The sequence below is a fragment of the Balaenoptera physalus genome, assembly GCF_965194825.1.
Source record: "Balaenoptera physalus genome assembly, chromosome: 8".
Lineage (NCBI taxonomy): Eukaryota > Metazoa > Chordata > Mammalia > Artiodactyla > Balaenopteridae > Balaenoptera > Balaenoptera physalus.
In genome coordinates, this window is record NC_138887.1 from 4,480,493 (window position 1) to 4,552,581 (window position 72,089).

General features: G+C 34.6%; 1 pseudogene across 1 annotated transcript; it reads left to right on the top strand.

Annotated features, from left to right (window-relative positions):
* Window positions 1–5,081: 5,081 nt before the first annotated feature.
* Window positions 5,082–16,261, top strand: LOC309666137 (acireductone dioxygenase pseudogene; annotated as a pseudogene). Its single transcript has one exon. The product of its transcript is annotated as an acireductone dioxygenase pseudogene (transcript).
* Window positions 16,262–72,089: the final 55,828 nt, after the last annotated feature.

Here is a 72,089-nt window from a genome sequence, read left to right on the forward strand (position 1 = left end):
CAGCAATACCAAACTAACACAGCTTTGAAATTTGTGGAAATATCATAGAACTATTCCAACCTGGTGGAGAACACATTTTCAAGATAATTAAAAAACATATATGTGATTCTGGAGTGGATTTTTTTTTTTTTTTTAAAGAGTAGTATTTGGAAAACTAGCAAAACTTGAATGGTGTCTGAAGAATATATGACATATCATTAACAGTTTCATCAGAGAAGAGCCACTATGAGTGATTTAGATTTAAGGATTTATTACAGGGATTAGAATATTTGCAATTGTGGGAGGTCTTACAGTATACGTAGAGTTTTTTATCTCTGCATCTAGATTTGTATTGAGAATATATAAAGAATCTTAAACTTAACAATAAGCCAAACAAAAGAATTTAAATATAGGAAAAATGCATAGAAATGAATAAAAGTAAAACAACAAAATTTGTGGGATGCCATTAAAAAAGGAAAAAGAGAGAAGTTTGTACACTAAATGCTTATACCAGGTAAAGGGCAAAGTCTCATATCAATTGTGTAAGTGTCTACCTGAAGGAAATAGAAAAAGAAGAGCAAAATAAACTCAAAGCAAACAGAAGAAAGAGAATAATAAAATAAGAGAAGAAATAATTTAAACTGAAAACAGAAAATAATAGAAAAGATAATAACAAAGTGATGCTTTGAAATGCTCAGTTACAATTGATAAAGTTCTACAAGACTGGCAAGGATTAAAAGAGAAATGACACAATTTATCAATATCAGAAATGAAATAGGAAATATTACAACATATCCTTTAGTTATTGAAAAGATAGCACAAGAATATTATTAACAGCTCTATATGCATATATGTGGCAGGTAGAATGAAATGGACCAATGCCTGATATATACCAAATTTCACTAAATATGTAGTAGATAATGAAAACAGTTCTATAACTATTAAAGAAATTCAATTCAACCAAAAACTTAAAAAAGAATTGATGTCAATTCCACACAGTCTCTTCCAGAAAATATGAGGAAATATTAATTTCCCAATAATTTTATGAAGCTACCATAACCAGACGAAGACTGCATACATACACAGAAGAAAATTACAAACCAATACCTCTCAAAAACCTAGACACAAAAATTCTCAACAAATAATTAACAGATAAAACTCATCAGTTCAAAAAATAGTTATAAACCACAATCAGTGGGGTTGTCTCCCAGGTATTCAAGCCTTTCAAGTATTTGAAAGTCAGTCAATATGATCCTCCATACGCATAGGCTAAAGCAGAAAAACACATGATCATATCATAAAAACCATCATTTCAATACTGATTCATGTTAAAAGCTGTCAGCAAACTGGAAATAGAGGATGATTTCCTCACCTTAATAAAGAACATCTGCACAAACATACAGCTAACATAATTCAGAATGATGAAAGAATAGATGCATCTCCCCATTCCCTGATGTCAAGACAAAGCAAGGATATGTGTTGTTACCACTCCTACTCAACATAATACTGCAAGTAATAGTCAAGGCAATAGAGCAAGAAAAAGAAATAAATTGCCCACAGATTGAAAAGGAAGAAACACACTGTCCCTGTGAACAGATGACATATTTGTGTATGTATAAGGTCCCAAGAAATCTTCCAAAAAATGAAAGAAAATTTATAAGTGAATTCAACAATGTAACAAACCAACACATGAAACAGTGCACAAAATCATTTCTATTTCTCTATATTAATAATGAACATGTGGAAACTGAAATTAAAAAACACAGTATCATTTAAAATAGTTCCCCAAATAAAAAACTTATGTATAAATCTAACTAAAATTGTACAAGACTTTTATGCTATAAAACACACATGAAAGAAATTATATAGCTATATAAATGGGTTAAAGAATCATGGTTTGAAAAATCAACATAATAATACAGTTAATTCTCCCAAAATTAATCTAAAATTTACATAGCTTTTTTGAAATCCTTGAAAGGTTTTTTTTTTCAGATATAGACATGCTTCTCTAAAGGTATATGGAAAAGCAAAGGAATTAAATAGCTAAATAATTTTGGAACAAAATGAATAAATAGGGAAAAATCATTCAACTGGTATTAAGACTTATCATAGTTACAGTAATCAACACTGTATGGTATTGATGAATGAATAGATACATAGGTCAATGAAAGAGATACCCAGAAATAGAACCATATAAATATGTCCAACTGATTTTTGACAAAGATACAAATGCAACTCAGAGGAAGTATAATCTTTTCAATAAATGGTGCTGGAACAATTGGACATCTATAGGCAAAAAAAAAAAAAAATCACTCTCATACAAAAAGTCATTCAACATGGGTCAGACTGTCAAACTTTTAGAAATAACAGATAAGAAAATTTTAGAACCTAAAGTGAGAGGTGAAAACTTCTTAGACATAACACCAACAGCATAATCACTAAAAGAAAAATTGATAAAGTACAATGATCAAAATTAATACTTTTGGTCTGAGAAAAAAATACTGTTGACGGGATAAAAAGACAAGTTACAGACTAGAAGAAAACATTTTCAAACCATTTATCTGACAAAGGGCAAATCTTAGATTCCTAGAGTGCTCTCAGCACCAACAGTTAAAAAACGAGCAATGACTCATTTAGAAAATGGACAAAGGATATGAGCAGGCACCTCATTTGAGAGGCTATGCAGATAGCAAATAAGCACATTGCTATTAGGGGAATCGAGCTTAAAACCACAATGAAATGTCACTACATTAGAATAGTTTTTTAAAATTACAATAAATGCTGGCAAGTATGTGGAGAAACTAAATCTCTTATACACTGCTGGTGGGAATGTAAAAGTGACATTGGAAAATAGTTTGGGAGGCTTTCTTCTTCCTTTAAAATAAAACTAAACGTGTACTTACTGTATAAACAGCAATCACATTCTTTGGTATTTATCCTGAAGAAATGAAAACTTATATTCACACCAAAACCAGTACATGAATGTTCATAGCAGATTTTGCTGTAATCACCTCAAAGTGGACACAACCCAAATATTAAAAGAAGACATAGAAGGAAATAATACTTAGCAATAAAATGAAGCAAACTATTAATCCATGCAATAACTTGGATGGGCATTATGCTTAGTTTAAAAAAAAGGCCAATCTCAAAAAGTTCCATGCAGTATGATCCATTCATACAACATTTTTTAAAAGTGACAAAACCATAGAGATGAAGAACTACTATTGCTTGCCAGGGTACAGAGCCGGCAAAATAGGAGGGAATTCCACTGTGGGGATGGGACAGATATGTGACTTGATGTTTGTGGTGTTTACATAAATCTATACTTGGAAGCAAATGCATAGAACTACACACATGTGCAGAAATGTTCGCATGTAAAATCTGGGGAAAAGTGAATGAGGTCTGTAATCTCATTAATAGTATTGTACGAGTGTCATAACAGTATTGTCCATTTCCTGGCTTTAATATTCAACTTCAGTTATATAAGATGTCACCACTGGGGAGAAGTTGGGTGAAGGGTTCATGAGATGGTAGGTTTTTGCCACTCCCTATGAATCTTACATGGTTATGTAGGAGGATATACTTATTCTTAAAATATAAAGCCTAAAGTATGCAGAAAATAAAGTCTTTCAATATCTAAGAGGAAGAGAAAAAAATAATTAGTGTATGTTTGAAGGGTAAGTATGAGCTCATTGTAATCTTTTTGTTGACTTTTCTGAGTATTTAAGCTTAGAGAAATTATAAACTTGGGCAAGTAAATTTTGGGGACAAAAAAGACATTCAAAGCATGAATTGATAAAACAAATTATGTTCATCATCTCATTTCCCTGTTCAGATTCTGTCATTTTGTATTAAAGCTAAAATCTTGTTTTTCAGGTCTGCAGTATACCAAACTAAAAAGTTGGGGAAAAAAATGTCTGATGTCTGGCATGATGGGAATAGCAGTATATACAGTGTTTAAATAATCCAGCCTGTTGGTACTGAGAACTATTTAATAAGTTGGCTCCCTGAAAACTAGAGATAGTTTATTTAGTTAAATCTGTTTAACACAGTCACAGAATAATAGCACCAGATGCTTCTTCCTCCTCACAACTTGTATTTTTTTATACAATAAAGAGTTTAGATAGCTCATATGTCTAGCTTTGTATGGGAGGAGTAGGGAGAAAAATGAACAGATGCTAGAAACATTTATTCTAGTTAGTTTTATGAGTTGATATCTCTGGCAATTTTTTATAGCCTTCAGTGGTCTAATATATCATTTAATCTGCCAGAAAGAAGATCAATTAATGTTTAAAATAGGTGCTTTATTAAGGAAACATTACAAAACATCTATCCTTAAGGACCCCCAAGTAGCTCACCATTTTTGATAATGTGTTTCATTGGACATATTTTTAAAATGTGATTGCAAGGTAAAATGTAGACAGTTTAAAGCTAAGGTTAATTTCGTGTCATTCTATTTCACAAGGTCCCTTTTGCATTTTTACTACATTTATAAGGATCAAAACAGTGACTTGATTTAATGTGTATTACCAAGAATAATGTATTGGTATTCTAGGTTAACCAAGAAATGACAGAGGGAGTTGCTAGAACTTAGCTTGGAAGAGATGTCTTCAGACACTCACAACGTCTATTAATTTACTCTTCTTCCTGGGACATGAGTTGTGGGAACAGGAAAGAGTTGGAAAATCAAAATTATTCCTTTTGATCTCAATGTGCATGTTGAGCTGCACTTATTACCTACAATCCAGTTCCTCAAAGCATCCGTCAGTCAATGAGCATTAACATGGGTGCAGTTGTATGTTCCAATAGCTGGAGTTCACTCCGTGTTTACTTTCGGCATTTCTTTTTCCACTTGGAAATGAAATCATATCTTCCACTTGCTGTGTAAGTATCCCTAGTGTTCTGCACAGGGTCTCGATGGATTAGCTAGAAATACTATTTTACACAGTCTTTCCTGCTACCTCATACTTCTCAAACCTATCATTTTAAAAAATTAGCTCTGCTGCTCATTTCAGGTTGGGGAACTATGCATTTTGCAAACAGCATGGCATGGTTTAATTGGAATAAAAATGGGCTTTTTTTTTAAATTTTTTTTTAATTTTTGGCTGTGTTGGGTCTTCGTTTCTGTGCGAGCGCTTTCTCTAGTTGTGGCAAGCGGGGGCCACCCTTCATCGCGGTGCGCGGGCCTCTCACTATCGCAGCCTCTCTTGTTGCGGAGCACAGGCTCCAGACGTGCAGGCTCAGCAATTGTGGCTCACGGGCCTAGTTGCTCCGCGGCATGTGGGATCTTCCCAGACCAGGGCTCGAACCCGTGTCCCCTGCATTGGCAGGCGGATTCTCAACCACTGCGCCACCAGGGAAGCCCCTAAAAATGGGCTTTTATTCGACAGAACTGAATTCAAACCCATGGCTCGTTATTCACAAACTGTGAGGCTTTAAGCAATGTGCTAACAGCGCTGAGCCTGGTCCTACCTTCTGCAATATTATAGAAAATGATATTTTCCTACCTCCCTCGCAGAGTTGTTTTAAAGCTGAACGAGAAAATGGTAGAAAGAGCTTTATAAACAAATAGCAATGCTATATAAGAACACACTAATTTCGCTTAATGTAGTAGGGATTCAGGTTTGCACAGAGCTAATTTTCCCCTGGATCTAGGATGAACCTAACAGGAGAACTGGTGATTCCAAATGAACCAGACGATCCTGAGTACATCTTTCCTATGAAAACGCTTGGCCACAGCCCTTCCAAAGGGAGGAAAATGCTAAAAGCACACAAAAATTCAAGAAAAAGAGGGCCAGAGCAAAGGGGTGGTTCAAACACAAAACTGGATCTGCCAAACAGATTGGCCTCTGCTCCAGCCGCCGGTCCTGAGAGTCTCAGGGTGAGGAAGGTGACCAATAAAACAGTCAGTAAAATAGAAAGAGATTTTCCCTGAACTGTCGTAGGATATGGAGAAGAAAAAAGCTTTCAAAAGCACTCAGGTCAAAAGCTTTGAAGACACAGGTGGCAAATCCTAGGCATAGATAGCAGGTGTGGGAAACGGTGGTATCGCCTGTAGAGCCTCAGGTGTCAATTAGTACAAGCTAAGCTGAGAGCATCAGTCAAGCCCCCATCGCGTACCGCAGACAGTGCCGTGCAGGGGGAGGCCGGAGGGGAAGAGCTGCTCTCTGGGGTTCCACTGCTCTCCGTGGACAGCACCTGATGGTGACACATGATGTAGTCGGGGATTATCTCACTGCAGAGGGAGACCCCAACAAAAGGCCTTTTTATGGGTGGGAGGCCAAGAGGAAGGAGAGAAGACCCAGGGGTGGAAAAGTGCTAAGTCAGGTTGGAGCAAAGTGTCCCAGCTGAGCCCCCAATAAGGAGGCCTCCAAAGGGTGGTGCCTGGTCTTGGAACGCAGGTATGTGTACCAGCAGAGCAGGTCCAGGGGCTCCTGAGTCCTTGACTACAAGAACACCGTAATAAACTGACTCTGTACCCCAAGCCTGCAGTAGGGAGATTAGCTTCGTCCCAGGAAGACTGCTGGGCAAAGCTTGGAGGCAAACTTCTCATCACCCTTAGAAGAGTACGGGGCATCGGCTCTCTCTAGACCATGAGTATTGGCTACCTGCATAGGGTTCTAACAGAGTCTGTGTTGGTGAGGACCCATCTGTCGGCACGGATGACACACTTAACACTTCTGACATTAGCACTCACTTTAGCAAGAGATGTTATCAGAGAATCTGGAGTTAAGGAGCAGGGTCAAAACCAAAGCCTCCAGGTAGGCATATTCCTGGGGCCACCCAGAATCATTTAGAAAGAATTTAACTGATGCTGGAATTCAGACAAATGTAGTTAAAACAAACAAAATGTAGCATCTTTAACAAGTGCTCAAAATCAGGGATTGGAGGTCACATGCGGATGTATATACCTGCTTTGCCAGTTATGATCTGGTTAAGCGCTGGGGGTTTAGTCAATCTCTCTAAGCTTCAGTGTCTGCATTTTAAAGGAAGAGATAATAACCGTATCCACCATGTTGTGAAGATAAAATAATACTTCATGTGTTTCAGGAGTGAAAAGGAAATCAAGATATTCTCAAATGAAGGAAAACTAAGAGAGTGTGTTGCCAGCAGACGTACTCTAAAATAGCAGCACTTCCTTTAAAGGACCCATCCTGTGTCTGGCAAATAATAAAGTCTCAATACATTTCAGATATAGACTGTGATCTCATTTTGTCTCCAAATACATATAATCTCAAAAAAATGTGTTTTCATAATTATATGTATTTGTGTTCTCTTTTAAAAGTTCCCTCTTGAAATCTTTAATCCTTTGCAATATATTCTTAAAATTAATTTGTAGCAAGAAAACCTTCCATCTTCTCCATTTCCTCAATATTCAATGAAAAGTTTAAAACAGGCTTTCTCCATTTGCCTTGACAGAGCATGTTCTATGATTCCATTAAAATACACTGCATTTTAAAAGTTCTTCCATCCTCTCTTCAATGTTTAATCATTAGTCTCCTATTCACCAGGTGATATTTGTTTACCACATTCTGTTCATATATTTACAGACTCTAAGGTGGGGGATGCGGATGGAGAGAAAGAAACAGTAATGAGGTCAGGCTAACAGTCAGCGCAGTAGACCAAGATCTCATCAGGTAAATGCGAGCATGTTGTTACAGATGTTACAATAGCCTATGATGCTGTACAAATAGAAAGGAATTTGTAATTGGAAAGATTAAATACTATTACTTTGAAGACTGATGGAATGAAGACCAGAGTGGAGAAAAATCATCCACTTAATGAATATAGTTGTACATTTTCCATGTACTTTTCACTCATTTAATTAATTGGAAAATAGAAGAATGCTATAACACAGGGTTTCTCTGAAAGGGAATGGAGATAACCTTACTTAAACCTTGGACCAAGTGGCATCAAGAGGTAAAAAAAGGTAAACAGCAACCGGAAAGAAGTAGATGTGGGCAAATGTAGATTGTAGATGCAACACAACACAAATTGGAAAGATTCTTTGGTTTTTTTTTAGGTTTACAATGCAAAGTGCAGAGGATTAAGGCAAATCTGAGACAGCCTCTGCTACTTTCCTAACTCTATAACCTTAAGCCTCATTTTGTTTCTCTATAAAATTATCGTTATCATAATATATACCTTAAGTATTATCTAATCAATATGAAGGGTCTACAATAAATAGTGGCATCAGTTCAATATCACCTTTACATCCCCAACGCTCAAACATTTCTAACCCGATCATTGATAATTTTCTAGGAAGGCTTTCTCAAGTTTTATCCCTTTCTTTTTCACTGACCCACTTTTTTATCTCCTATATGTGTTTACCTTTAATAAATGGACATCTTTTTCTACAATATATATTAATTCTTAAGGATTGTAACCCAAATGGTTAGTGAGAGGAGAAACATGGCCAGAAGCCCACCTAAGAGTTTACTCTTTTTTTCTTTCGCTGTTTCTGTCTTTCTTCTTGTTTTTTTCATGACTCATGCTATAACCTAATGGTGGAAATTAGGGATTTTGGAGTCAGAGTTCAGTGGTGTAAAGACTGACTCAAAGTTTGGGAGAGCTGATTTTGTGCAATTCTTCCTTATTTTCATTGGTCATGGTAAGAGTGTTTACACCGTGGAAATTGGCAAAGGCTTATAAAAAAGATATTTTTTGAGAGAGTTGTTACTAACTTTGCATTATACTAGTCAGTTACACAGGCTCGTGGTTGAGTCCGGTCCGCATACAAGCTGAATGAACTTCATCACATTACTAATCCCTCTGTGAACCTCAGCTCCTATATCTATAGAATGGGTAAAAATAATAACTATCTCATAGGATTCATAGGGTCATTTCATGAGGTAATGTAATGTCAATACAATAATGTCAATTGTACAATACCTTGCAAATTCTTAAATCTTAGCTATTAGGATTATTTTTCTTATGAGAGTTTTTTAATTCCTTTGCTAAAGTTAGCACTCAGGTGTATCCAGTTTCTTTCTTTTTCCTAATAATTACTCTCCACTGTTTAGCCTAAGAATATAAGTGTACTGACTGAATATGGTCTTCCTTTCCTTCTAAGGAGCATAGGGCAAGAGCTGCCATTTATAATGACTGCTAATCCCAAGTTATGGGTCCTCTCTGCTGTGCACCTTGGAATCACCTGGGTTCATGAAAAACTAACCTATAGAAGAAAAGCAAGAGACAGCAGAGGAGACTCAGTATTTTAGTTTAGATATTGAATCATTCCACATAAGATTTTCACTATGTGTTTGCCCTTCATTTTACCTCTAACATTTTAAAGACAAGTGTGATAAGATTAGACATGTTTTTGCACTATATAGATCTATTGTTTAAAATTTTTTGCTTAAAGTCTGAGACGTGTGTGTATGTATGGTACAACCTTCCTTTTACTTACTAGTTGAAATCTTCTCTGGCCAAACTGACCTTTAAAATTTGACACAAGAATCCCTGTTGTTTTGTTCAGGTGTGGTGCCAAGTTTCATGCCCTGCTGTCACAAGGGTGTACACGGAGCTCATGGGGACATTTAAAATGCAGGCCAAGCCTTGGCAAACGGTTTCTTGCATGATTTATTTTTGTTCTATTACGAAAATAGATTCTGTGGTAACCTCTGGGTTGTATGATGTTGATTCCTACACAGCTTTCACACATGTTCAGTGTCTCAGCAGGATTTGAAGCATTTATTGGACAACAGAAAAGGTCTCTCTTCTCCAGTGAGATGGGTTTAAGATTTCTATTGGCATGAGAGGTGAGAAAAAGCAATACAAGCAGACATTTTGCTTAGAATCCTATGTACATGAGAGCAAGTCTCACTCCAAGGAAATGTGAATGGCACACAAAAGTATTTATTTTCTATTCTCAGAAGACCCATCTACTCTGTAGCAGATGGGAGTATCAAGCTCATTTTCTTAAACATGGAAATGTAACTTAATTATAATACATGACATTTAAGTGGAATATAATGCCAGTACATCTGAGTACAAGATTTGATAAGCTACATCAGCCTATCAGCCCATAGCCGCATTATATCGGTTACAATGATTCACCCTACCCTTCAAAGGAAGGTGAAATGTTCCATTAATTTTGCTCTATAATTACACCATTGGTGGCAGGATGCTTCTCCCTGTGACAATCAGCTAAAATTCTCAAGCATGTGATCTGATTACCATTGTTTTTGTATGGAAAACTAAAACATAATTGTCATAAAATTATCAGCATCCCTTGTTTAATGTTCAATAGCAATCACACTTTCATATCACATGCACCAGAAGGTGCTTTACTGGATACTGACATCAAAATCACAGCAATATAAGAAACTTAAAAATGAAAAAAAAAAAAAATCTTCATAGCCATCTTCTTACTTTTCAGAAAATGGGAAACTAACAGTAAGTTTTTACAACTGTACACATATGTAATTTGTGTTTTTCTAATTAGGACAGAGAAACTACTTATAAGAGATATACACAATAACCATGCCTAATAGTTCTCACTTCTTTAGTTTTTGCAAAGATGAGAAAAATATTTCATGTGATGATTTTGAGGTATACAAATCCTCAGCATTCATTACATGGTATCCTCTTCCCTAGAGTTTATTATAAAGTTTGTTTCTGCTCTGTGAGTACACTGATATCTAGATTCTCAATCAAGATATGCAAGGATAACAAAGGTTCCAGAGAGGGGAGGATCCTTCAGCTTGGGTCTTGAATAATGAAATGATGCTCAGTTACTCATGATAGAGATGCAATAGTGCAAAAGGCATGAGGTCAAAAGGCAGCATGCCCCATTGTGTTTGTCATCATGCCTCCAAATCCCCCTAATGTTCCCTTATCTAGATTAATGGCATACACATCTTTTCTAAAACTTAAGATAGAAACTTTAGAGTATATCTTAATTCCCAAATTTGCATGTTTTTCACATTCAATCAGTCACAGCATGCCTCAACTCTGCTTTAGAATTGAATACCGATGTTTATTTTCCCTTTTATATCCCCACACTTACTGCCACCACCAGCCCCTTTCCACTTGTGATCTCTAGTCTTTCCATTTTCTAATCCCTCCTACACACCCGTGAGAAATCTTCTCACATGAGAAATCTCACAACATGCAATCTTTCACCTTCCTGCTAAGAAATATCTGATATTTCCGCACTTTCTAAGCTATAAATTTTATATTCCTGAATATTGCATTTAAAGTTCTTTTAGACACGTGTCACAAATCACAGTTAAACCCACTCTCTAAATATAACTTTGACACAATTGACCGCATCCAATTCCCACACCCACCCTGAAATTTCAGTCTCTGCATTCTTCTTCATCTACTTTATCTCTTCCACAAAATTTAATGCAACCTCCGTGAATGAAGGTCTCATCTGGTGTTCTTTCTTCCAGGGAGCCATTGTTTCCTAATCAAGTGGAATTAACCAATCTCTAAATCTCCATGGTATTGATTCTATAACTCATTTTACCCATAAAACCTTATAGTGTGCACTGACTTATAAATTACACAGAGTAATTTAGATAGTTAAGACTTTCTCCTTGTATTTCTTCCAGGGTCCCACACAATGCCTTGCTCATAATATGTACCTAAACAAAAAGAAGAGACAAACGATGAAGAAAGAATGTTACATGTCATTTTAATAAAAGTTTCTTTGTGGATACATTCAAGAAAGGAATCATATTTCAATCTATATAGCAACATTTCTCAAACTTTGGTTTCTGAATTCCCATCTTAGAATTACCTAAAGGTGCTGCTACAATTGCAGATTGCAGGAACTTCATGTAGATTTGTCAATTGAGCATCTCAGAGTGCAGCCTAGAAAACATGCTTCCTTGTTGGTTCTCACACACACTAAAGCTAAAGAAGCACTTATGCTACTTTGCGTATTTCAGAGCTTTATTTTGCATAAGTAATTAAGATATTAACAGAGACAAAGCACCATATAGGATATTATCACTAGCCCATTTGACATTCTAATCTACAATTCTTGTACCTGTTCTAATTTGCACATGTGAAATGTGAAGATAGCATTGAAGTATAAATATGCACCACAGGTAAAGAGCTTCCAAAGACGTTTTAATAGGCTACTGAGATAAACATATTAAAATTGTAGGGAAAGCCAAAATATTATTTTATTAAGCATTGGGATTTAAAATAAAGCTTCCTTCTGTAATTTAGATATTGTATATTTTCTTTATTTTTAACTCTGTATAGAATGAATTATCAAAGTTCTAGACATTAGTAATTTTGATCATTTAAAATGAAGTAATGAGTTTGACAATCCTCTGTGACACTGACATTTCCTCTAAATATCTAATGTTGGGAGGGCTTTTCACTTTACAATCCTCCATTTGAGCTAGAATAGAATAAACGGGAGGCATATTTTAGTCCTATATGCATGGCCAAGGGAACCAGCTTCTCTCTGATGGCTGCTGAATATTTGACTGACAAGTGCCTGCCCTGCTCTGCAGCCCTGCTTCAACATTTCCAGGGGTTTCTGAGCTTATCTGGGGTCTCTCCCAATCAAGGCAGTTAATTAAGATCATCACATGACCCTTTCTTTATTCTCACACTTATCACTTGATGAGGACCAGCTGATTCTCCCTGGAAGCTGCAGGTAGGGATCTGAGGCAAACTAGAAAGTTAGAGTTTTTAAAAAAAAAAAAATTTTAATAATTAGCCAATGGATCCAAATATCATCAGAAAAATTTCCCTTCAAATTTCCCTTAGAGAGCGTCTGTTCTCCAGACCCTGGAAAATGGCCCACAATTATGATTAAATATGTGCATAACTGATCCTCACTTTGGAATTTTACTTTTACTTTTGCTCCTGATTCTCTGGAAAGCTCCAGTCCTTTTGGAAACCTTCTTCTGAGTTCTTGTTTCACATGCTTGCGCTCAAGACCCTCTGAGTTCTTAGATACATTGGAAGTCATGGTCAAATCTGACATCAAGTTCAAGCGGGGACCGCTTAGGGTGATTATGAAAGTTTGTCTCCAAAGAAAATAGGAACAGGGGTAATCAGGAAAGGCCAGAAGACCCAGAATTGTCATCTGGACTTGGGAGGAGGTGAGGAGACTGGTCATCACCATAGTGAGAGGTTTTCAGTCTTAAAAGTACAGATCAGGATCCCACATGGCGGGTAAAGAAGGGAACAATGCTCTGTTTCCCAAGTTTTGGATGTTAGAAAACCCATTACAATACGCAATTTCAATTCATCCTTGTATAAGTACTTTATATAGTACCAGAAACACCGTGGAAATACCATCAATTTCTGTGGGTATTAGTTCAACCTGAGAAGAGATTTTGATGTCTTTGACTCTAAAGATAATACTTTTTACTCAGTGGTTATCTTTTTATACTTATTTTCTTTACTTTTATTTTCTTTATTTTTTGGCTTTGAGAAATGAAAATAGTTCTAATTTTTTGATTACAAAACTAATGTATTCTTATTATAATTCCAACAGTACATTAAATGTGTAATGGAGAACTTTTAAAAATCATCCATAATTCTATTACCAAGTCTTAACATTTTGGTGAGTATTTTTTTCAATCTCTATCACTATATATGTATATACATATATAATTTTAACAATTATAAAGACTCAATACATAATAATTTATAGACTACCTTTCTTACCTTTCAGTACATTGTTGATTCATTTCCTGTAAGTATTGTTGCATACAATTGTATTTTATGCCTATTTAGCATTTCATTTTATCCATTTACCATTCTTGAGTTAGACATTCCAAACACATATTTGTGCATTTATCTGATTACTTAGGATATACTCTTAGACCAGGAAGTTTGAGTATCAAAGTCGCTCTTCATTTTCTTAGTAAAGTTCCCCATAAAATTTCCCAAATTGATATTATTATGATAAGGAGTAGGTAATTATACACATCTAAGCACACACAACTAATAAGAGAGAATTCTCATTGACCAGTGAAGTGGTGTCCTTGTGGCTTCAGTTTGATATCAGAAGAAACCTGGGAGGAGATAAGTCAGTGAGTGACCATTATGAACCAAAGGGAGTATAAAACAGCAGTCCCCTGTTTGAATGCACTTCCTTTTTACAAAATAACACACCTTAAAAATTCCATCCTATTAACCTCATTTTTGTATTCCCTTTATTATTAACACTGCAAATGCATTCACTAAAGGATTAGTATATGCATGTATATGAGAAATTAAGGAAAAGTGACGTGTATCTCATATCTCTCAGTAACTCCCTCCCTTGGAGGAAATTTATCCTAGATACTTGCATAACTGCTGTTGGAATCAGCATTAGGATTCCACAGGATTGCAGAAATCACTGATGCTGAAAAAAATCCAAGTGGACTTGTGAAAATGAATCCTTTTTGTATTGTTCTTAGCTGCCAAACTGTGCTAGAAACCCATGGCTATTCTCCAGGAATGTAAAAAAGTGAAGCTGTTTATTCCTGGGGCAGGGACAACCTCTAAATTTTCTGGAGGACCCCAACCAAATTTCCCCCACCTGCCTGACTGGGTGCTGGGCTTTATGTTCTAAAGCATTGGTGTCATGTTGCATGGCTTAGTTCCTCTAGCACCTCTACTAGAAATTCCTTGACTCTTTAATGTTTTGAACGTCTTTGTTCATTACATTCGTCTCTTCCAAAACTAACAAAAAAGAATCACTTAACCTTCTTGATGTGATGTCCTTGAGATATTTGTGCACATTTCTCTGTTACTGGACATTTTGAGGCACAAGTCATGTGTCAGTGCCAACATGTCAAGGTTCAGTGCAGTGCTTTAAAGCCTGTGCTCACAGGGAAGATAACCCATGTTATGTTAAATGAATAATAAAAGACACCAACACAGGACCTACAAAAGGCTAGGCGAGCATGCCTAGGATGGGAGTGTTTTTTCAGTTCATTAAATTTACACACACACGCATGCACGCACACACAGAGTTAAAGAGAGAACCATGTTTTCAATTCAAAGAGGATATTTCTCAGTTCTGTATGCTTAATGTGAAGTCTATGGCTTTTGTCAACGTATAAGTTTATCTTACTTAGGGTTAATAGGTAATATGAGAGATAACCATCAATATTATTCAGTGTTTTTTGAATCATAGGGAAGAATATTATTTTATTATAAAATATAATTATCTTCTGAAAGGATAGTGTTATTAGATCCATGTATATGGGCAATAGACAACAAAAACAATACTTTCCTTAAGAGAAAATTAAAAAAAAAAAATCAGACAACTTTACAGACTTGGACATAATATCTCATTTTTCTGTTCAGGTAATACTGTGAAAAAAGTAGCATAATATAATGTTCTTCTGATCTGAGGTATTTCAGAGTTAAGTCAAAGCATCTTGAAGGGCAGGAAGGAGATGAAGATGCCATGTCTCAAACACCTGCGTCAAATGCCCTGTGAGAGGCAGGGCACAGAGGTCCTCTCCGTGCCGACGGACCCGGAACTCAAGTCCATACTGTGCCCCCAAAATTATCCTCTTACCTTAGAAAAGTTACTTAAATGATTAAAGTACAAAATTGAGGAAATAGTCTACTGATCTCCTAAGGTGCAACGCATGCTTGGCACAGTACTTCACACATAAAATCAATAAATACTTAGGCTTACTATTATTAGCTATTGTTCACATAATATCGAAATAGTACATTGGGTTTGGGGGGCCCACGCGGGTCCCGGGGTCAGACCGGCCTGAGCAGGTCCGGGGTCAGGCACGGCATCCCCGGCCCGGCCATGGTGCAGTCCTGGTACTTGGTTGAGTCAGCCGACAACCCGCGGTGACTCCACCACGCGCAGCCTGCCCACCCTGTAGACCTGGAGCAGCTGCGCAGGCTCGGGGTCCTTTACTAGAAGCTGCATGCTGACAAATATGAGAATGATCCAGAATTAGAAAAGATCCGAAAAGAGAGAAACTACTCCTGGATGGACATAATAACCATATGCAAAGGCAAACTACCAAATTATGAAGAAAAGATGAAGATGTTTTACGAGGAGCATTTACACCTGGATGACAAGATTCGCTACATCCTGGACGGCAGTGGGTACCTCGACGTGAGGGATAAAGAGGACAGGTGGATCCGCATCTTCAGGGAGACAGGAGACATGATCTCTCTCCTCGTCGGGATATACCACCGCTTCATGCTTGATGAGAAGAACTGCCTGAAGGCCATACGGCTGTTTGTGGGAGACCCTGTGTGGACCACGTTCAACCGGCTGGCTGACCACTTCGAGGCCCCTGGGCAGCACCTGGAGTTTCTAGCGCAGACGGCTTAGCGGCGCCCTGGGTCATCGCACACCCTGGCCCTCCTTGTGAAGGTTCCAGACGTGATGGCAGAAGAAAATCTGTCGTATTCTCCTTGCTTTTGTGTTGTAGACTTGAGGCTAGGTGAGCTTTCCTCTGCAAGATTATTTGATCAGAATACGTTTCAATGGAAGTAGCTATGGAACCGGTTTGTACATGGAAGCACCTGTGGAAATCTGGGCAAATCCGCTTATTTTCTCCGATTCAGGATCAGTGGTCAGTGGCCCTGTGTCAGCTCGTGGCTTCAGCTGTGACTCGGTGAGTTTCAGCTCCCTAAACGCAGCCACTTGGCTGCCCCCATCTGGACCCGATTCTTGGACTTTAAGCGGATACTAGGCGAGGCCATGCCTGCTTTGTGCAGAGGAGTGACAGTGGATGACAGGACTGGGCAGAGAGAAGATGCTTTTCTCCCAAAACACGGAGGAAGCTGGGTGGAGGTGCCGTGGGGGACGAGATGGCATGTTAGGGGGATCCTCGCTTAATTATGCCACATTCTTGTTCAAAATAAAGTAGCTGCCTTCATGTTAAACAAATAAAATAAAATAAAATAAAATAATACTTAAATGCTTACTTATACTTGCATTGTTGTTCGTTGTTCATTTCTAGTAAAACAATTGAGCCATGTGAGCATTTAGGTAGCCAGTGAGGTCAGAGCTGGGATCTCAACCTATGAGGATGAAATCAAACTGCATGTGGTTTCCATTGCCTCTGGTTGCCTCTGGCTAGACCAGAATGCCTTTGAGGGGAAGAAGCCTGGAATTTGTAAACACTGAAATAGACTTTAAGCTGAAGGACAGATGGAGTGAGGAATTTGAAAGCTGTCTTTTTACTTCCCTTCGCATCTTAAGATTCAAGGAGCTCAGAACTACTTGACAAGCCCAAATAGTCAAAGCAATCCTGAGAAAGAAGAACAAAGCTGGCAGTACCACACTTTCTGATTCCAAGCTATATTATACAGCTATAGTAATCAAGACGATATGGTACTGACATAAAACTAGACACATAGATCAATGGAACAGAATCAAGAGTGCAGAAATAAGCCCATGCATATAAGGTCAGCTAGTATTTGGCAAGGGATCCAAGAATGCTCAGTGGAGAAAAGGCAGCCTCTTTAATAAAATGGTGCTGGTAAAATTGGATATTCACATGCAAAAGAATGGAATTAGACCCTATCTTATACCACTCACATAAATGAACTTGAAATAGATCAAAGACTAAAATGTAAGACCTGAAAGCATAAAACTCCTAGGATGAAACAAGAAAAAAAACTCCTTGACATGGGTATTGAAAATAAATTTTTGGATTGACATCTAAAGAACAGGCATCATAATAAAAAATAAACAAGTAGGACTAGTCATTTCTTCACGTATGGTTTCCCACAGCTGAGTGTCTGTTTCAGGAAAATCACACTGTTTCAGGAAAATCACACTGCGATGGTCAAACTCCCTTACAGCTGAAACCCACTGCAACATAAGCAACAGTAACAAAACTTTGAGAATGATTGCTGTCTTATCTGAATAGATCTAAGGTTTGTAAGATGGACGGGAGAAAGCGCTGAAGATGGCCTGTGCATTGCCATTCTTCCTTAACAAGCATTGTGACCTGGCCCATCATTTCCCAGGTCAACAAACCACGAACCAAGGTTCTAACAATTTGCTTGATTTCTACTGATAGTTTCCACTCCCCCCCAACTTTTTTTTTTTTTTTTTTTTTTTTTAAAGCTCAGTGTGGTATGCATTTCAGAAACTGTTGTCTAGAAGAAGTCTGAACCTACTGCCCACACAGGGCAGTTCTCAGCACTAATTGTTACTAAGAGACAAGCCTGAGTCTGGCTGCCAGCTTGGTAATAAAGTCCTCCTGCCAGGAGTAGGTGAACATAACCAGGTCAAAGTTAGGACAGCTGTCTTTGCACCTATTCCCCTGTGTTTAGCTCCAAGCACTTCCTCATTCTTTCTTATTAAGAGGTGATAAGGGGAGAATCACTTATTACCCAGTTTGGCATAAAATTTGGTTACATTGTTTCTATTGATTCCCATGGACTTTCTTCAAATTCCATGAAAATGTCCACTGGATGCTCATCCTTCCTTATCCAGGAAGCCATGTTTCTCTCAGCACCACCCTCTATTGACAAAAGGGTCAAGACCTATGAAAGCCTTGATGTTTTACATTGTTTTCAAATTAACTGCCACAGTTTCATTGGTGCTATTAGAAGAAACAAGAGTTCTGTATCAGAGACAAATGATTTTATTACTGCAATGATGACAGCCAGAACACCAGCTTTTTTCTTTGCTTTGCACTGGTTTTTCCAGCCCCCAGTCCCACAGTGACATAAAGAACAGCAAGTGGCATCTTCACCCATAGTAAATTATATTACAGGAGAACAACTGGAATTATTTGTTATGGGAACTAAGCATGCCTACCCTTCGCTTTGGAGGAAGACGTCAACTTTATTATATTAGACATTATGCTTGCTTATCCGTTGCTCTGGGGAAGACGCTATCTCTGTCTTCTAAAGCTCTCCACTATACAAATACTCTTGAAAAGATAGTGTTGAGCAAAAGACAACCGATGCTCTGAGAAAACCAGAGATTTATCTCCAAACAGTGTACAACCGTTTTCTTCTTTCTGTTTTGTTGAGATAATTTGTGTTTGACATCAAAATGTAATCATATGGAAGGAGAAAACTATGACAATTTTTAGGTTGAAAAGATCTGTTTTATCACATTATATTTTTCTATATTCTGAAGAACAATGTTTTCCCCATTTGTTCAAATGCAAAATTTTTGATATGATGTAGAAGAGATGAATAGTCATGGAAGAAACATGCACCCAGAAGTTAAGGCAGCTGAATCATAACTTGTTGCACATGGACACTGTGTAAGAACATTAAAAAGAATTGTCATCTGTATTCTTGATTCACAGAAAGCCCCACAGAACATCATACCGTAGATTAACATCTGTAACTACTACTTTTTTAAAGTTATTCTAACTGTAATATGTTATTGCTGCCAACTCAAATAAGAGTGTAATAACTTCAGGATATTATATGTAATCCCCATGGCAACCAAAACAATTTTACAGAATATACAGTAAAGGAAATAATAAGGTTATCAAAACATGTCACTACGAAAGAAATCAACCACAAAAGTAGTCAGGAATGGTGGAAATGAGGGACAAAAACACTATAAGACGTACAGAAAACAAATGGCATAATGACAGAAGTAAGCTCTTCTTTATCAGTAAATACTTCAAATGTAAATGGATTAAACTTTCTAATAAAAAAGCAGATATTAATAGAATAAATTGAAAAAAATGATCTAAATATATTCTGTCTACAAGAGACTGAATTTAGATATAAAGACACAAATAGTTGAAAATGAAAGGTTGGAAAAAGATATTTCATGTAAGTAGTAACCAGAAGAGAACTTGGCTAGCTATACTAATCATAGACAGAATAGACTAATTTAAACCCTGCAAGATACATTTTGACCTTTTAATTTCCATACCTGTAGAATGATAAGTTTTGCGTTGTTTTAAACTAGGAAGTTTGTGATAGGTGATAGTTGGTAATATCAACAATAGGAAACTAATTTTAAAAATGCACATAAGTCTGCAATTATCTCAAAAAAAAGAATGTATATAAAGTCATCCTGTAAATCAACCTATATTCTAAGATCTAGAATAGCAGGACCAAATGTTTTAGAAGAGGATTTTAAACAAATTATTAAAAAACAGACCATTTTGACAGATTTTAATTTTCCTTTTATCTTTAATCTCCATTATTTAAGATTGACTGTCTAATTATCATTATTATCTAATATAATCATATAATAATTATTTTAATATAATAATATAATGTCATTATATAATAATTATTAATATAATATGTTATATATAATTAATACATAATATAATACATAATATATAAATATATTATATATAATTAATACATAATATAATATAGAATATATATAAATATGTTATATATCATAATATACAAATATATATTATGAAATACACATAATATATGTATATTAATGCATATAATATATATACATAGATTATATTTTATATATGTATATATGTATATTATATGTATATAATACACATATATTATACATATATGTATGTATATGTATATTATATATGTATATAACATATATATGCCTATATTATGCATTATATATACATTATATAGTACATATTATGTATAATTTAAAATATATAAAATATGTATTATATATTATGTATATAAATATAATATGTATATATAATATATAATATAATATATATTAATATAATATGTATCATATATTATATATTATATCATATATATTATCTTATATATTGTATATAATGCATAATATTAATTTTAATATTAATATACTTTATATATATGTTATATATTCTATATTATGTATTATGAAATAATATATATTTATATAAAATATATTTATATTTATATAAAATAAATATATTATAAAAAATATATAGTGATTATTTTAAAGTCCTTAAAGGAAGTATATATTTCATGAAATCATCTACATGAGAAATCAAGACTGTATATTAAATGAAGAAACTTAAAAATTATGTACTTAAGGGAGAGCTTAAATGATCATATAAATCTTAGAATAAATCTATTATATTTTCTATTTTTTATTTATTACAAAAATTTAGTAGAAGAGAAACTATATTATAGGCACATAATTTTGTAGATTTTTCCTGATTAAAACACTAAGAAAGAATACCCTTCCTTATAGAGGCTCAGAAGATGACAATATAAAGCCTGTTTCCGTGAGTTCTCTTGATGCTTCAGAATGAAACCTCTCTAAATTTTTAGCCAGCATACAGATTAGCTCTTTTATGTATTTATTTGCTTACCTATTTTTTCCCCTTGTGGTTGGGAAGCCTTATGCTGTAGGGTAGAGTCTGTTTTGTCTAGTTAAGCATCTTAGGACAACCGACACAAATTATATTGCTACATGCAGAAAACTACCTCCCTGGGTGTGCTTTAGGGTCTTTTTGGATCTTCTGTTTCCTAGTTTCACTGACACCAAAGCAGCTATGGGAGCCACACTCTCTTGGTTCCCCCAACAACTTATAGCTCTGGAAACTATAATTAGGGAGGAAGGAAGGAAGGAAGGAAGGGAGGAAGGGAGGGAGGGAAGGAGGGAGGGAGGGAGGGAGGGAGAGAGGAAGGGAGGAAGGGAAAAACAAAGAAAGGAAGGAAGGGGGAGGGAGGGAAGGGAAAGGGAAGGAGATGGAGGAAAGTTGAGGGAGGAGAGAAAGACAGACAGACAGAGACAGAGAGGGAGAAATGTGTCACAGCAGAGCCCTGATGTAGAGAGAATGCAGTGGTATTTCTTGTTGCAACCAGGACTGACAGCTGGCCTTAGTCTCTTTAGGGATGTAAATGCAAGTTATTTCTGTGGCATATAATCCCTACAACCCTCCGCTCTGTTCAACCCAAGGATTCCTTTAGTCCCTGTCTTGGCAGAGTTCTTAATGACAAATCTATGTACTTGCTTAATTTGTCTCTGAAAGCTCTTTGCTCAAGCACAGATACCAATTTGTATCTGTACCAATGCCAAATTGGTGGATCCTTCACATAGGCAAAGTCTTTCATTTAGACCGTAAATATTTATTGGGCCCCTACTATGTGTTTGTTAGGGCTCTGAGTGATGGGGATACAGCATGAGCCCAAATTACTCTTCTTACAGAGTTTGTGTTCCAGTTGACACATGTATCTCTACATAGTGTTTGTCAGTATTGTTTTTGTGTTTAATGGGAAGTTCATCATTATCAGGGGCACTGCATAATCAGCTTTACTTCAGACACAATGAATAACCTTGAATTAAAAAGCAAAGCGGTATTTTATTGAGTAGCTTTTTTTTTAACAGTAACTGTGCTAAACTTTTACAAACAATTATTTAACACTCAAAACCAGTATTTATTAACTTCCTCGCTTTATAGAGAAGGAAAGTGATTCTGAGACAGGTTAAGAAACTTGCTCAAGAGTAAAAGGTAAGTGATTAGTAGGAATTCAAACTCAGTGGACTAGATTTGAGATTTGGCTCTTTGCACCAGAGGTGACTATGCCCCCAGATTGTTGCTCAGTTTCACAATGTATTTGTCTTTCTTTCTCTACTCTCTTGTATACACTGTGATTGATTTGTAGGGATCTATTTATTACCCTATGTTCTTTTTGATGATGTATCTAATTGCTCAAATGCAAACACAAACTGACTGGATTAGTAAGAAGGCACCTAAGCTCAGTGAACGCTCAGGGACCATTGGGATGAATTCAGTGGGGTGGCACCCTCGTATACCTATCTCTCTGCTTCCCTCTTGGTAAAAATGAGTCTCTTGAGGAGAGGAAATTTTGGATATGTCCCTGGAAAAAGATGTGGGGAGAAGGGAGCATCTTTATGTAAATTCAAACTATTGCTACTTCTGGGTGGATTAAATGAACTCTTAGTTTTTTTTTAAGTCAAAGGCTTTTCATCGTATCAGATAGGAAGTATCTAGGAGATTTCTGCTAGGTTATGTGAGCAGAATATATGCTACTTGTGCCTTATGTTCTGGTCCCCTTTCTTTATATGAAGAGTTATATTCTTCATATAAGCAGACAGGCAAGTCCAGAATATGCTCTCAGGGCATTATTTAAAACTTTTCAGTTGACTTCATTGCAGTGCTAATTACAATAGTCATGACATGGAAGCAACCTAAATGTCCATCTACAGATGAATGGATAAAGAAGATGTGGTATATATACACAATGGAATATTACTCAGCCATAAAAAAGAGTGAAATAATGCCCTTTGCAGCAACATGGATGGACCTAGAGATAATTATACTATATATATATACACACACACACACATATATATACATACATATATACATATATATATATCTGAATAACTTTGCCATACACCTGAAACTAACACAACATTGGAAACTAACTATAGTTCAATTAAAAATAAAACACTTTTCAGTTGAAAAAAATTGTTAGTATACTAGTGGAATAAAACAGGAAGCAATCCCAAATGGTTATTGGACCTATGATAAAGCAAGTAAAAGGTAGTTAAGATGGCAAAGAAAGTAAGGCAAGATTCTGGGCACTCTGAAAATGTAGAAAAAACTAAAATAACCCATAACAATTCTTATCTTTGTGGAGACAGCCCTTATGTTCACAACTTGATTGCTAAATGACACAAATACTATGTGACATAGTCACAAACAATATGGAGAGTCAGACTGAGCATTATCTCAATAGACTAAAAGTTCCAGAATCTATTTTATATTTTCAAAGGAACCACGCTGATATTTGAGAATGAAAAAAAAAAAAAGGACAAATTTGAAATGCATTCATTCGTATAGAAACTAAATTGAAATATACAAAATAGAAAAATGAAATTCAGATTGTATTTATTTAAATCTTAATCATTGATTGTTTTTAAATTCTAAATTAAAATACTGTTTCAAATTCTTTGGTATTTTAAAAACTAGAATACTAAACATACAGGTTTCCCCTGCGATCAGAAAGTAGGGTGCTCCTGGGAGAACTTTCATGAGCCCAAATGATGTAAAGCAAAGAAGCAGTTCCCTTAGGACACATTTTGCTAATGGATGCACAAAATAAGTTAAGATAAAGTAGAGATGCTCACACAGTTCAAAGCAATGGTGGCTGGATATCGAGACGCTGAGTGTAGTTCCCAGGGAAGGAGCTTGGCTGCTCCAGGTGTGGGCGCCAAATCAAACGATGAACAATGTCATTTTCACATTTCACTTTTTTTCCTAAAAGTGAAATCCTCTTTGGATTTAGTCTCCTTAGCAAAAACAGGTACTTTAATAAAAGTAGGTCTCTCATAAAAGTGAGGTGGTGTAAAGCAAACTTTCAAAAAGTGGGCGTTACCTGTAGTACTTAGAAAGACCAAAATCACATATTCTAAATTTTGAACTCAAACTGACAGTACAGGGCTTGTAAAAATAGCTAACATTCTCAGTCAGAGATTGTCTTCTAGGAAATTCTTACATTTAATTTCAATATCAAGTAAAATTAAATGCAATAAAATCAATTAATAAGGGTAGTGCTCAGATAAAATTATTTTCCACTTTGAGATTTAATTTTTCCCTAAGTTCTTTAGCTAAGTTGGTTAAACTTTAACCAAAATCCAGTTTCCCCTCCAGCATGTTTTACATTAATGATGTTTTACACTGATGATGCTTCTGTGTGCTTTTCCGGAGTCCACGTGAACACGCATTCTTGAAGGAAAAACAATGTTTGCTAAGACGTTCTCACACCACTGTGAGAACTGTATTCAGTAAGATTCAGAGGATTCACGTTTGTGTTCTGTGAAATATGCTATTTGAGACATAGTAGCTCTTAACTAAGGGTCTACCTTGGCTAGAGAAGAGCTTGTCTGCTGAAAGATTAAGAGATATTAAACTGGGGAGATAGACACAGAGGGAGAGAAGGGAAAGGATTGCGGAAATGGAGAGGGAGAGAGAGAGCTTCTCAAATATTATACAACTCTGTCTACTGTTGAGAACCTGCCACATGGAAAGAAGAATGGAACACAACACACTGACGGTTTCTTTTATTAATAGGCCCAGTAAAGATAACTTGAAAGATGTTTTAACTATTTTAAGTGTAAAAGCTAAACAAGAATGGTGGGCTATTAATTGAAATAGAATTATATTGATGTGTGGGTTTCATTTATTTAAAAATAAGTAAACAATTAGGGCCACTGGAAGAGTTTGTGAGGATAAATCCTGATAATTTGTTTAAAAATAAATATCAACTACCTAACCATGCCAGATTTTTTCACAATGTAATTCTCACATTGAAAATCTTTAGACTTATTTTCTCTCATTGAAAATTTTCTTTTTATTAAAATTCAAGTGTATTTTCCATAAATCAGTACAGAAAGAAACAAAATAATAGGGACAAGCTCTCTGCTTCATTTCCTCCTCTTGATGCGAACTGTACCTTTTATCACACCAAGAAAACAGAAGCAATTACAAGAGGGATCCACAGTTTCCACCACACCATCATCCACTACAGGAGTATGAGCTCATCAACTTGGCCTTCCCTCCTGCTTCTGCAGAAGAGCTTCTAATGTTCCAATCTAAGACCAACCTCTCCACTCCACTCCACTCAGTGGAATGATATCTAGTGATAACATTCTAGCTCCCCAACTCAAGGGCATTGCTCCATAGATAGCTCTCTCTCTTGCATCACCACTTTTTTTCTGTCTACTGATTCATTTCTTTCAGCATGTAAACATCTTTTACGAAATAAAAATCTCTATCTTGTCCACACCTCCTTCTCCAGCCCCTGCGTCATTTTCTCCTTCTTTTTCTGGCCAGTTGCCTCTCGAGGACTGTCTAACCAGTTTTCTGTAATTCCTCTCCCTCATTTCTCTTGAAGCCATTACACTGAAAGCTTTGGAATAACCAAGTGAAACCTCTTGTGATAATATTGCCAAATGACTTCTGTGTTGTTCAATCCAGTAATCAATTCTGAGTTCAAATCAGATTGCTCTCACCTCCTTGTAATGCGTTCTTCACAAAGCTCCCACAGTACCACATAGCCTGGTCTCTTTTTTTTGTTATCACTAGCTTTTGTTATCACTGTCACTTATTCATTTTTGCTGGTTTCCTACCCATCACCCCAAACTCAAGGTTTGTAGAAATCCATGACTCACAACTCAGAACTCTGTATTTTTCTATGCAGTTCACTCCCTCAGTGAACTCATGCAGTCTCAGAGGTTTAAAATACCCTCTATGCACTAAGGACTCCCTAAAGCATATTTCCAAACCAGATTTCACCAAGTCTGGACTTCATATAACCTGTCTATTTCATATCTCCCCAAGAATGACTCTCGAACACCCAGCTTTAAAACGTTCAAATCTCAACTCAATTTCTCCTCTCTCAATTTTTTTTTAGCTCTGCAAATAATACCTCTTCCCCCCCCCCCCCCCCATTGCTCAGGAAAAAAGCCCTTGGAATCATATTTGTTTCATTTTTTATTTCACACTACAGAACAATAGTTCAAGCCATCACTGACTTGATTTATAGGAATAAGCTGGTCTGGCTTCCTTTCATATGCTCAAGCTCACACCCTTTTATTTATAACGTGGTACACACACACACACATGAACAAGCACACACATTACAAGGAGAGTTTCCATAACCTTATTGTACCTTTCATAGTCTCCTATTCTACTGTAAGGCTGAACCAAAAATTTTTAACCTATCAATTCTTGATAGATATTTTGTTTCCACCTTTTGCCATTAGAATAGGTTTTGAAGGAATGATCTTAAACAAAATGTCATTTTCCTTGTGTTAATGTATTTCTGCCAAGTCAATTCCTAAGTGTTGTTAGATTATTAAGCTAAAGATTAAATTAACCTATAATTTTGATCCCCTCATTCTCTACAGGTATTATGCCAAACTTTACATCCACAACAAAGCATGAGAACATTTGTTGACCACATAACAACATATTTCAATTTTACCCTTCACTTTATATCCTTGAGTGAGCATAATGTGCATCTCTCTTATTATGTAGTAAGATCAGTATCATATCATATTTAAATATCATGGCTATTTACCTCTTTGTGAGCTGCTCTCATGTATTTTTCTTGTTCTTCTTTTGGAGCATTTATTTTCCTGATGATTCCCTAGAACTCTTAATATTTTAAACAGGAATCATCTCTTGGTGATATATTTGAACATATTTTCCCCTTAATTTGCCATTTTATCCTAATATTGTCAATGGTGTTTTTTCTTTTTTTTTTAACATCTTTATTGGAGCATAATTGCTTTAAAATGGTGTGTTAGTTTCTGCTGTATAACAAAGTGAATCAGCTATACATATACATATATCCCCATATTCCCTGCCTCCCACCCTCCCTATCCCACCCCTCTAGGTGGTCACAAAGCACCGAGCTGATCTCCCTGTGCTATGCAGCTGCTTCCCACTAGCTATCTCTTTTACATTTGGTAGTGTATATATGTCAATGACATATGTACTTAAGCACTTTGTATTCTTTGGGTCAATTGTAAATGGTATTGCAACTTTTATTTTCCTTTCCTCTTGTTCGTTTTCAGTACATAGAAATGAAGTATGCCTTCCTGAAAAGGAAAGAGAGGTAGGAAGGAGTGGGCAGGCAGGGGGAGGCAAGGGTTTTGATATCAACGACCTCAGTGTGGGCTCTGCGGAATAAGGACTGGGGTTCTGGGGGCTGCAGCAATGTCAGAGTCCCATGTTGGGGTAGAACAAGGGGTCTGCAAGACGAGAACAGATATGTAGACTTGAGTCTCAGAAGGTGGATAGCAGGGTCCTGAGTCTTAGGAGCCAAAGGGGCCAGCCGGCTAGGCGTCCTTCGGGCTAAATTAGATGCTTTGGGCGCGTGCGCTCTCGTGCTCTGGAGGACTGCCCGAGGCCCGGGGGTGGGGGGGCTGCATCTTCTCCCAGCGGTCCAGCTGAGCATCTGCACCCTGGGGTGACGCTGTCCCTGCGGCTGGGGGGGCGGCAGACCCGCAAGGCTGGACCTCAGGCCGGGGGTAGGGAGGGGTACGGATGCGGGGTGAGCCTGCAGCGGCAGAGGCCGGCGTGACGTTGCACCAGCCTGAGGTGCGCCGTGCGTTCTCCCGGGGAACTTGTCCCTGGATCACGGGAGCCTGGCCGTGGCGGGCTGCACAGGCTCCCGGGAGGGGCGGTGTGGAGAGTGACCTGTGCTCGCACACAGGCTTCTTGGTGGCGGCAGCAGCAGCCTTAGCGTCCCATGCCCGTCTCTGGGGTCCGCGCTGATAGCCGCAGCTCGCGCCCGTCTCTGGAGTTCGTTTAGGCGGCGCTCTAAATCCCCTCTCCTCGCGCACCAGGAAAGAAAGAGGCAAGAAAAAGTCTCTTGCCTCTTCGGCAGCTGCAGACTTTTTCCCGGACTCCCTCCCGGCTAGCTGTGGCGCACTAACCCCTTCAGGCTGTGTTCACGCCGCCAACCCCAGTCCTCTCCCTGCGATCCGACCGAAGCCCGAGCCTCAGCTCCCAGCCCCGCCCGCCCCGGCGGGGGAGCAGACAAGCCTCGGGCTGGTGAGCGCTGCTCGGCACCGAGCCTCTGTGCGGGAGTCTCTCCGCTTTGCCCTCCGCACCCCTGTGGCTGCACTCTCCTCCGTGGCTCTGAAGCTTCCCCCCTCCGCCACCCGCAGTCTCCACCCGCGAAGGGGCTCCTAGTGCGTGGAAACCTTTCCTCCTTCACAGCTCCCTCCCACTGGTGCAGGTCCCGTCCCTATTCTTTGTCTCTGTTATTTCTTTTTTCTTTTGCCCTCCCCAGGTACGTGGGGAGTTTCTTGCCTTTTGGGAGGTCTGAGGTCTTCTGCCAGCGTTCAGTGGGTGTTTTGTAGGAGTTGTTCCACGTGTAGATGTATTTCTGATGTATTTGTAGGGAGGAAGGTGATCTCCACTCTTACTCTTCCGCCATCTTGAAGGTCTCTTGTCAATGGTGTTTTTAACACATAGAAAGTTTGTGGGTTTTGTTGTTTTGTTATTTTTTTTTCATGTTTTCTGTTTTAATGGGGCCATCATTTTCTTTGATGGCTTCTGGACTTGTGTGTCATAGTAGAAAAGTTTTCCCCATTTCAATGTCATAAAGAAGTTTTCCCAAATTTTCCTCCTCAATATGATGGCTTCATATTATATATTTAAATTGCTCATGCAGTCAAGAATTTATTTTGGTTCATGGTATGATATATAAATCTAACTTTGTTTTAATTTCCAAATGACTATCTGGTTATCTTTACATCTTGTACTGAATTATGATTTTGTATGCGCAATTATCATACCATAAATTCCTATCAGTAATTGTGTATAATTCTGGAGTTTTGCTATATCTGGTTGGTCTTTGCCTCTTTTTGTACATGGGTACAACACTCTTTTGATAGTTTGTTTACTAATATGTCTTCATAGATGACAGGGTTAGTCCTAGTTATTGATCTTCTTTTTCACAATTCTCTGACTGTTCTTTTCTACTTATATTTCCGTATAAATTTTAGGATCAGATTTTCTAGTTCCAATTTTAAGATACCTTTGTTATCTACATTGGGATTTTATTGAATTTATAAATTAATCTTTATAAAGAGGAAATTTTTATGCAAAAAGATGTATTTAAATTTATTTCACTTTCATCCTTCAGTAGTTTTTAAAAAATATTTTCTTGAATTATAATTTGTATTCGTTTGATACCTTACTATTGGTAAAGCTATAGATTTAAATACATTAATTTTGTACCCTGTTTTTCACTAATTTTTAGCATTTTATTGAATTTATTTTTAAGCAAAAAAATCTCATATCTTCAGGAATTTTCATACTCCAATACCTTTCATTTTTCTAGTTTGATTGTCTAAAATTTCCAGTGAACATTCAATAGCCGTGGTCAGCATCAGTGTTTCATTCTTTTCTGACTTTCACAGGACTTCGCCTAATGTGTCCCCATTAAGCAGATTACTAGCTTTGGGTTAACAGGTATATTCTTTCATGTTATGGGCATATCCATTTGTCTTTAACAAAGTGCACACAATATATTTATTGTATTTACATTTATTTAAATTAAATCAGGGATCTTTGTTTAATTTTGTCACAGACCTTTGGGCATCTTTAGGTATATTTGATTTTAACTGTATTAAAATAACAGATTTCTTAATATTGAAACTTCCATTCACTCTTGGGAGAACTTCACTCGTTCATAACTGGTTCTGTTCTCTATCCCTCTCTCTCGCTCTCTCTTTTGTTTTTTAGTATTTTGAAACAATATTTCTTACGAAAATTGATATGTTTTATTTTGTTCTGCCCTTCTTTCCTACTCTTGTATGACTTTAGTATAAATATTATTATAATTATTTCTTATAAAGATGCCCATATTTCAAAATGTATATATATTGTAACATACAATAATATATATATTTATATTATAATTATAAAATATAATTATTATATTATATATTATATTATGATATATTTATAATATAATAATAATAATGTATTATATTATACTATATTTTATATAATAATTATATAAAATAATAATTATATAATATATAATTATATAATTATTATTATATGGTCATATAATAATTATATAATATATAAAATTATATATTATATTATTTATATGTATTATATGCTATATATTTAATATATATAAATTGTATATATTACATATAATATATATAACATATGTTTATATGATATATAAATGCATATATATACACATATATGTGTATATATGTATATATATACAATGGCATTTGATTTTTTAATTTTATTTTATTGAATTATAGCTGATTTACAATGTTGTGTAAACTTCTACTGTATGGCAAAGTGATTCATTATATATATATATTTTTTCATATTCTTTTCCTTTATGGTTTATCACAGGATATTGAATATAGTTCCCTGTGCTATAGAGTAGGACATTGTTGTTTATCCATTCTCTATATAATAGTTTGCATCTGCTAATCCTAAATTCCCAATCCATCCATCCACCACCACTCCCCTTGGTAACCACAATTGTTTTCTCTATGTCTGTGAGTCTGTTTCCATTTCATAGGTAAGTTCATTTGTGTCATTTTCTAGGTTCCACATATAAGTGATATCATATGGTATTTGTCTTTCTCTTTCTGAGTTACTTCACTTAGTATAATAATCTCTAGGCCAATCCATGTTGCTGCAGATGGCATTATTTCATTTTTTTATGGCTGAGTAATATTCCACTGTATATATATACCACTTCTTCTTTATCCATTAATCTGTGGCATGGCTATTGTAAATAGTGTTGCAATGATCACTGAGGTGCATGTATCTTTTCTAATTATCGTTTTCTCCAGATATATGCCCAGGAATAGGATTGCAGGATTATATGGCAACTCTTAGTTTTTTGAGAAACTTCTTTTCTGTTTTCCATAGTGTCGGCACCAATTCACATTCCCACCAACAGTGTAAGAAGGCTTCCTTTTCTCCACACTCTCTCCAGCATTTGTTTTTTGTGGACTTTTTAATGATAGCCATTCTGGCTGGTGTGAGGTGGTACCTCATCATGGTTTTGATTTGCATTTCTCTAATAATTAACAATGTTGAGCGTCTTTTCATGTGCCTGTTGTCCATCTACATGTCTTTGGAGAAATGTCTATTTAGGTCTTCTGCCCATTTTTTGATTGGGTTGTTTGCTTTTTTTGTTATTGAGTTGTATGGACTGTTTGTATATTTTGGAAATTAAGCCCTTGCTGTTGGCATCATTTGCAAATATCTTCTCCCAGTCCATATGTTTTCTTTTTATTTTGTTGATGGTTTCCTTTGTCGTACAAAAACTTATAAGTTCAATTAGGTTCCATTTTTGCTTTTATTTCTATTGCCTTGGGGGACTGACCTAAGAAAACATTGGTATGATTTATGTCAGCTAATATTTGGCCTATGTTCTCGTCTAAGCATTTTATGGTGTCATGTCTTATACTTAAGTCTTTAAGTCATGGCCTCTAATTTTAAGTACAAGTTTTGTGGTTAAATATCTTGACTCAAATATTTTGTATAGCAACTTGAACCCAGAATGTCTCCTGATTTCATGATTGACAATTCACCCCTAAGTCAAAATAAAGCAAAATAGATTAAACCGTTTTCTACTTTTTGCTTTACAACTCATTAAAATTCAATGAACACATTTGCTTTAATGTGTCGTAGGCAATTTGATAGCTGGATTTCACAGACTTTTAATTGTTCATCACTTAACGCAAAACCTCCCATGTTTCATCATCACATGCAGGCTTGATATGTTTGATGTAATCACATGAATGAATTAGAAGAATATTACAACTTCAAGATACTTTTCTTATGAAAAGGCTAATTAGTTTGAGCTACAGAATAAATAATTGATTATGTGGATAATGAAGCAACTATCTAAAGATAAAAAAAACAGCATGCAATTGACATTTCCCCTTGGCACACTCTTTATAGATTGATAAGAACTCAAACTTTTCTTCTGAATATCAGTTGTAATTGTTTTTCTTACTGTGATAGTCTTTTGCAAAGAAAACCTAAAAAATATTTTTATTGTTCATAATTATGGATTTTTAGAGGATTTTCAAAAAGATTGTGCTTAATCCAATTTGTCTACATGAATAGATTAAATGGTGCAGCCCATTAAAAATCATTTTCTTAGCTCTAGGGTCTAGATCCGAAACATCATTTAGACAGGAACTAATGAAATTATCCTTATCTGAATGCTCTAAAGGAGATAAGGAAGGAAATGTCAATTCTGCTATTTCTATAGGGCAACAAGTCACAGTACTCAACACATAATCAAAGGAAACATTTAAAATAATCTCTGCGGACTAATTAAAAGTTCAATTAAGGAGACTATAATGATCTTCAGTGATGAACTTTTATAAAAGACACATTTGAATAGATGAAGTTTTGCTCTGAAAAAAATTATAATCAAGTATTACAATTCAAGTAGAAGTCCATTTGCAATTGAAGTGCTTTTGCCAGCAGTTTTCATTTCATTGCTACATCGAAAAAAGCATATGGATAAGGATCTAGAGCCTAGAGCAGGCTGTGAAATTCCTTTGGACAGAGACCCTGCGTTGATTTATAATCCACCTCCTGTTCATTGTTTGTACTGTGTCCTAGAAGAGGCTGTCTGGTTTGGGGACATAGTGGGTGCCCTCATGGAGCCTCTCATACCACCAAAAAGAAATTTTTTAAAAAGTTTCCTTCTGAATAGGGCTTTACAAACAGGCAACACACTTTGTTATCCACCGTCTTATCAGATTTTCATGTTATTTCTAAGAGTTAAAGAGGACAGTTGTTACTTCTCTTAATATGCAAATACCACCATGACCACCACATATGAACAACAAATGCTGCAGCCCAGGTGATGCTGAAAACTCAGCCTCTGTGCACCAGCGCTGAATCAAATCTCAGAGACAGAGTTTTGGGTAAAGTAGAGAAGAAAAGTAGAGAAGAATAGATTTATTGCTTTGCCAGGCAAAGGGGAACACAGAGGGCTCCTGTCCTGGAAAACCGTGTGTCCCAACCTGTGGGAGGGGGGGGGTGGATTTGATGAGGAGTTCTATAGCAATGGTTCAAGGGTGGGGTTGCTGATAAGAATCAGGGTGTGTGCAGGGCTTGCACTCTTTTAACTGGATGCTGGTGGTCAAGGTTAGCAAACTGTGACCTTCTCTCTGGAACATCTTCCATTTGGTGGGAGTTTTAGTTCTGCAGAATAGCTCAAAGATAGGGTGATGTGTATCCTTTTGGGGGGAACCAGGCCCCTGCCCCAAGGCTGCACTATTGTTTCCTGACTGCTCCTCCTTTTTCTCTGCATTCCCTCCCTTCCTTGATTAGCAGCTGTTTGAAAGACTTCCATGCCCAGGATCCCCACAGAGTCCTGCTTGTTTTCACAAGGAGGTTAAGTGATTTGAACTAAATCACAAAGTCAATCATGAACGAAGAGCTTGAGGACCGACCAGAATCTCCCAATGCCTTACACATGCAAGTTCTTTCCAATGCATGAGTGGCCTCAATGAGGGGAGACAAGAGTCTGTTTTCTAAGTGTCTCCTAAAGCCTTGAGAGATATTTAGGAAGCGCTATTAGCTGGTGACTAAAAGAACAGTTAAATCCACAAATGGTGTAATTTTCCCAGTCTCCCTTCCCTTTGAAGAACCTGAAATTATGCATTTGTACTGAAGGGGTATGTGGATATTTTTGGAATCAAAAGCCCTGCTGAAAGAGATGAGAAATTATTGGGAAGCTTGGGGGACCTGAGGTGTCACTTTGTCCCAAGGGCTTTGTATATTCGCAAAAATGAGTGACTAAGGAGTAGGAGATTACAAAGGCATTAACAAAATTGTAGAGGCATTTACAGTTTACAAAGCCAGGTCATTATCAACACATTTAATTGTCAAAACAGACTAGAGAGGTAGATATCCTTGTCCTCAGTTTACAGACAGGAACCCTAAAGCTCAGACAAGCGCGATTAATTTCCCCAAGGTCAGAGAGCTAGAGTGGGGCAGGCTGGGCTTCAAACCCACATCCATGGACTCACGTGTAGAGTTGTTGCCTGTGTTGAAGCAGTTCCCAGAGTGTAAGCATGGACAGCACACGTGTCCGCTCACACCCACATTTGAAAATCCCTCACCATCTTCTGACTTTGCAAAAAGCTGGGTTTTATTCTATTTAAAGTGGATTAGACAGATTTGGTTTTTTTCCCTTCGTCTCTCCCATGCTCTCTGCTTCATTCACAACGTTTTTCTTAGATTGATGAAGCCTGGCCCCTGCACTCAGCTGGGGAGGGATAAAGGAGACACAGAGAAAGGAAGTCAGCACAGCTCAGGGTCATCCAGAAAGGAAGCTACAAGCACATGTGGCAACTGGACATTTGAAATGCACTATTGTGACTGAAGAACTGAATTTCTCATTTTAGTTAATTTAAATTTAAAAACAAATACTCAGTTCAGTTACTGGAAAACTTTGAAGTAAGTTTGGAACAAATTGGGTATGCTAATCTGCTTTTTCGACTATAAAATCAATGAAATCTCTATACAGACCAAATATTGAGATGTGCAAAATATGTTAAATATTTTATTATTATATTTTTATAACTACTGTTGAAATTGTAATATTTTTGCATATACTGGGATAAACTTTAAAAAGATATCATAAAAATCATTTTCCATTTCCTTTTACTTGTTAAAACATTCTTATGAGAAAATTTGAAATTGCATATGTGGCTCATATTTTATTTCCATTGGTCATATTTTATTTTATTTTATTATTTACCGGGCTAATAAGAAAAGAAATACACATATTTAAGAAATACTATTAACATGGATATTTAATATTGTTGAACGTTAATATATTCGATATACATAGATTATATTATATAGAGAGATTTTATTTTCCAACACATAGTTTCTTTTCACCTTTACTCTAAATTCTTCAGTTCTGTTTTTATTTTGAAAGGTTTTGAAATAGAAACAAACAACCAGACAAAAAACCTGTTTGTCCTATGGGATGCCAAACATAATCTGTCTTATCTGAGTCTATGTTAAGTTTAATTGTTTATTGTCACATTGATTCAATACTTGTGAGAGTATTTTTTTCTCTAGCACCTGTGAACCTTTCTTAGTCCACTGCCCACATGTTCTTTGACAGTTAAGATCTTAATGATCATGTAGTCATATTCTAATAATAACATTATTAATAACAATAATAACTTTCTGGATTTCTTTTTTAAAGTTAGCTTTGAGATTTCCCTGATGGCATCTAAATGTAACAAAGATTTGTTCTTTCACCTCATAGAAAGAGATGCTACAAAAATTAAGCTTTTTTGTTTATATGTTACTAGTATAAGAGATGCATAGGAAGTTTTAAATTTGAAGAGATATTCAGCCCTCCTTAATTTTCTACAGGCAAAATTTTACTAACATGAATATTTCAGAGATTGTCTGCTTCACGGGAAGTCCCTAGAGATTTCTCAGTATCCTCACCATCTATAACATGTTTATGCCCCAAGGTGAAACATAGATCAAAGCTTGTATGAATAGTTATGTTCTGATTCTCAAAAGGATACTGTACTTTCCTTTGTTTTACTATTAGAAGTTACGGTAATAAATAAACTACCTCCATTAATAAGCTGGGAGAATGGGACTTAATTTTTTTTTTAATTTTTTTTTTTTTTTCTCTGATGCTTCCTGCACAGTCTGCTATAAAGTGTAGGTTAGATTTTTTGTCTTCAGCGAAGTACTAGCTCAGAGCCCCATGGAACGTGACAGTCCCAGCTACTTCAAGCTACTGGCCCTTCAAAGAGTAGATTGGAGTCAGTATGCTTACACAGCTTTCACATTGTAACAGTGGGTTTTGAGTCAGATTTTCCAGGGCTTTTGTAGAAGACTACTAATCCAAGATCCAGTGGGACAAGAATTAATTATGGAAGTCTGAATGAACTGAGGAGTAAAATAAATTTAATATGTTTATTTGTTTTGAATACAGTTGATGTTATTTTAAGATTCTATTTTCTGGGTATAACAGAAAGACCCCTTTTTCTTCTTAAGCTAGTGGTAACCCACAGTAATTTAGTAGGGTCTACTTTTGTAAACTAAAATAACAGATTTTAAAATGAGACCTGATTCTCACTCCTATCCCAGAATTCAAAGATTTTTACTAAGTCTCCTTACTCATCATGGCAATGTAATTATTTTCAAGGGTCCAATAAGAGTATGCCCTCCCTTTTGCAGAATAGATGGATAAATAAATTATGCAATGCCTTCCCTTGTATCCTCACACAGAAGAAAAAGGGCAAGAGAGCTTTCTGGGGTCTCTTTTGTAAGGGCACTAATCCCCTTCACGAGGGCTCTAACATCAGAACCTGAACACCTTCCAAAGTCCTTACCTCTTAATACGACCATGCTGGGAATTATGAATTCAGGGGAGTGGGCACAGTCTATAACATTTCACCCCAGCCCTTCAAATTCATGTTATTCTCACATGAAAAATGCATTCATTCTATCCCAACAATCCCAAAATTCTTACATTGTACCAGCATCAACTCTAAAGTCTAAGTCAAAAGTCTCATCTAAATCAGGTATGGGTGAGACTGGAGGTGTGATTTATCCTGAGGCAAATTCCTCTTCAACTGTGACACTGTGAACCAAACAGGTTATGTGCTTCCAAATTACAATGGTGCAATAGATATGAGATAGACCTATCTATTCCAAAAGTGGGAAATAAGAAGGAAGAAAGAGGTAACAGTTTCCACGTAAGTTCAAAACCTAACAGGGCAAACAATATTAAGGCCTGAGAATACTCCTCTTTGCATTGATGTTCTGGACCTACCAAGGTGGTACCTCACCCTCATATTTCAGTGGGAAGGCTCTCTGCCTGGGCCCTGCCCACCTCGAGGTTCATTGCTGGGACCCCATTGCTTTCCCATGCTGTCCTGTCCCTTGAAACCTAGGTGGAGGCAGCCAAGCCCTCTGGACCCCATGCACTCTGGACCTGTGATGGGCATGTCCATGGCTGACAACAGCAATTAAAAGGCTCCAGAGGAGGAACACTGAGCTTAAAATTGGCAAAGGATGAATTGCTCTTCATCTGACACACCTTTGGCCATTCCAGTGGGCATGTGTCCCCTTTCATGGGAATCTTTGATGTTAATCTATACCTTATTACTTATTAGAGTGCATTCTGGGGTGACAGGGTGAACAAATTCACCCTGGCAAACTCATCATCACCAAGTGCACCCTGGCCTAAGAGTGTGTCCTGTAATGTGTCAGGACAGTGTGGGGTTGGAATCTAAATTATCTGCAGCAATGGTGTTAGAAGATGAAGTTTGCAGATCCCAAAATACCAGGCCAAGGGATCTGTTCTCTAACTCGCTGTCTTTAACAGATTTGAAGCATGTGCTTGAAATAGCTTTTGTTTCTTTGTTTGTTTTAATCACAATGACTGTATCAGCTTTGCGAAACACAGCTAGATGAATGAAAGAAGATAAAAAAGAAAAGTGAAATGTTCTGTAAAGGTAACTTTGTATAGAGGAGTTTCATCTCTGAGGAAGCAAAACATAATTTTCCCTATTCCTACCAATTCACAAGTTAAATAGAATAGATTAATATAAGAACACTTTTGGCCAAATCCTGGGAAAACAACTTCTTTATTTTGAAATTTTGATTCTTTAGTATTGTGCTGAGTGTTAATTTGAATTAAATGAAATATTTGCCCACCTTACTTTTTTTCTTTATCACAGTTTATATCCAGTATGTGTGTGATGTACACAAAACCAATTCACTTCATTTTGCAATTAATAATGAAGCTTACATTCAGATATGCATATAGCTATATTATATCCCAATGGAACTTAACTGTGTAGAATACCAAACAAAATAATGAAGATTCAATACTGTATTTACAGAACAGGAATTGGACCAATGTTTTATTTCTGTGTTCTACATTTCAAGTAATCTAACCATATAATAAGTATATAATTGTAATTTGTATATGCAAAACTTTGGGGCAATATGAGTGTGATAATATGACCCCAGATTTGTAGAAATTAAGTGTTTATTTAGGGAAAAGAGTTATAGACATATGGAAAGCAATAATATCGTATTTGGAGCCAAGACATCTAGTATAAAAGATAAGAGTGAGACATCAGGCAACAGGTAAGACTAAGCTTCCAGACCCTCCTCAAGTCACATATGTAAAGAAGCAATAGATAATGTTCAAAATAATGACAAGAAATGTATAAATAAATGTAGCAGAAATTTAAATCTGCTTTCCTAGTAATTTATAGATCAAGCAGACTTATAATTAGTAAACCTATTAAAGATTTAAAATCTACACACACACACATATTAAGTTTAGTCTAAAAGTACCATCATTACAAATTGTTCTACAATATTATAAAACTTATTTTGTAGCTTAAATTATTAAAATAGCATGGAATTGTCATAGAAATAAGTAAAACAATGGAAAGCTGTTTTTTTTACCAGATATTGAAATACACACTGCTGGTAAAAATGGAGAGTAAAATACATTTTTTCTGTGAAAATTTTATCCTTTGGAAAAAAGAAGTATAATTCCTACCTCACACAATTTAAAAAATGAGTTATAGGCTAATTAATGCCATAAATATCTGGTGAACTTTTTAAATATTAGAAAAAAATATGAGAATATCATTATGATCTATATAATGAAGAAGTCAGAATATATAAAGAAAAAATTTACACTAATAAGAAAAAATACCATCTCTAGAAAAATGAGATTATTATTACACATATAATTTATAGGAAAGGAGAACCATATGGCCAATAAACCTATGAAATTATGCTTAAACTTAATAGTAGTCAGAAAATGAAAACATAGCAAAAAGCAGTTCCATTCCACATGCATAAGTTTAGAAGAGATGCAGACATGTAGAAATTCATATACTCTGTGGAGAGGACTATAATTTGGGAGGGCTATTTTGAAGACCCATGTGGCAAGAGTTAATAAATGTTTTTAAGATGAAAGTAACTATTACCTCAAACTTCCAATTCTAGCAATTGCAAATTTAGCAAAATTCTAAATGTTAATATTAAAGTGTTGTATTACAATAGAGTAGTATACTATAACAAACTATGTCTGTGTCAACTTTAAATCTTGAAAATATCATTATCATTCAACAATTATTTCCCAATGACATGTCAACTATGACTTTATTTACAAAAGTTTAATAATCTAATAGCATAGTGACATAAGTATTTGGTTGTGTATCACATTATGTAGAAAATATAACAATATTTATGTTAATCAGTTATCTAAACCTAAAGTTTGCACAGGGAACTGAGATTAGGAGTAAACTGAGAAAGGGGTACAAAAAAACATTAATGTCTCTGTAATTTTTTACATCCTTAAAATCAATTTATCTGAATAAAAAATTGACATAAATTTAACATTTGTTAAATCTGCTTATTGGCTGCCTGAATGTATATATATAATATCACATATACATAATAGAATTGTGTTTATATATACATAGTCCTACATATGTATATATACACATATATATGACATAAACATATAACATTTTAAAATCAAATCAGGTTAATATAGGTTTTCTGAGATTGGATAGCTCAATGTAAATTCAAAAATTCATGATTTTGTGAAAGTTTATTGAAATAATCCCTAAAGATTAGTAAAACACAGAAGGACATGTAGGAAAAAGTAAGAGACCACTTGAGACAAAAAGTTAATAAACAATGAAACAAAAAGTCCATATATTGTGCTCAGGAAACATCTATAAGTTTGACTGGTTGGAACTTATATATCATGGTTGATATCATTTCTCAAATCAATAAACAAAAGCCTAAAAATGCATGTGCTCTTTGAAAGGCTGAGAGGTTCTAGATTGGCAGGCAGATTCTCAACCACTGCGCCACCAGGGAAGCCCTAACAGCTGTATTTTTGAAGATATATCCAGATTTTGTACACTTGGAATATATCTGCATTTTTAATTATTTTTGCCATTAGTTTTAATAGAATACACATTACATGAACATCTTGATAAAATAACATAATTTGTAAATTGGCTACAGTGGAGGTAGTAGGAATAAATTATATGAAATAAGCATACATACATTTATGAATTATGTAGGTATTTATTTTACTATTCATTCCAATATCTCCTGTTCAAAAATAGAATACCCAGACACATAAAATAAATAAGTAAACAAATAATAAATAAATAGGTGTAACAGCCCTAGATTTTTTCCAACTTTTGGTGACATAAGTATAGATCTGCACATATTTTTCAATTTTTTTTTATATGTGGGGATTTGTGGTTATTCTAGTAGGGTGGGATACTTTTTTAACTAAGACTTTATTAGTTTGGTTGATAGTTTTAAATATTTTAATAATTTGATATGTGGTTTTCTGTGTAGCCTTGCTTTGGACACTGGAAAGATTAGGGGTAAGTCTGCAGAAAGGGCTTTGGGAAAATAAGATCTCAACCACATGTTACAGTTGGATCATGAACAATGGTTAAGAGTCAGCTGGGGGAGTAGGAGCATAAGGGGTGTTGCAAGGTTGAGTCCTGAGCAGACAACATAGTGAAAATAGAACAGAAGCCCCACACAGCCCAGCATCCCTAGAGTATAATGTGATAAAAAGGGATTAGCAGAAGATGAAAATGATGCAGGTAAGCTTAGCTTATATGCCAGCTAAGACGTGGCAGTGTTCTTGAACTCACACTTGGCAGATGTTCGCAGAGAAGTAAATCAGGAAACACAGGTAACAACTTAGAAAGTTAGCTAGTCTAGGAACGCAAAACCAGGTCGGGGGGGAAAAGCATTTGGAAGTAAAATGAAAAATAACTGAAAATTGATTAGTTGAGGGGATGAAGGAAAGGCAGGACTTTAATCACATACTTGATTGTGAAGGTGGTTTTACCACCTTGCAGAATAGATCATTTCAGTTTTGAACATATTCAGTTGCATTGTCCTAAGATATCTTATGAATTTGATTTTCACTCCTGGGAAGCTAATATTTCAAAAAGTTAAAAAGTATAGATTTTCAACACGAACCAAGTTATAAAATAATCCCTCGGGTGTCGATTTCAGGAAGAGGGTCATAACTATTCTATGAGCAAGGTGATATGTCAGGAGTTAACAGCCTCAATATATGCGAGAGAGTCTACGAAGCAATCTATGGTGGTCTAGAGATGAGGAAGATCTGGTTATGCAGGCTATCATTGAAGGCATTTTTTTTTAATGAGCGAAGCAGTGACTGAGAAAATGAACATTTAACTTGATTTAATTGTAATTAATTTAAACTTACATAACCATATTTGGCTAGAATCTACCATACTGAACGATGCGAGTTTAGAGAACAAAATCAATAACCTTAACAATAACTGCATGCCACATGCTAGGAACCTTGTTAATTTGTTTCACAACATTAGTATATCTGAAGTAGTAATTGAAAGCAACAACTGAACCAATTTGGGTTAATTCACTGTCATTCTCCCAGAACCACACCTTCTCTAGACAAAATAAGTAGGAGTTAAATGTGTATCTGCTAGGAAACATTATCCTTCATATTTAAGGTTTTGATACTGACACTAATTTATGAACTCTCTGCTGTGATGTGATATCATGTTTTATTTTCTATTTTTTATTTCTTTCTTTGTTAGGAAAAGGATGTTCCAGCCCTTGATTTAAAATTATGTTTCTCCCTGCCAGGCTGAGCGTCCTCACAATACATTCTCTGACACATCCATAGGTTATATATATATATATATATATACACACACATATACATACATATATATACACATACATATATACATACATATATATACACATACATATATACATATATATATATATATATATATAAAACTGGTAAAAAAATGTCTGTACTTATCTTGGTAAGATTTCTTATTCCAAGCTGACCCTGTAATCAGCCTCTTTTGAATATGCAGTGACATATGCTGCTGTCTGGCACTACATAGAAATCTGGGAGCTACTTAAGGTTAGGAGAGATTGGTGCATGAAGATAATGTATGTATCTTTGCACGGCAGCTATATAGTCTCAAAGCAGAAAGACTAGCTTTTTCTCAAATGTCTGCTTTTGTGGACAAAGAACTCAATGGTACTTAGGGACTAAGGTATTTAAAGAGTCCCCTCAAATCTTTCTATTTCAAAATTTTAGAGTATCATTCATTCCCAGACAAAGACCTAATTTTTGACTCAGAGACGTGGCGAGTTTGGGAATTACTGTTGTAATTTAGCTGTTTTCAAGATCATATTCTCTCTCTGCTACATAGTTTACTTTGCCCAGTTATTAAGACAGTTGGTGTGTTTTTGAGAATGGAAGAGAAAAATCAAGTTATGATCTTGCTTTGAGCAGAGAATACAAAGACCTGAGATGGTCATTTATTCTTTTATTCTCTTTTCTTCATCTTCACTGCAGTTAGAAGCAGCCAAAGTTCCCACAGTTCTTGCATTCAAGCCAAATGTGTGGTGCCTTGGTAGAAAATTGTGTTGGTCAAAGCTGTGTTTTCTATAAGCACTTTATTCCAGGTGACCTATTTCTTATTCAGTTATACCCAGATCCTCTCTGTCTTCAAAACTAACTAGGTCAGATAAGTCTAGATTTTCATTCTTTATGGTCTATTAGCTGCAGTCCCTTTTGGCATAATTGTTGTAATTAAAATACACTGTTCAAGATACAGAAACTGTTTTGACTAGTTTAAGCATAGACGTATTTAATCAGCAAAATTAGATGCACACACAATTGTTGGAAATGATGATGGAGTATTTTGGCTAAGTTCAAAGATTGTTTTTGTTCCAATCCCAAAAAGGCACTCCCCATCTGTCACATTTGCTAGTTCTAAACTGCAAAGAAGTTGGCCTATACTTTTTAATCTGTATCTTGAATCTCCTCCCAATTGTATTCACTACATTGTTCTTGAGAATGAATGCCTTTGGATTCAAAGTTCTAACTCTCTTTCTCAGAAGTAGAGAAAGTTCTTTTGGAAGGAAATTAGAAGCTATCTCTTTTGTAACCTAATTCTCCACCGAGGAAAAATCTTTGAGCCAGGACTCTAGAACTGCAGGTAGAGATGATGGTAAGCTTTTCTCTGATTAACATCCTCACTCTAGAAGTTGAATGCTTTGTGCAGTTTTGCCAGCCTAGGGTCCTCTCTAACTTCCTCTCCTAATGTGGAACCATTGGCTCAAGAGCTAAGGCAAAGTGGTCAGGGACCCAGGAGTCCAGTGTATGATGTCCAAGGTAGGGTCTCTTTCCCACTGACCCACACTAGGAGGAAGAAGGGAGCACCCAACTCTATCACCAAGTGGGGGAGCATGTGGCTGGGGGCAAGATGAGAAACAATGATGACCTACTCCTCCTGGAAAAGAAGTGCTCTATCAAGGTGCTGAGGGGAGAGAGCCCTGTGTTCCTGGAAGCAGCTGTCTGGAGTGGAGTCTCCAGCTCACTGAGCTAAAAAGGGATGAGGAGGGAGTTATCTTGGCTCATATACCACAGATTCTTGCCTTTTTACTGTATTTTCATAGATGTTCTTAAATATATATTTCTCAATTTTCTGTTTGTCCTTCAGGTCATTTCTAGAGGCTTTAAAAGTTGTGTGTGTGTGTTTAATATATTTCTTACCAAATTATCTGGAGAGTGGATCAGCAGAATTCTTCATGCTATCATGTTGTAAATAAATCTTATGTAATAGTTTCTTAAATACGACAACAAAATCACAAAAAGATATATATATATATATATATATATATATATATATATATATAAAATTAGAAATCTTCCATGTTTTAGTGCATACTACTAAGAAAGTGAAAAATACAACCTATAGATGGGAGAAAATACTTGTAAATCATATAATGATAAGTATCTAGTTTCCATAATTTATAATGAGCTCTTACAACTCAACAACGCAAAGACAACCCAAATAAGAAATGGGCACAAGAATTCAAAAAAAAATTCTTCAAAGAGTGTATACAAGTGTCCATGCATGAAAGATGATCAACATTACCGGTTATTAGGAAAATGGAAATCAAAATTACCATGAGTTACCACTTCACATACACCAGGTTGTTTCTAAAAACAAACAACCAAACAGAAAATAAACAGGTGTTGGCCAGGATATGGAGAATTTGGAAACTTACCCATTACTACTGGAAATGTAAAATGGGGACAGCAGCTGTGGAAACCAGTTTCTGTTTCCTCAAAAAGTTAAACAAAGAATACCATGTGATCCAGCCATTCCATATCTTGGTATGTACCCCAAAAAATTGAGTACAGGTTTTCAAACAAAAACTTGCACCTGAATATTTTTAGTAGCATTATTCATATAGCCAAAGGGTGGAAACGACCCAAATGCCCATCAACTTGAATGGATAAACAAAATATGGGTAATAGCTACACAGTGGAATATTGTTCAGCCATAAAAATAAATGAAGTACATATTCATGATATAATATGAGTGAATCTTAAAAATATTAAGCTATGTGAAAAACATCAGGTACAGAAAGGCACTTGTTGCTTGATTATATTTATATGAACTGCCAAGAGTAGGCAAATTAATAGAAACAGAAAGCAGATTGGTGCTTGCCAGGGAAAGGGGGATAGGGGTTGACTGCTTAATGAGTGTGGGGTTTCTGTTAGGGGTGATGAAATTGTACTGGAATTAGATAGTAGTGATGGTTGAAAAACATTGTGGCTACACTAAAATCCACTGAATAATACACTTTTAAACAGTTAAAATTCTGTATTCCATGTTTGTGAAATTTATCTCAAGAAAAAAGAAATGAAAAGAACAATGATCCCAAGCTCACTAGGTAAATTCAAGGTGTGTTACAGATCTATATGTGAAAAACAAAATTATTAATATATAAAAAACAACGAAGAAGAATATGATTAAAACTTTAGGATAATGAAATATTTCTTACACAGAAAAAAAAAAATCAGTAATGAAAAAGGATAACATAGGTAAATCAAAGGTATTTTCGTCTCCGTTAAGCACAACATTAAGTTTTAAAACAAGCCACAATATATACAATACAATTTACAAAGCCCAAAAGAAAATATGATGTGAACAGCAACTTGGGAAAGAAGAAATTCAAATGTCCAATCAAATCATGAAGATGGCTCAATATTACTAATCATTATGAAAGTGTGGGTTGTTACTGAAATAAGATAACACTACAGTTCAAATAGAAAGGTTAAAATTCAAAAAGCTGACAACATTATTTTTTTGTGGGTTGTAGAGAATGGGGAAGGAGTTTCATCCCTAATCATACAACAAAAAGTCACACTAACTTCAGATTCATGACTGTATCTTCATACCTTCCAGAGAGCTGAAAACTGGGTCAAAATATAAGGGGAGTTAAGTATTGTACCTGCAAGGAGAAATAAGACAGAAGGTCGTACTCACAGAGGATAGGCACAAATGGACATTTGTATGAGGAATTTAGCCTGAATAATTGATAAATTCCCAAAGGCTGAGTGTACACTGCCTGGACAGTATGAAACCACTGAAAACTGCAGAACTTGGGAAATATCCAACATCTTTTGAAATGTTTTTCTCCACAAACCCCACTGGGTGCTCACAAATGACTGGTAAGAACTCGAAGAATATGTTCATTGTGATAGGAAAGTGGAACAGAAATCAGATGAGAGGTACACAAGTCTCCTCTATGACCATTCTTTAAACCTCCACCATGGGGCAGAAAGCCTTAATCTGGGAGGGAGACAGCAAATATCCCCACCTTAGGGAACTCCTGAAAACTCCTGAAGCTAAGAGGGATGGAAACAGGGAAAAACTACTTTTGAGGGTAAAGCAGGAAGAGCACTGAGCCCACCAATACAGCCAGAGGAGGACCAGAAGGACAGCAGTCCACAGCCCGAGAGCAAAGAATAAGATGCCTGTACAAAAACAAGGTGAAATCAGAACTGAAAAGGCCCACCTGAATGCATGCCCCCTCCACTATACTAACAAGTTTGAATAACACGTGACAGTAGAATACTTTTGGGAAAAAGGCAGTAGAGGGACAGTAATAAGTAAAGAGATCCTCCTTTAGGCACAGTGCAAAAAGAAAGACCTACAGGTCAGGGTTGAAGTAACACTTTGGGAAACCAACCCTCACCCTAAAGACAGAGCAGTGTCGATGGCACTTGAAAATTCTGATACACCAGGGGTAACCATAGCAACAATCATCCTCAAAGCCAGCCCAAGTCCTAACTAGATTAATTCAAACCCTCAAAATAAAAGCCTAGCAGAAGAAAATACGTGCCCAGTTTCAGGCATAAAAATTATTTATTTCAGTCTTCATTGTCCTACACAAGATGCCCAAATGTCAACAATAGCAATAAGCAGAATGAGTCATATAGGTAAGCAAGAGAAAACACACACCCATTGTGATGGTTAATTTATGTGTCAATTTAGCTGAGCCACTATGCCCAGATACGTGGTTAAACTCATTCTGCATGTTTCTGTGAGGGTGTTTTTGATGATATTGACATTTCAGTTGAAGGAATGTGAGTAAAGCAGATTGCCCTCCATAATGTGGGTAGGCCTCAGTGAATCAGCTGAAGGCCTAATTACAAGAAAAAGACTGAGCTCCCCTGATCAAGAGGGAATTCTGCCTGCAGATGCCTTCAAACTTGAACTTCAACCTTTGGCTCTTCCTAGTTCTCCAGCCCAACAGCCTTTAAACTGTGAATTTTATACTTGCTAGTCTCCATAAGTGAGACAATTCTTAAAATAAATCTCTCTTTATATATAGACATCTTATTGGTTCTATATTCCTAAGAACTCTAATATACCCATAAGACAAACAAACAAACAAAAAAACCTCAGAAATAGATTCAGATACAACACTAATATTGAAACTACCTGGCAAAGAATTTACCATAACTATGACCAAAATGTTAACTGTTCCAAAGAAAAAGGTGAACAACATACAAGATCAGGGAGTAATTTCAGCAGAGAAGTGGGAACTATAACAAGTATAAAATAAAATGTTAATAAATAAAATCATAGTTACAAAGAAGAGTAATTTAGATAAGTTGTTCACCAGTAGACAAAACACAGGTAAAGAAAGATCCAGCAATCTGAATATAAGGTAGGAGAAATTACGCAAACTAAAAGATAAAAAGTTATAATTATCATCATCATCATCAACCCTATCATTATCAGAACCAAATACTCCAGAGCTATGTGACAATAACAAGCATTCTAACATACTTATGATTGAAATTCTAGAAAAGGAAGAGAGAAAGAGAATGGGATAGAATGAATATCTTAAAAAATAATGGCCTATAATTAGACATCAAACCCCAGATATAAGAAACTCAGAGAATATCAAATAGGACGAATATGAAGAATTTCATCTTTAAAATGTTTTTAAAATTATTAACCTAGTATTTTATACCCATGAAATTATCTTAATGCCAGCATATAAAGATTAGAGTGAAATCAAGAAATGGAGGAAGAGATATTATACAACCACTAACAATAAGAAACTATGAATGTTTCTTTATTAATATTAATGTTAAGTAGAGTAGAATTTGGAACAAGGAATACTATCAGAGATAAAAAGAGATATTACAAATGATAAAAGGGTCAGTTTTCAAGAACACATAAAAATCCTAATTGTTCCTTCAGCTAAGAACAGACCTTCAAAATACATGAAGCAAAACATGACAGAAATGAAAAGTGAAATAGAAAATTCCACAATATTTGGAGACTTCAACATTCTTCTCTTGATAATTGACATAAATAGACACAAATTCAGTAAGGATTCATAACACATGAACAATAGTATCAACCAACAAGATATCCAAACATTAATAACAAATGCAATTTATTTTCAAGTAAAAATAGAACATTCACTAAGATCATATTCTAGGTTATAAACACATCTTAACAAATGTAAAAGAATAGTAATCATGCAAAGTATGCTCTCAGACCATAAGAGAATTAAAGATCAATAACAGAAAGATATCAAAAATATCTCCAAATATTTGGAAATCATATAAAACACTACTAACACATGAGTTAAAGATATAACCTTATGGGAAATTTAAAAATATATATTCTGAACTAGATGAAAATAAAAACAAAACATGTCCAAATTTAGGACACAGCTAAGGTGATGCTTTGAGGCATATTTACAGCATTAAATGCTATATTAGCAAAGGAATTTCTCAAATCAGTAACTCAGACATCTTCCCTAAGAGGCTAGAAAAACAAGAAAAAAATAAATTCAAATAAGCACTAAGAAGTAAATTTCAAAAAATAAAACTAATTCTTACAGATCAAAAAGGAGTAATAAATTATCTGTTCACATAAAAACCTGACTGGCAACATAAAATATCTCAAAGACTCTACAAAAAAAAAACCCAAAAAACTCCCAGAATGTTGTTTGCATTTTATGTAGTGATTAGCGAATAATTTATTCTGAAGACATGGGCCAGGCGTAGAGAAGATCTGAGAAAACCTTTAGGACTTTCTCTTACCTCTTTAACCATGTGTGTGCCTGTGTATGTTTCTGTGTGAGGATAAGATAAATGATCTTTGTGCATTTTGCTTATTAGAGACAAGAAGTCAACAAACCATAGAAATATCTTTAAAAACTAATTCTGGAGTTTCTAACATTTGCTTTCCTCATACCTAACTTCCTTATTAGTATTTTTTTTTTTTTTTTTACCACCATCTATGTTATTTTTGAAGATTCTTTGGGGAGTGATGGGAGACGGAATAATAAAGATAGTTTTAGACTTTAGGTAAATAGACTTGTGTCTATTTTTCATAGATAAAATAATGGCAAGCCAGAATGATTGCCCATGGAGTTAAAGTTGCTAATCAACGGACTTTGAGTTGGAGAGATTATCCTGCATGAGTGAGCATAATATAATCACAAGGTTCCCTAGGAGCGAGAGAGGGAGACAGACGAGAAATACTTGGCCCAACACTGATGAGTTTTTCATGGAAGAATGAGGCCATGAGCCAAGAAATGTGGGCAGCCTCCTTGTGCTGGAAAAATTAAGGAACACTTTCTCCCATAAAGCCTCATAAAGAGGCTTCATTCCTGTAAAGAAGGAATGCAGTCCTGCTGCTAAACTTGGTTTTAGACCCCAAGTCCTCTTTCAGACTCTGACCTCCAGAACTGTAAGATAATAAAACTGCTTTGTTTTAAGCCATTAAGTTTGTGGTAATTTGTTAAAGTGGCAACATGAAGTTAATACCCTAATCTTATCACAAAAGAGGTGACTATAATTTATCACTGGTCCTAAAACTTCAGCTCTCTTGTCTTCTTGGTTGGATATTTGACATCATGGGCATAGATATGATCTCTATTCATGTGTGTAGGGGAGAGTGTAGCAAATTCACACTAAAATAATGCAAATGGAAGGCACACGTTCATTTATACTTAGGTTTAATTTAATCTTTTAAAAGCAAATACAATTAAAAGATAATTAACTTTGGAGATATTAGAATGAAATGAAGAATAAGGGCATAGGAGCTTACATTTTTTATTTACGTTATAGGGTCAATAAGGATGCTGTCGTGAAAAAGAACAAGAATAAATGAAGGTGATAATTCAGGGAGTTGGAAAGGCAGCTAAAGCTACAAAACTATATAACTTGTGAGCACTTAGGACATTGATTGATGAACTGCAGAGCTTCTGGCTTAGCAGGAACATAAAATGAGAGCAGCTGAGGTTTGCAGATTTGTAATCTCCTTGTAGAAAAACAGGGAAAAAGACATCTCAGCATAATAAGAAGACTAATCTATTAAAGACTTAAGATTTGATACATTTGTCCTTGTAATTCAAAAGCTAATTCAAATACTGATCTGATATATAGTGTTAACAATCATTGTTGATTATCGTAGCATACCTGGCATTCTTCTATCTGACATCTAAAATATTCAGTAATTTTTGGGCTTTCCGTTTACAAACCAGGTACGGTTTAATTTCAATCTTAGAATAGTTTCCTCAGTAAAAATTTTCCCTCTTATACCTCTGGAACAGGGATATCCTGGGAACCTACATAGTGTCAGCCCAGAGAACATTTGTTAAATGCAATTTGCATTGGAATATCAACAAGTATGAATCAACAGCTCTAACTCATGGATTTGTGCTAAATTTTCTCTCCTCCCCAATTTTGTCTTCTCATGCATTTCCCATGTCCTTTACCATGAAGGCTGGTGCCTTCTAATATTTCTGTACTGTCATCTATACAATTCAGTATTTGGAAAAATCAATTCCCAATGACTTCTGCATAGATTTGCATAGGTGATGTTCATATAGATAGAAATGATAATTTTTATGACAGTGGGTTCATGTTGTCTTCAAAATACACAGTGATTAGCTGTGTAATTGACCGGTTGGTTTTATTACTGAATTTGATCATATTTTTTGTTCCAGATGAAGATATATACTCTAGTTTTTCATTTCACTTACTCACTTACTGATTACAACAGGTAGATGACAAGATACATATTTTGGAAAAATCACTTTGGTAGGAGTAAGGATGGACCAATGATAAAATCATGTGCAAAACTAGAGATGAAGTGAAGAGTGTGGTATTGCAATACTCTATCACATCATATCTTAAAGCTTCTGTTAAGCTCAAATATTTTAACTAAAACTATTCTTTTCATTTTGGGAAACATAAAAAGTATGAGATAATACAAAGTATGCATTCTCTCTTTCCCCCATTAATTAAATATAAGTGATGACTCTCACAAGTCACATGCTAAAAATTGACAGAAACGCATCATTACTGAAATTAGAAAAGGTACATTTCAAGTTCTATAATCATGTAATTTTAAACTGATATGGTATAAATGGAACCAGTTTGAAGAAAATCACCCATGATCCCATACTAAGAAAAACTAAAATTTTATGGGAAATTAAATAGTGAAAATTCTAACAGAAACCTCAGTAAGCATTACGGTTAATGGTGCAAAAACAAATCCAGTGGTGAATATACATTCTCAGTGCTGTTTGTTGTGTTGGGACAGAAGGATTTTCAGGTGACTATGGCTAGTGAGGAAGATATATGTGAATCACCAAATTGAAAATCGGTGTGCGGTAATTCTTCTTCCTGACCATATCTCTTACTTAGATGAGCATAACATTTATTGTACAAGATGGAGCATATTTGAAAATTAAACAAAACATTTCTACAGTGAGGCTGTTCTCAGAAATCTAGACTTGGCGGTTTCACTCCAAAATGGGCAGTGTTCTCCCCCAAGGGGCTTCCCTACAGACGGGTCAGGACATGACCACAAACTGCCAGGTAGTAAGTAGTCCCAGAACAAAACCCAGAGAGAGCCATACTACATCCTGGGGGTAGAGACCAGGCCACAGAGAAAACCAGACATGGAGTTTCATCAAAGGCATATCAACAACTGGAGAAGATACACAGTGTAGAAAACTAAAATATCTGTACTGGATCAATCAAGTGGTAAGATAAATCCAAATTATTATGCTCTCCAGGTAAATATGAGAGATGTAGTACTTATGTAAAAACTGAAAAGATCTGAAAGATATTCAATCACACATTTTAAAAACAGCAGCTTATTATATATTTTAACTTAGGCATTCATATTTATAAAAATTTCTGGACCATAAAAAAGATGCATAAGAGAAAAGGATAGAAGACATTGCTATTATTATCATTTTTTTTTTTACCATACAAATGCAAGTGAATCTAAAACAAAAGGGCTTTTTGTTCCCAAATACATTTAAGAAATCATAGGTGCTATTAATGTTTTTAGAAATTGCTTTTAATTTTCTATTGCAATTTTAGCAATACTTTTCTATTTGTTTATTTATTTAGTGGCTGTTCTACAGATTACAATATATATCCTCAACTTTTCAGTTTAGCTAAAATGACTTTTACAAAATTGTATGTGAAATGTGTAAGTTTCTTTATACCCTCTCCTATCCCTTTATTCTATTGCTGTCATATGGTTGTCCTGACCCTTTTCTCTCGTTCTTCAAGCCAGTAAAACTGTAAGAATAACACAACTTTTGTCCATTGTTTTGACAATGTCGTCTAAAATACATCCTAAACTCATAAGCGTCCATGAGTCTATTTTTAGCTTTTATTCCATTGTGGGTTCTGATATACCTATCCCTAAATGGTTACTGGAACTTAATAATTTATTTGAACAGATATTGAGTTTAGTGCACACTTTTATTTCTCTTTATTGCTAGTACACATATTTATTATTTTAAATGAACCTTAGAGTTTTTAAAATTTGCTAAATTATACCAATGGAATTTTCTTTGGACTTCCAATAAATTAATAGAATAATTTGGGAAGAATTTGTCTTTGATCCTTCTTTCTTTCCTGAGGATCATTTGTGCCTTTCTATTTATTCAGGTCTACATTTATATTCCTGATTAATAGATATAGACATAGTTAAATAGATAGATACAGGTATAAATATAACAAGTTAAAGCTCTCTCTCTCTGTATATATATACAACATATACATACATACATATGTGTATGTATGTGTGTGTGTATATATATATATAGAATAGCATATATTTGTTATTAAAAAACTCCATTAAATTATTTCTCTTGTTTTCTGTAAATGTTTAGGTTAAGCTTGAATTTCCCTCTTATAAAAATATAACAGTATAAACTCAAAAATTTATACCAACTTTTATACCAGTGCATATACCTTTTATTTTCTTTACCATTGAATATTTTAATTGATTTTAATTACCATTAAATATGATAATAAATTCTATTTGATGTTCTTTCTCTGTATTTGCAAATTAATGTCTTATAGTCACTTCTCTGTCTCTAGCTTGATGTTTCTTTCTCTCTCTCATATACACACTTGAGTGTATAAAATATCAGGTGCTTTATAGATTTTAGAATCTTTAAAGACATGAATATAACTTTTTAATAAGTATGTTTTCAGCATGCATTGATAATCTCATATTTATTTTTAATTTGGACTAATAATATGATTATATCATTTGATTATCTGAGTTGGAATCACACTTTTATTCCTAAGGTGGAAATTTGTTTAATCATAGTATTCTTTTCCATTAATGTTTCAAATATTATTGGAGATTACTAATATTTTATTTGATATTTTTGTATCAATGATTATAAGTGATTTGTACTCCACATATTTATTTTTTTCTGCAGTATCTATTGCATTTCATAATTACTGCTCTGTCAGATTGGTAGAGGAATTGATAAAAAAATTCATTATTTCTCCGTTTTCTGTTACCATACAAAAAATTTACTTGATTCTTGATAGTTTAAAAGAATTTTTTCATAAAATTATTTGAATCCATATTTTTGAAATGCATACTTTTATGACATAATTTTTCTTCTATGAATTCTATTCAACTTGGATTTTTTTTTTAACTCCACTTAATCCTAGAAAATACTACTTTATGTCTATTCCATCTCATGTAGTGGCATGGATTTGTGTAACTTTATATGGAAATTATAATGTTTACACTTTTTCCCCCTCTGGGCACTAATGTTTTTTTTCCTGAGTTTTTCAAACAACTAAAACTGCTTTTATTTTCTAGATTACAGTTTCTCAACCCTAGCACTACTGACATTTAGGGCCAGATAGTTCTTGTTGTGGGGGACTGCCATTGCAATGTTGGGTGCTTAGCCTGACCTCTACCCTCTGGATTTCAGTCCCCCCCACCCCAGTCTTGACAACACCAAATATCTCTAGACATTGTACAATGTCCCTGGGATAAAATCTCCACCAGATGAGAACCACAGTTCTTGATATTTGACAATTGTAGATTTTCTTATGTTACCCAAACCAAATGTTTTCTTTATTTTTTAAATATCTAAGTTTTTATTTTGTACTCCCATTCCTAAGTTTATTGCATCAAGCACAGAGAGGGTATTTTCTGCTTCAGTAGATTTTTCAAGAATTGATTAATATCTTCTTAGGACCTAATACATGGATAATTTTATAGATTTTACATGTGCTTATAATGGTGTATTCTCAAATTTCAGGGGATTTAAATGTGCATTTATCTAATTAGACAACATGATTAGCTACAAAATTCTGATACTTTTTATCCTAACATTTATTGCCTTTGTGACTTTTGTCTTGCATTTCTTAAAAAAATTTCTTGACACTTTTCCACCTTCCATTATTCATATTTATATTTCAGTTACTGTAAGATTTTTATTAGTAATTCAAAATTGTAGTCTAATAAAGTGACTCTGCCTGTTTCACTTGCAATATTTTTATTTTACTTATTCATTTTTCTGATAATTGTATCATCCTTATGTATTGAAAATATATATATATATATCTATATATATATATCTATATATATATCTATCTATCTTACTATAGGGATTTTTCAACACAAAGAATTTTTTTCAATTCTAGGTTATTAAATAGTTTATTAAATGTTATGGTTATACATGCACTTCTACTATTTTCATCTTTGTAAATTAATCAGTCCTAAGTTCTTATAATGCATATCATATAAAAAGCACTATATGGTGCTGGGATAATATGATAACTTATAAGAGAATAAAAATTTAGATTCTTAACTCAGATAATAACATAAACCCAAATTAAAACTGGCTTTAATAACAATGAAAAATGAATTCAGAAAACTACCTAAAAATGTGAAGGCGTATATAATTTTTGCAGTTAGAGACCTTTATAGCATGGGTTCAAATACAGACACCAAAATAAAGAGACTGAGAGATATAAATAAATAAAATTTAAAATAGACGCATTATAGTTGCATAATTAAAGTAATTAACAAGCATATAATAACATGGATGAATAGAGCAAAATGTTTATTTTGCAATATCCGTGGTTAATATTCTTATTTTAGTAATTAAGTGAGAAAATGTGGTATTAAGTATAGAACATCTGCAGCAAGTTTACACACATAGAGACAAAAACAGTGCAACACAGTCAAATAAACATGGGAAGATACTCAGCTACACTAGAAATCATGCAAATAAAAATTGAACCCATGTCTTTTCTTCTATAAAAGAATGAAGATTAAATGTCACAGTAGCAGGTATTGCAGGTATGATGAAAAGAAGGTGATATGGATGACTAATACTATTATCTAGAATGTAAATTGTTGAAACTTTTAAAAAGCTATATTTGCAATTTGTGTCAAAAGCTTTGAAAATATGTTGACTACTTTAACTACAAAATTTATCTTCAGACTATTTATGCTATGTGTAGTTAGTTTAGCAACATTTATATACAGTACCTTACTGTGCATTACTGAAACCAATGGATAATTAATTAAGGTGACACCTAACTTTTTCAATACCTCATCATTTTTTTCAAAAATCTATTAAACAAGACAAATAATAGTTTAACTTCATTTTTAATTTTGCAGAATAGTATTTTCCAGCAGATGGTTTATTCTAGCAAATTTCATGTTCACACTGTGCTATGCTTTTATGAGTTCCAGCTGCTAACTGATAATATTTCACTGCTGAATCTATCATGTGTGATATAATTGCTCATTATGTGCCTTCAAACACCAGAAATATAGTTATTTTCAACTTGAAGCAAATTAAAATCTTATCAGCATTTTAAAATATCTACAGTTGTCTTGCATTTAATTATTTTAAACTTGTATTTTTCTCTGTATATTTTTTAGTGAGTTACTTTGTCAAGAGCAAGAACTCAAGCTTATTATTCTTTTATTTTTATTTTTCCTCTATATACCTCGCAGGTGTGTTAATAGTTTCATTTCTGAGGAAATGCTCTTTCATATCCATCTTACCAGATTGAGAAGACTTCACGTTTAAATATGAGAGCAGTAGTGATAAAGTCCTCCAACTTCATGGATGTTGTGAAATAAACAAATATCTGTCTAGCTCTCTGTTAGTGGTAAACATTTGGCATACTCAGTGGATTAGTCGGTTGACTGGTCTTTTTTTCTGGAATTCCAAATAAGAGAGTCAGGTGGTGGGCTATCCTCTGTACCTCATGTGATTCAGAGTGTAAACCAGTGTGCCTTTGAGACACAGAAGAGGTGAAGAGAGTGACTTTGTATCTACACTGCTTTCTGCCCAGAGAATGCTGTGTTTCTGTGTTTGTCTGTGCAGATCACAGGTAATCTGGACCATTTTTATGTTTTAAGAAAAAAAAAAAAAACAACTCAAAAAGTCTTCAACCTGATGGAAATAAGTTAGTTGAAGCAATTTGTAATTCTCCTACAAAGTTTAGATTTGAAAATACAGTGTGTTGGTGTTTCTGCTACCCACCTGTTCTATCCATTATTCCTCTTTATTTTGGCTATAATTGTATACCCCTAACTAAATCTACCTCCCAGAGACAAGGGTCTTTGGTTTAACTATGAGTATGCTCATTAAAAATTGGTTGTAATATTTGGTTTTATCTATGGGGAAACTGATTCATTTTAGTGATTTTTTTAAATGGAATTTTAACTACTATCCTTGATGCTATCAGAGATATTTCATTAGGAAGCCATAGAGTCCTTCTACATAAGGATTAGTTCTGTGTGATTAAGAACACTGGCTTTTGAGAAAATATATTACTTTCTTTATAGATTTCATTGCATTTTTATGCTCATCCTTTGTCTCCTCACTAAAATGTAAGCCACTTGAGAGCAAAGACTTTGAGTCTTCCCTACCTCTGCATTTCCAGCACCTAGAACAGAGATACATAGTATACAGAATAAATAGTTGCTGACTGAAACTTTTAAATGATCAAAATATAAATAATGTAATGTTCACATTCAATAGGTCCCAGAACAACTTCCCATCAGCACGACACTCTCTGTCCACTCTTTAAATCCATCAATAATATTATTCTCTATGTTCATTCCCTTTTACTTCCCTCGTTGCATTTTAGATTTTTCTTTAAATATTTGTTTGTTTTTTTAAGCATAGGTATTTCTTATTAACTTATCTTTCTTTCCCACAATATTCTAAACTCTAAGAGAGTGAGGAGCTCATCACATTACATCCAGTGACTAACATACAGAAACTCACTAATTATTTTGAATCTGTGAATTAATTAATAATAAATGAATCCTATTTCCCTGTTTACTCAGCTGCCATGATGTGCTGTATGTTTAAAAATATTATTTCTCACGAAGGAGTAAACAGAGGGAACCCACTTTTATGCTGCTTCCAAGGAATATTGCTAGTCACTGTATCTTTGGCAAAACTCTAACCAACACTTAGAAACCAAAGCTAGAGAAACTACAGAATTTTTTAAGTTCACTATGTCCTGCCTAGACTCTTTCATGATGAATTAAGAGCTTCAATGAGTATTCACTAAGGTATTCCTAAGAGGGAGGCATTACACTTCTTCCACTACTTACCATACTGGATGGCTAGATTTGGAATCCTGAGCTTGCACGAACTGAGCCGAAAACTTTAACCCATATAACAGTTATATTAAAAACAAATACCTGGCATATCAGTAAGTATGCATCTGACCTAAGAAATTATGTGATAAAATACTATATATACAGTATTATATACTATAGGTGTATATATATTTAGTTATACATCATTATTAAATTTGCCAATCCCCATATAAAGAGATTTCAAAAATATTAAATCCTCATAAGGTCAACAAAAGTCATGACCCACATTAGTGGAAGACAGTACATATTAAAACAGACCATCGCTCTGTTGGTATTAGAAACTTTCTAAATTAGTATAATGTTGCAATTTGTGCAGGGTAGAGGGTGATAAAATATCATCAAAATCCCAGAATTTAAAAGAAATTAGTAGATGTTGTGTTTGAATTCATTGAGATCAAAACAATACACAGAAACAGAAATACTGATTTTAAAATAAATATAAATTACATATATTCTTAATAAATATTTGAGTAGGTAATATATATGATATTTAATCTATATTATATAGATATATAAAATTTCATATATATAATATGTACTTATTTTATTTAACGTATTTATTTTTACATAGCATTATATTTATATACTAATTTACATTATTATTTATATTAATAATGCTGTCTATGTATGATTATAGTTAATATATTATATGTATATAATATATTTAAATTATTAATATAATATAAATATTATCAACATAATATATAGGTAGGTATCATATAGTATAGATTATGCATTTCACATATAATTATAGATCCCATTATTGTATATATATAATCTATATATACAGACACATATCTATATAAAATCTCCAAATAATTTTCCATACAGCTCACAGGTAAGTAAAATGTTATCAGTAAGCTATTTTAAGATCAGATATGAAGTTACAAATTAAGTCAAGATTCAAGTCAAAGATTTTGGTAGACAAAAATATCTCTGATTTAATTTTTCTTGTTTAGTTTTTGTCTTGTTTTGTTTTACACATCTTAGATATGATACTGAATTTATTCTCGCCTCTTGAATTTTAAGTGAACTGTTTAAACTCAAGATTTGAAATACACTGGAAGTGTCAAAAAGACAGAAGAATTGAGATAGGCCAGACCAGGCACCTGGGACCCTTTGCTGCAGTGCTTGCACCTGGACAAAAATACAAAGAAACTATAAGGGACTAAAAATAACTGCGCACATATGCAGATGGAGCAAGTTATGGACCAAAAGATGCAGAAAGACCAAAAAACCCAACTTCTACTTCTGAAGAGCTGGGAGCAAAAGCAGGACATCAGGAACAGAAGCAGGGTACTGTGCATGTCTCCTGCACTCAACACAACCAAAGCCACCTCTCCGGCCAGACCCCTGGACCCACCCCTACCCTCACCCCACATAAGGAACCAGCTCTCACCCCCTCAGGAAGTGAGCAAGGGAAACTTTTACTTGTTTTTGTTCCTTCCTGCTGCAGCAGGGGCCCCAATAAAGCCTTGACTGAATTTCTTGACTGGTCTTTTATCAATTTCTATTGATTAAGGAGGCCAAGAACCCTGGTCAGTAACAGAATGATTTAATGATCATAAATTGTAGAATATATCTAAGTAATATAAGCATAAAATATTGCAATTTTCCCATAAGTTTTGTTTTAGGTACATCCCACTAATATTGACCTGTTGTATTTTCATTTTTAGTCAATTCAAAATATTTCTAATTTTTCTTGTGATGTCTTTTTTAACTCACTGTTAATAAGATATCTGTTCTTTAATTGTCAAGTAGGGATTTCCTAAATGCCTTTCTGCTATTGTATTTATATTTAATTAATTTTTGTTGGTTCTTTTACTTTTATTGAGATTTGTCTTAGGACCAGGTATATGGCCTATCTTGGTAGGAATTTCAAGAGTTCTTGTAAAGAATGTGTATTCTGCCATTTTTCACTGGAGTGTTCAATAAATGCCAGTTTGGTGAATAGTGCTATTCAAATCTTCTATATTCTTACTGGTTGTATGTCTACTTTTTCTAATGGTGGCTGGGAGAGGAATGTTGAAATCTCCAAATATAGTTGTTACTTTGTTTTTCCTTAAAGGTCATTTAATTTTTGTTCCACCTCATAACTTAGAATGGTTAGGTCTACTTGAAAATTTATCCCTTTACCATTAATATATGTCTCTCTTTATCCTTGGTATTATTGGTATTTTATTTTTTTATTTAATCCTTTGTATTATTTCTTGCTCTGAAATCTACTTTTTTAGTATTAATGTAACAACAAGTTTTGTGTATGTGTGATAAGAGCATCCATCTGTTTCCACTCTAATATTTAACCTATTCATTTTTATGTTTAAGTGGTTGTTTATAGACAGCCTGTAGTGCATTCTGCTCTATCCATACTGATAATCTCTGGCTTTTGATAGGAGTGCTTGAACAACTTAAATTTATTGTAATTATTGATAGGATCAGAATTACAACTGCCATCTTGATATTTTTCCTGTTTTGTTCTCCCATTCTTCAGACTATTTTTGAATTAGTTGAATGAAAATTCAGTATGACCTTTAATTTTTAATTTTGGTTTGGCTCTTCATCTTTGTTTTATTTTTAGTGGCTCTTCTAAGGTTTACAATATTCATGTTAAATTTCTCGGTCTACCTTCAAATATTATACTGCTTCACACATAATCTAAAACTCTAAGACAAGTATATTTCAATTACTCTTCCTTTTTGCGCTATTGTTGCCACACATTTTTTTCTTCTAAATACATTATAAACTGCTTAATATATTATTTTTTTCTTTAAATGGTCAATTATCCTAATTAAAGTTAGAAAAGGATTAAAAATATTTTCTAGATTCCCTCATATTTATCATTTGTTGACTTCATTCCATATGATACCATTTCCCTTCTCACTGTAGAATTTGTTTAACATTTCCTTTTATACAAGTTGGGAAGATCTCTCAGCTTTTAGGTGTTGATGTTAGTCAATTAAAACGTCGTTATTTTACCTGTATTTTTTTTAATTAATAGGTCTTATTTTTAGAGTAGTTTTAGGTTTACAGAAAACCTGAGGAGAAGGACAGTTCCCCAGATTCTCCCTCTCTCTCCACCTTCCCTGTTATTAACATCTCACATTAGTGTGGTGCATTTGTTACAGATGATGAGCTACTGATACATTACTGTTAACTAAAGCCCATAACTTACATTAAGGATCAGTCTTGGGGTTGTACATTTTTGTGAGTTTTGACAAATGCATCAAATCCTGGATCCATCATTGCAGATCATACAAACTAGTTTCACTGTCCTAAAAATCCCTTGTGCTCCCTTTTTCTTTCCCCTCCAACTTGATGGAAACCACTGATCTTTTCACTGTCTGCAAAGTTTTACCTTTTCAGAACATCATATCATTTGGCAATTATTGATAAAACTGCTATAACCACCCTTGTGTGCCAGTTTTTTATGGGCATAGGTTTTCATCTCATTTGGGCAAACATTTGGAGCATGATTCCCGGATTGTATGGCAAGACTTTGTTTAGCTTTTGTAAGTATTGATTACGTCCAATCTGTCTTCTAAAATGGCTGTGCATTTTGCATCCCACCAGGAATGATTGAGAACTACTCTTGCTCCACAGCTTTGTCAGAATTTGGTGTTGGCAATGTTTTGGAATTTAGCCATTTTAATAGATGTTACTTGTATCTTCCTTTTTTTTTTTTAAATTTTCAAATCCCTAATGACATGTGATGTTGAGCATCCTTTCCTATCCTTATCTGCAATTTGTATATCTCTGGTTAGATGTCTGTTTAGATATTTGTCCTCTTTGTGTTTTGCAAATATTTTCTCCCAGCCCTTGTCTTTTCATTCTCTTATTTGACTTCATTTTTGAAAGACATTTTCACTGGATATCAAATTAGTAGGTGTTCACACCACTACCTTCCCAGTATTTAAAAATGCCATTAAATTATCTTCTGGCTGCATAGTTTCTGATTAGAAGCCTAGGGTTATTCTGTGAAGTATATTTTTTTTTCTGACTTTCTTGGTATGTTTTTCCTAGAGGTTTGCCTCCTTGTTTTTTCTTTTTTGTTTGTTTGTTTTGGGTTTGTTTTTTTTTTTTTTTTGAGCTCATTGGGTCTTTGTGTTATTTTTTTTATTAAATTTGGAATTATTTTGCCATTATTTCTTCAACTGTATTTTTTCTCTCATCCTTTTTGGGATACCAGTTACAGACGTTATACTGATGGATATTGTCTGGATGTCAGTGAGTTTCTGGGTTCCTCCCCCATTCAAGCTTTGTGCTTCAGTTTGTATGTTTCTACGTCTTCAAATTCTTTGATGTTTTCTTAGTGTGTCATCCATTGCTAACTCCATCTAGTGAAATTTTTATTTCAAATATTTATTATTCAACATTAAATGCTGTATTTTTATTTTATATATTTTTCTCCTTATTAAGTTAACTGTTTTCATACACACACATATATATATATATATATATATATATATGCTTTTAACATCTTGCAAATTCTTTCTCCCCTGTCATTTGTGAGTGATAATTATTTTCTTCTGTTTATGGCTTGCATTTTCATGTTTCTTGGCATTTTTGTGTTTTTTTTTATTGGATACTGGATACTGTGACATTACATTATTGAATACCTGGGTTTTTTTGCCTTCCTTTGAACAGTGTTTGGCTTTGTTCCAACAAGCTGATTATGCACTTGAGAATCAGTTTTTATTTCTGTTTTTTGGAGACTATTCTGTATAATCTGTTAGATCAGCCTAGAGAGGTTTTAACTGAGAGCTGGCTTAACACTATGCTAGGATGTGACCCTTCAGTTGCATCTGCTGAGTATCCTGGATGGTCAGTGAGGATTCTCCACCTTACCTGGTCAAAGTTACCATGGTATCCTGCCATGTGATATCTGGGAATTGTTCAGGTTATAGCCTCCTGGTGGCTCTTCTTTACTGAGTCTCATGGAATTTCATCCTATGTATGTTTGGCTTAGGATTTAGCAAGTGTCTTAGAGGAAGCCTTATGATGATCTCTGGTTCTTTTTCTCTATATGAAACTTCCTACAAATCCCAGCTACTTAAACTTTGAACTTTGATCTGTTTTCTCAGCTCAGTGACCCTACTCTGCCCTCTCTGGGACTCCTCTCTATAAGTGTTGGTCCAACATTGCTCCCATACAAAAACCTGGGGGGAAAGTGGGACTCATCTTTCCTTCTCCAGGGATGACAGTCCTATGCTGCTTGATGTCCAATATCTCAGAATAATTGTTTCATACATTTTGTCTAGTTTTCTATTTTTTTTTTTTTTACTGTGAAAGAGTAAATCCACTCCCACTTACTTCATCTCATCCTATAACAAAAGTTTTCATTCCTTGTTTCCTCATTCTGCCAATATTTCATGTGATCTCCTGCTTTTCCATTAGATAATCAGCTAAAGAACATAGTATAATGCTAGTTATGCAATTGCCTCCATGTGTCGGAATTGGTGAGACTTAACTTTAACCAACTTTCTGATGTTTATAAAGCTACAAGAAGAGCTATATTTTAGTTAATATTTGAGTTTCATGTTTTTCCATAATTTAGTAAATATATATATATATATAATTTAACTGTAAATTATAAAATGTTTAATGTGTCCTTTCAAAGAAATACAGTCTCTGAACGCTTTAAATGGTTAATAGAGTTACAGTGTGTGTTGTTGACTCTTCAGGGTCTAATATAAACTGGTACTTTAGTCTATTTGCTAAAAAACCCAAATACTTCACAATATTTTATTTTTTAATGTTTTAATTTTAATTTTTAATTTTTAAATTTTTAAATTTTTAATTTTTAAATATTTTTAAATCAATTTATCCAATATGCTATACATTGTTGCTGTTGCACGTTAGATATATTTAAACTTCTTGAGATGACAGTTTGTTATATAATCATTATTCAAAATTTCTCCCATAAAATCATTCCTTATACCTGCAAACTTTCATCAGTGATCATTGCTCTTCTGACTGAAGAATAATCTTTCGTGTTTTCTTTGCTGTGGGTCTGTTGCTGACAAATTTTTTATTTTGTCTTTGCTTTTGATGGACATTTTCACCAAGTGTAGAGCTCTAGATTGACATCTATTTCATTTCAGAACTTTAAAGATATCAAAACATCACTTGTTGGCTTTCATTGTTTCATCTGAGAAAGTTTTAGTTCTCAGTCTCTTTCTCCCTTATAGTTGGTCCAAGTTTTTTTCCCACCTATTCTTTACATATTTTCTTCAACTTCTCAGAAGTTTCACAATGACATTTCTAGGTGTTTTTTTTTTTTTTTTTCCCTCTGTGTTTATTTTTGTTTGATTTGCAGAGCTTCCTAAATTTGTGCCTTGATATTGTTGGTCAGTTTTGATAAAATCTATGCCATCCCACTTGAGAATTTACTCTGCTCAGTGTTATTTCCTTTCTTGGGATTCTAATGTGGTAAACTGTTAACTACATCCCTTATGTTTTTCATGCTCTTTTTCTTTTTCTCTATCATGATATTTTCTTAATTTTCCTTTCTTTTGTCTTTATGTGCATTAATCTGAATGTTTTCTTCTGGCTGATTTTACATTTTACACTTGTTTTTCTAATATGCTGCCATTCACTGTTGCTTAATAGCTGCTTCATCATTGTATTTTTCAGTTCTAGAAATTTAATTTATTCTTTAGTATATAATATTCAAATATTAGCTAAAGTTCTCAATCTTGTCTTTTATTTACTTGACTATAATAAAAATTATTATTTAAAAGTAATTTTTACTAAGTTTGGTCTATCGATCTTATGTGTGTTCATTTCTGGGTGGCTGTCCTTTGTATTTGTTTCTTATCATGTTATGTTTTCTCCCCCTTTGCCTGGATATTTTTCCATGGCATGCCATGTATTTATTATGAATTATTTTAAATAAAATTTAAGACCAAATTGATGCTATTTTCCTACGAAATGGATTTATATTTGCTTTGTACAGGAGGCTAAGTCTGGCAATCAGTGTTCCTCTCCAACTAATCAAGGAGTGAGATATTTCAAAGCTAATTTTTATGCCCCTGCAAAAGCTGGCCTATTTACTGCTTACCCTTATTTATAATCTAGCTAATTTGGTACAGTGTAAAGTCTGAAGCAATTACTTGTGCCTCTCTTCCACCACAGGCCTTGTAATCCAGTCCTCTCCTGTCTACCCCTTTCCCTACTTATAATTATGTTTAAAATTCTTCTCAGGTTGCCTGGCATCTCAGACCAAACATGTCAAGTAATTCAGGACAAAAATTAGCCCTCAGTTCTGATCTCCTCTATCCTGGGTCCTTTTGCTCTGGGACATGGAATTCTTCTCTGCTAATGGTAGCTTTCTGATATCTTCAAATACATCTTTTTAAAAAGTACCCATATTTTCAGTTTTTTCTGAGCAAGATGATTATTCCAAATTGTCTAATGTCCCGTTTTAGACAAAACACTTAACAATTTTTTTTTAATGAAAAGTGTTCACAAGTACTTCACAAAAGTACGTATCCAAATGCCCAGTGAAAAACGTTCAACCTGATTAGCCATAAGGAAAAATGAAATTAACATCACTATGAGATATTGCTTCTTATGCATTATAAAGACTAATATTTAAAAAGTGTGATATTAATACTAAGTGTTGTCAAGGTTGTAGATCAACTGTATCTTTTGTATATTGCTGGTGGAAAAGAAAATGGTAAAAAAGCACTTTCTACAAATGTTTGGCATTATGTACCCAAATAGAATGACAGTGTGTGATACACATACACCTTAAATACAAGTTACCTCTCATTGGAAATGATCCAGATATCCATTTTTCTAATTATCTATTGCTGCAATAAAAAACAACAGCAATAACAACAACAACAACAAAAATACTGCAAAACTGAACTACTTAAACAACAACCACTTTATTTTAATCTCAAAATTTTGTGGGCGGGGAGTCTAGTATGGGATCAAATGGGCACTTTTTGTGCTCTATGTGCTGTCCACTGAGAACTGTGAAATATTCAGCCGGTTGAAGGGCCATTCTAAAAAGTTTGAGATGGCTTCATCCCCATGGTAGTTAGTGGGCATGTCTGAAAGGCTGGGTCAGCTGGGACTGCTGACCTGTGTGGCTGCACATGACCTCTATGTCATAGTGGTCACATCACAGTGTAGTCAGGTATCTTTCATTGTAACTCAGGGCACTCAGAGAGAGCACCTCAAAGGACAAGAAATCAATGTCTCTTAACATGTGAGATGAAAAATTGGCCCAGGTTTACACTCTCATATTCTATTAGTCAAAAAGCCACAGAGACCACAAGATTCAAAGAGAAGGAAAACTGATTCTACTTCTCCCTAAGAGGAGTGTCAAAAGTATGCATACTTCTGTTCTACAAAAGACACTATTAAGAGAATGAAAAGACAAGCAAGCCACAGACTGGGAGGAACTCAGCACTCATGCTTCTAGATATTTATTTAAATGAGTTGAAAACTTAATATCCACAAAAAACCTGCACACAAATGTTCATTCAAATTGGACAAAACTGAGAAACAACCAAGATATCCTTCAATTGGTGAATGGATAAATAAACTGATACATAAGAAAAATGGAATATTATTCAGTGATAAAAAGAAATAAAGTATCAAACAATGAGAAGACATAGAGAAGTTTAAATGTATATTACTAAGGGTAAGAAGCCAATCTAAAAATGGATACATACTTTGTTATTCCAACTATATGACATTCTCTAGAAGCAAAACTATATAGACAGAATAATAATTAGATATTGTGGAGGGGGAGGGAGGGATAAATATGTGGAGTGTGGGGATACTTTAGGGCAATGCATTTATTCAATATGATTCTGTAATATATATGACATTGTGGATATATGACATTGTGTATGCCTTTGTCAAGACCATAGACTGTCCAACACAAAGAGTGAACTCTAATGGAAACGATGCAATTGAATTAATAATACTGCATTATTATTGGTTCATTAATTGTAATAAATGTATCACACTAATATGAATTATTAATAATAAGAGAAGCTGAGAACAAGGTAACAGGTATATGGGAATTCTCTGTACTTTCTGCTCTAATTTTTCCTAAATCTAAAACTTCTCAAAGATTTTATTAATTAAAAAAAAAATATGGAGTCATTTTATCATGACCATTATCAGTAGAACAGATAAATAATATATGTAAAAATAACAGCCATGTAAATAAATGAACAGAAGACATGACCTGAAAGAGAATATATTCTGATTCATATAATAAAAATTGGAAGACAAAAATTTTACCTTATGAGAAAAGAGGTCAGCTACTATTGGGAAAGAAGATTAGTGATCAAGAAGGTCCAGAGAAGTAATATTATTGTTTTAGTATAGTTCTATTTCCATCTGTGGTTTGTGGGAAAATTAATAGGCTCATTAATTAAGTTGTACATATTTGATCAGTGTACTTTTCTATATGTTTGATATATGTAAATAAAATATGTTAAATTATACAAAGCAAAAATAAATAAAACTGCAAGGGGAAATAGACAATAATCCTACAGGAAAATCTGAATATAACTTTCTGAGTGACTAATAGAACAAACAGAAACAAAATCAATAAGAATGTGGAATATTAGCATGATTAAATAGCATTGTTGAATAATTAGATTAACAAAATTGACAAATCTATCAGTGTAGATATAGATAGATATAGGTATTTACACAAGTACTTGGTTGAGAATATGATCTCTGAACACAATGGGATCAAACTTGAAACAACCCAGTATAAGTAAACAACTCAAAATTCCCTTTTTGTTAGCTAATTAAGAAATATTCTTGATGTTAGTAATAGATTTGAATTGCCTGAGTGGATGTCTAGTTGTAAGGAAAGTAACCTTACCTTTGATAGTTCAAATACATACATATATCCCTATAGATTATTGAAAATATTTCCAATAGCTTTGTATACTTCTGCATGTCACTGATATATGTTTGAAATGAGTAATCATATCACAAGAGATTACAGCTCTTCTGCTATTAACTTTAAATTGCCAATTAAGATAAATACAATTAATGCAAAATCTAGAATAGCAGTAGTTCTTTGATTTTTTTTCACAAAGGAGAATATCGAAAAGATTGCTCTAAATGTGCCCCAAAACATTTACCTGTGAGTATGAGGGCAGTCCTTTTTTAATGGATAGGTAGATAGATAGATAGAAAGAAAGAAAGAAAGATAGATAGATAGATAGTTAGATAGATAGTTAGATAGATAGATAGGTGATAGAACTAAGTTTTCAAGCACAAATATGTCAAGAAGTGTGTATGTAGATGGCAGTGGAGTTAAAGAGGCTCTGAGGAAATGACATTGGCATACTTTTTCTCAGTCTAGAAGCCAGGAACAGAAAGTAGTGGGTGCACAGTACCCAGTGTCTTGGCATCATCTGGAAATTCAAGTTTGAGCCAGGGTGGCACTAAATGCTCTTATTCCTGCACTCCTGTTTTACATGGTGAGCAGAGTATAGCCTTGTGGCATTAGAGAGTGGGATTCAAGGCCATCTGTTATTTGGTGTATTGCTATCTGGGAAATCTGGGCACCTGGAAACCTTCAGGGTAAAGCCTGGGGTGGGGACACTGGTGTGGAGAGAGAGCCTTTGAGAATCACAGCCTCTCATACTGGAGTGAAGGCAGATTCCCAATCCCAGCCAACTTCTTACCATCCACTCCTGGATGAGTTTCCATGTTTATTTGCTGGATAATCCTTACTGTTTTTCATCATGTGGACAAGATGTGAACTACAGGGAATTTTTTTTTTTTTTTTTTTTTGGTACTTTGGACATTTATCATCAAAATTCCTTCCTACTCGGAAAGAATATCCCCCACATGAGTCCAATGAGAAACAGGTACTCACTCTCTGTGCTTCCTTTGCATCTGTTTAATGAATATGGGAACCAAATGTTGCCCATTAAAGGCATTCACCTTGTCTTTGTATTGGTGCTGGGAGCAGAGGAGAGAATCTCTTCCCTGCTGATGGATGGAGGTGCTTGAGAGAAGATCACTTTTCCATTACAACAATGATGGAGGAAGAATGGAGGGATGAATACAAGGTGGGGGAAGACTTGACCTCACCCATGGCAGCGCTTCTAGGAGTGTTTTCTGTGGGACAATTTGGTCACATGATTTGTGGCACTGTTTCTGGCTATGTTGCTTTCACATTAGATTGACAAGTTTCCTTGGTGGTTCTTTTCAATAATTTTCTCTTTAAAAGATGCAAACACCATTTTTCTTGCTGCATCTGTGGATGACACTTCTCTACCAGACACCATTCAAATTCTTTATTAAATATCCTCTTTTCTTAATTACACCCCTTTTGCTAAAAAGATGAACATTCTACGTTTCTTACCGACTGCTTTGCATATTCCTTGGGTATTATTTTCATGCCCCCAATCTCTAATTAGGTTTTCAATGTTTTACAAATTGAGTCTGTATGTTCTTGATTTATATGGAGCCCAAAATAATTATATAATTACTAGTATTTCCCTGACATATAACAAACTTTTATTGAAAAATGACAGAATTGCACATAGAGCTGATAATATGTAAAATGATTTTCTGAGATCACAAAGTACGACATGCCAGAACTAGAACTTTGGTTACAGATTCCAAGCTCCTAATTTTTATATATACCACCAGCATTCTATTTTGACAGTAATAATATTATTATGGGCAAAATCCTACTTATTTTCCAATGTTCAGTTAATTTCCAGAGCAATATAGAAAGAGCTCCTAAAGCACTCCAATGTCTTAGAAATAAAGTATCTATAATTAGCCATACAGAAAATTGGGGAGTGAATATATATATTGTGACCATTTTATTCTGTGCAAGACAAATGAAGTCATAGATTACAATGAACTTTGGATATTATGGGGTGTGTGTGAGTATGTGTGTGTGTGTGTTTATAAAAGCATACCAGGCTATTGAAAGTTTCATATTATTATGCCTTCCAGGAGACAGTATGTCAACTTTTGAACCTAATTAGCAAAAAGCTATTGCTTTTTTGCATTTTTATTAAGGCAAAGACAATCTAATTAAAAATAATTCAACTTACTGTAGAAATGCTATAAAGTGCTGTAGAGTTGCTGTCCATGGCCTGTCAGAGAAAATATGTTGTACAAATCTTAGATGAAAATTAGTGCTTATCATCTTATACCACACTGGAATTTTACATTTATAAAATTTTTTCAAAGTCATGGAAAAAGCAAATATACTCAACAGAGAACTGAGCGACCCCCAACCATTTATTTCCCCCTTATATAGTTGGGCACCTGAATTGAGTCCCGTAATCTGTAAATCTCCCAATGGCATGGGTGCTATATTTTAAGAATTTCATAGCACTGGATTGCCAAGCGCTCTTTTCACAGTCATTCTGAGGAGATGATTTGCAGAAAATCAAAAAGCATAAACTAAGGGAGACCCACATCCTCGGTAGGATACATTTTGGCTGAGTGGGATATCCCGACAACTGCATTTCATGGTCTGGTTGGTGAGCAGAGGGAATGTATCCTGACCCAGTGTCAACTCAAGATCATTTCCTCTCATCCACTGCATAGGTTCAGGCTGTCAAATAGAGGAGTTGGGAGCAGGGGTGGGGTGGGGCAGCACCCAGAGCCAAGCTAATATCTTAACCTCCACCTCTATCATTTAGGAAATTTGACCACCCTACAGATGTTATCTGAACATGGCCATGGGAAATCACCAAAGTGACTTGGTTAAAGCAAGGATCTGGACAAATGTCTTCTTATTGATAACATATTAATATAAAGAGATAAAAACTGACTTAGGTGGTATGAACAAAAATAGTGCACAGCATAGAAAAGAAGACAGTTACCTCAGTACTTAAGAGTGCATCTATGAAAATAACTTAACAATGGATTGTTAAAAAATTTCAGCAAACTCTTTGATTGCTTCTGTAAAATGCAAGGAAGCAAAGTCTTTTCAAAACAGTATCAAAATGTAAAAGGAAAATAGCTAAAGATGAGAAGAAATGTGGTACATGAAAGGAAACCAGATGAAATGCAAACACTTACCCAAGATAAAAATTAAAAAAACAAAAACAAAAAAAACTGGGTGGGCAAAAATAGTGATAAGGGAAACAATCTTCCAATAATAAAAAGGTAAAAAGATGAATTAATAATGTGGAACCTCAAAAGTGGTTGAGTTCCAACTTGAAAATTCCATTAAGAATACAGAAAGGAAGTATAACTAAATTAAAAGTATGAGGTAAAGGTGTGCAAATATTAGACTTGTATGTATTTCAGGAGAGAAACCCTGAAGAAATAGAATGGAAACATAAGAAATAATATGATTGAACTTAAATGTACAGAACTAAATAACATTTAAAATTTCTTAGGGATTTTATTAATTTACCTGAAATTTTGATTTCTTATTTAACACAATTATTAAGAAAGTATTATCTAATGATATTATTTTAAATTTTATTTCATTATAAATATTTGGCCTGGAAAAATTCATTTCTAAATTATATATAGAATTTATATAATATTTATACAAGATTATACATATATATAATCTTCACATGTATTAATTTCTATTATTAAATTAAATGTGCATTTTTGCATGCCTGGAATAAAATAAACCCAACTTGATTGGGATATGTTATTCATTCTACAAGTCTATATACTTGAATAATTTCTGTAGAATTATTTTATCTATGTTTATCTATCTCTATATTGGCCTATAAATTTCCTTTTATATAATGATGATAGACTATTGGAGAATATTTAACCTTTAAATTCATTCACTCCTATTCTTCTTTCTGTGCTCTAAATGTAACATATTTCTATTACAGATGATGGATGGATAAATAAATGGATAGATAGAGTTAGAAATCATCATTCTTATGGTCTTATACAGTCAGTATTTATTTGGATTTTTCACACTCGTTGTGCTTCCAATTCTCATTCCTTCCTGCACCACTGAGATTCCATCTGGGATTGTTTCCTTCTGTCTGAAAAACACACTTTAGAAACAGAAGGTTAAAAATGACACTTCTTATAAAATCAAAATCCCTAAGAGAAATTTCCATGAAAGAAGCACAGAAGAAATTTCCATGAAAGGAGCACTCATAGAAAACTCATTTTAATGAATTATGCATAGTTTTGTAGTTTTTATATTTTTATATCTATATTCAAAATGAAAGTATAATGCTGATCAAACACAGTGACTGTATGTCTTGCTTTCTCTACTCAGTATGAAGTGTGCAGATGTAATAAGCTGTTTATTAACATTACATCTTTGTATTTCCTGGCTCTTACTAAGCTTTATAGAGTTATCTCAAATATA